Genomic DNA, 65,011 nt, shown 5'->3' on the forward strand with positions numbered 1-65,011 from the left:
GAACTAAAGATTTTATTATGGTGCTATTACAATAAACTCAAAATTAACGTGTGTGAAGTAATCTACGGGTGGACAGCTATCAACGAAGTAGAAGTTGATAATGACAGGGAGAGTGTTTTAGATGTTAAATTTTGAACTGGGTGCAGTGTGACAGCGACGTAAGTGTTATACACCTGATGATGGCCGTCTGAGGCCGAAACATGTAGTGTAGGGAGCAAGATCAAAGACACAAGAATATATTGTTTGCACTTGAGACGGAGGTTATATCATTTATTCAGAATACTGATTTAACATTCTTGCCAGCAAACACCACTATAACAGAACCTTCCTCTTATGAAGCGTGAACTTCACAGTGAAACACAACTGCCAATTACAATTGTGAGTTGAGGGCAAACTTCAACCAAGGCCCTCAACTGTTGTTTGGCACACTCATGTCCTAAGTAGTTTAGAGCAATGCACCGTTGTCATTCATAACACCTTCTCAAGCTCTCGGTCCTTGGCCAACTTCCCTCATGCCAGGTTCTCCAGGATACTGATATTACAATTACAGCCACTGGTATTCCAGATGACAATCATGTTGCTTTTGGCCACTGGAGAAACGGAGGTGTCAGCACGAGGAGCATTCCGTATATAAGGCCTATTTTTTTTAATGAAAACTACAACAGATACAGAAAGCATAATAACGCAGTTAAATAGAGCAAGATTTCAGCTACTTACAGTTATTTTTCCACATAATCACCACCATTCGTTATGCACTTTTGCCAGCAATGAACAAGAGCCTGTATGCTGTGCTCGTAAAAGTCTGCGCCAGCAGAGGCTAGCCACTTTCTTACAGCTGCAATGACAGCATTGTTGTCTGGAAAATGTTGACCATGTAGTCCATCTTTCATAGGCCCAAAGAGATGGAAGTCTGAAGGTGCTAAATTGGGGCTATAAGGTGGATGTGGTAGGACAGTCCAGCCAAACTTTGCAATGTGTGCGGTGGTCGCCGAACTGGTATGGGGTCTAGCATTATCATGTTGCAAGCAAAAGGTTGTCTGCTTCGCTGGCCTGACTCTGGAAATGCGGGCTTTCAGCTTAGTCAGCATCATCTTGTAACGTTCAGAATTGACAGTCTCACCAGGTTCCAGGAAATCCAACAAAATGACACCCCGCCTATCCCAAAAGACAAGTGCACATCACTTTCCCTACCGATGACTGTGTCTTGAACTTCTATTTTCTTGGGGAATCGGGATGTCGCCACTCCATGGACTATCTTCTGGATTCCAGTTTGTAGTGGTGACACCACGTCTCATCTCCGGTGAAGATGCTGTCCAGAAACTTGTCACCTTCAGCCTCAAACTGGTGCAACAGGTCCTGACAGACTTCCATTCGATGAGTTTTGTGGTCCTGTGTAAGCATCCGCGGGACCCACCCGGAACAAACTTTGTGATAATCCAGCTTCCTCAACATCGTTTCCAATGCATGAAAGCTGATATTAAACTGTGCACACAGTTCCCTGGTCACTATCTGCTGATCTGTATGGATGAGGCGCTGTTCATTGTGAGGAGTGGCAGCTAAGCAGGGACGCCCAAGGCATAGCGTGTCGTGCACTTCACTTTCGCCACTGTTGAAACGCACTACCCACCGCCTCACTGTGCTGACGTCCACTGTATCATCTCCGTACACCTTTAGCAAGTGTCGATGGATGTCAATGGGTGCAATTTGTTCAGCACTGAGAAATTCAATAACACATCTCTGCTTCGTACGCACTTCTATGTCAGACGCCATTTCGTAGACTGCTCTGCTGTCACTATCTGTCGCACGACAACGAAACTAACAGTACATTGGTGGGAAGATTCAACCTTTACTACAACACCACCAACATCCAGCTCAGACTTTACATATTAACACAAATAAATAGGAGGCATTATATATGGAACGCCCTTCATACTATCCTGTAAGACTCGCATTAGCAAATAAAAGTAATTTCATTGATAAACTTGTGTATTTATATGTGAATTTGTTGTGATGGATTAAGAAAATATATGATAATTTACTTTCAGGTTTGACCCTCATTCATTGATATCCATCCATATTTTCATATCTTAGCTATAACTGCCATTTCTCCTCACCTTGAGCCCACAGATAAGTAAAAGTAATGCCACACAACAAATGAAAAAAACACCAAAGTGTGCAAAAATTCGAAACTGTACTTAGTTTGGATTAATGGGTAGTATCTCATCTGCGATTTGTTGAAAACATTACATTTTACTGGACTCCTGCCATCCATACACAACACCTCAAACCGCATGTGCAGTCGTCTGTTTGGCATGTTCCACGGATATGGCCAGAGAAGCCAATGCTAGTTGGAAACGTATGACAACATATATTCCTCTACAGCCATCCATCAATATAACACGTCAAAAACTTCTCCTCCATGTGTTATACAAAACTGCCACCACAGTTGAAAAGATTGTTACCTACTACACCCATCCTGCCCCGAAGGGTTATGGTTTAATAGCTCAAATGGTCATACAGTTTACAGTCACTGCTGTAAGAACCTCAAATCCTACAGCGTTGAGTTTTTGGTGACACTGAAGACAACTGACCCTGGTATTTATGCTATAACAAATCAATAGAAAAAAAACTGTTTTGTTAACAAGTATCAAGACGGAAGGAACGACATTACAGATGGTGAAAGACAAGGCTAGCCAGCTAACTTCATATACACAGGCTTTATTATTTAATAGGGTAACGTAAGTCAATCATGCAATTCTTAAAAAAAGTCAGATATATGACATGATAAAATCTGAAATATTTATATGCTTCCAAATATCTCTGATTTCTAGTCCCTTACATTGCATTTTTTTTATTGCTAGTGGGGTAGGACTAAGTGCCTTGTACTGCGGCCACTTCTGCCCTATTGTACTCCCTGCCTAAATGTATGTCTCTTTACAGAAGAAAATTTGGTATGCAATTAGAGTTATGTGAGCACTAAATACTGAATATTCATTGATAAGGAAGTATCATACATTCCTAGGCATCATACACAGCTATGCTTTGATGAAGGCTAGTCCACCAATTTTTCCCTTAAATACATCGCTGCTGCCGCCGCCACCACCACCGCCGCAATGGAAGTACCTACTATACAAGTTGAAAGCGTGATTTCATCATGATTAAAATTCACCTTTACTTTGCAACATGTGCCCAACTGCAAGAGATCCTGATTAAATACTTAATAAATAATTTGTCCAAAATGGCACTACAAAACAATCGCAGCCATTTAATTCAAATGCGCATTCTCAAAATGGAAGAGCTGATTTCTCTTTTCATCAGTAAAGTATTTTTGTGTCACGTTTACTGAGAAAATCTGCTATCACCAGGAATTTTTACTGCACACTTCCATGCTTATATTCAATGCGACTAACATTTTACCAAGTTTCTTTTTTCTCCAAGCTCTAATTAAAGAAACAACTTTACACTGACATCTGATAAAATATGTTTGATCTCTGACATTATCACCATAAAGGTTTCGAAACCATGGGAGTTTGAAGGTCCATACAACAATATAACACACATAATGTGGAAGGTCTTTACTAATGAACAAAGTAATTAATTACTTTGAAGATACCAATAATACATATCTGTGTTGGATCTATGAGCGGAGCACCATGTTTATCCAGGAAAAAAAAAAAGTTATTCAATAGAAACATTCAAACGTCATCTATTCAACATCTCTAAGAGTTCTGGAAAAAGAAAAAGTGTTCCATTATAAAAAAAATGAATTCGTTCCTTGGTTACATACTCTTTCAACTGCCCAATTACGAACATCAGTGTCAATTAGATATACTGGTCATAATCATTATACATCTAGTAAAAACCAATTATAAAGAACAAAGGTTTGACTCTCAGTCCCACATATCACTTTCTTCAAAAAACTGTCTGTGTTTTGATTGTCGCTTGGCGTTGTCACCAAGGCTGGAGCCATGTCTCTCTGATGAATCAGTACCATCAACAGAGCTTGTTCTTCTCTTTCCATGGCCACCTGCTACACAAGTAGAGCAGAATTTTAATTACATCTAAATGATGATTCATAGGCTATTTAACAGCACTCTTTCAGAGCTTATACAGCCAAATATGATGGCAACGGATCAGGAATGGTAAACACAAAAGCAAAAATATCAGAAAGGGTTGATTTTTTCTCCCCAAAAGCCCTAAGAGAAGTTAAAGAGAAACATTTATACAGGAATATGCTAGCCCTGAAATGTCTTGAGGGTAATATTACCCTGAAAAGTAATAGGTAATTTTGCTCTGAAAAGTAACAAGACAGTGATTAAGAACTTCAATTTTGAAGTTCTAAGAGTTGCAAGGCTGGTCATGGTAGCCGAGCGGTCTAAGGCATGCACTGTCTTTGCTCGCTCAGAAGCTGGGATCGTGGGTTCGAATCCCACTCAGGGCATGGATGTGTGTGCGTTTTTCTGTGTTTGTCTACAGGCAGAGGCCTTGTGACGAGCTGATCACTCACCCAAGGAGTCCTACCGAATGTGTAAGATCTAGAAAAAAACCGAAGTGAATGGAGAAGTTCATGGAGGTAGGCCTAGGCCCACTGGGGCTGTAGTGCCAAGGGGGGAAAAAAAAGAGTTGCAAGAAGACATTTCTGACATATGGGACCAATTCATTATCAAAGAATTGAAGAAACAAGAAAGATCACGTGCAGAATTAAGACCATTACAGTCATGCATATACTGGTTCAAGGGATAATTAAAAAACAATAATGAACATTTTCAACTGTACAGGTTATGCCATACATCAATAATGAGTTCAGAAATGGTCACAGCCTACTTTAGTGACAGCTATAGCATTTGTGCAGAGGAGAATCATGGAAACAGTATTGCTAGTATCCCAAGTAAAATCTGAATTTGATATAACTCAAATACAAGTCATGTATGCAGCATGGCTTATGCCTAAAATCTTAATAATGATAATGACAACAAATTTCTTTTCTAGCAGTATGAGATGTTTCATTATCCTGGCATTTTTTCTCATAAAAATGATTTGCCACACTTTACAAGTCTGCCCCCAACAAATCTGAACTGTCTCTTTTGTGATATCCAAGCATACTTCTTAACAGGAAAAGAAGCACTGATGATGATAATAGAAACAAATTATTCAGAAAAAATTCGGTCCAACACCTTAATCCCGACAATTTGTTATTTATCAGCAGCTCACAAACAGCACATTCTTTTAAAATGTAAAACTGGCTAGTATGAAGTTAATAAAGGTAAATGATTAACCCAAAAATTACAAAATGTATCCTACAGATTATTATTTCTTTTTGCACCACTAACACTATAGCACAAACAATGTTAAAGTTTGAAACTGACTTGTAATCCATTCTTACTGACTTCATGCAACTGAAACTTCAGTTCACAATTTCTACAGCAACAAACATAAAAGTTCCACTCCTGTAGAATCACAAAAATTTGAACATAAAACATTTCATTGACTTGGAATTTCAACCACTAGAAATTACTGCCCAAACTTGAAAACATATTTATCAGAAACATATTAATAAAGTTAACGCATTCAAGTATTCTGAATACCTTCTCATAAGATGCTTACTGTGTAGAAAATATGAGTTGTGTATGTATTGGAATCTAAAGTGTCACTTCTCTCATACCTTCAATTGTAGATGCCTGTTCATTATGTCTCACAATGTCCATTTCTTCCTCCTCTGGTATTGGATCAATAATTCGGTTTGAGTAGCTGGTTTTGCTGTAAACAAACTTTATGTTATATACTGAAGCCTTGCCTCTACATATCAGCAGAACTGTCAACACTCAGAATGTTGTCCATGTCCAATCACCATGCTATAGAGATGTGTGTAGGGACTCGAAGGATGGTGGGATATAACATTTTTGCACTGTAAAAATCAGATTACAAAATGTAACAGCACCTTCGATGTGGTCAGTTTCTTTGGACAGAGTGAAGCAACACAAATGGGTATAACATTTGGAGCATGGTATTTCAAGAGACTCCATAGGTAAGATTCAGTGAAAATAGAAGACAATTACCAAAGTAAGATCTGGTGGGAGTACAGATCAGATGGGGCAAATATGAATGGTAATTATCAATAAGGGACAGGCTTTCTCACACCAAGGAGAATCATATCAGCAGTTAAGAAGAAATATGTGCCAAGATAACATACATAATAGTGAGGTTATTTGGCCAACAGTTTTCTGACTGCATAACCTGTAAATGAATACTTGCTAATTTTCTGTTCAGAATCTTTTGACTTTTCATCTAAAAACAAGGATTAAAATATACAAAATTTATTCATTTTACCTGTTCTTTTGTACAGTTCTGAAACCTATCTTTTATATTAAGGGAATAATACAGACTGACAGCAGGATGCCATGGAGAATATCTGGATATAAAAGTGAGAAGTAACAAGAAACTGGGAATAACAGGATAAACAAATCGAGAAGGATAATAATATTAAAATGATCTTAGAGAAGTTAGCATGACAGAGATAAGAACGCACACAAAGTTTTCATCAGGAAAATATGAAGAGATTATTTGGAAGACATAAATGTAGATGAAAGAATAATATTGAAATAATCTTAGAGATTATGTGAGAGGGTGTGATCGGTATCCGTCTCAGAATAGAGACCTGTAGCAGGCTCTTGTGAACATATTAATGAACCTTCAAGTTTTGTATAAGGCAAGGAATTTCTTGACTAGGCTGAAAAACAGATAAAATTTGCCTCAAGTTGTTATTACAATTAAAATAGAAGATACAAAATAAGATAAGATAAAAATGAAATATATACCATATATCATGATATGTTAAGTGATATAAATGTTGAATATATTATGGAAATATCTGTTAGTATATAATATGTCATGATGCACTGGTATGGATCCATATTGGTAGTTCAGTAACTAAATATATTCCCATAACTGCCTGATGATGGTCTTGTACGACCGAAACATGCATCAGGAATAGAAAGTCGAACATTAAAAGCTAGTATATTCGTTGTGTTGACAGTTAACTAAATTCCTATATATATCTGGAACACTCAACAGGATGCAACTAATGAATATACCACGTTTTTTACTTTCTGTTTCATGTGTCAACAATTGACAGATTCTAAGGTTCTTTAATAAAACCTTTTCAAATGGAAGAAAATGGTCATGGCATATTTTAAGATATGATCCCAGTATGTCTAAGGACAAATAATGGAAACTTCAGCGAATATAGTTGGGTGCAATACAGAACATCACAAATTCAAAGCAGGAGTGCTAACCATATAACTACAACTTTATAATTTGGGTTTTCTTACTCCAACATTCTTGTTTCACTGCCACAATCTACAGGTTGATCCCTATATCTCAAACCATACACAATACTGTAACAGTTTTGATCAGCACACTGCCAGGCAACAGCTCTGTAAACATGGTCCAAAATGCAACAACAGAGGAGGCTGTATTTTCTGTCTGCGGTGATGTTACGCAGCAGTGGTCGGTAGTCACGTGACCTATTTTCTGTGAAGCAGGTCCATTCCTTGGCTATATAAGTGACAGATTTTGTTCAATTCAGGGACGAGTCAGTTCTTGGTAGGAGACAGCCACAGGAAATTTGTAGTTGAAGAAGAGTACAAAGAGTTAGCTTGTGCTCAACATACAAAGAAAGGAGAAACATCACAACAACACAGATCCTCAATGAACCATATGGGGTGGGGTGGGGGGGGCAATGCTGCTCAGACCTCAGAGGATGGGAAAAACACCCCAATCTCTCATTTGACAGAAGCAGCACAAAGACACAAACCTTGGCGATTCAAAATTTTAAACATTAAGAATATAATAATATATCATTAACTTACACATCTTTCAACTTTAACAATTTTTATACAAAAGTTTAAGCATATGTATTGTATTATAATCTATGTAATACTACATCTTAGCATGTTGTTATTACCTTTCTGAAGATGGTCACAACTTACGAAAACATGTAAAGGCACTTCATAAATATATACTGAGTCACACTGGATGGTGTTGTCATATTCACTTTATAATAATTACCTAGTGTTACAGACCAGAATGAATAAAGTTCATCAGCTTGTGAAGATTTAACGTGTGATTTGAATACCTTATGTGTGCTGTAGCACAGTGATACTGGGAGTGTGATTTAACGAGACTTTTATAGTTCCTGTGTTACAAATCCATGAAGATTAGTGCAGACAGACTAAAGAGATCAGTGTGGAATGATTGTAATTTCTGTAAAGCAGCAATAGTGTAATAATCTTCCAACTTGATTCCCTCTATCAATACTTCTACAATGCCTCACTTAAAGAAGTTACTCAAACAGAAAATAATAAACAATAAATCATTATTTTACATAAAATATACTGAATAAATTCATTAATACAGGCCGATACGTCAAAGTCATTAACGTGAGAATATAATGATAAGGGTTGCACTGTTTTAGCAGTGTTACCTTTGATCACACTTTGCCCATACTTTGCTGTTCCAGCTACTACTGCATAACTGCAAAAGCATTCAAATACAAACTAGGATTATTCTCCATTGGTGTGTTAACACTGACTAATGGTGCTCTATACTGACTGAAGATGTAATGTGATGTCACATGGAAATCACAGTTCATTTTTTTCCTCTCGCTCCAACTTTGGAGCACTAGGCTCATTTCTCAGTTTCACTGATCATTCTTACAGAAAGTAGGACTCCTTCACAAGGCTTCCACCTAAACACAAACACAAAACAAACGCATACACACACCAAACATCCATGCCTTGTGTGGGATTTCAACACATGACCAGACCTTCTGAGCGAGCTAGACAGTATATGGCTAAGACCACTCAGCTACCATGAGTTGATTAGTAAGGGAAGATAAAGAGGAAAAAAAATGTCATGGTAAAGTTTATTGTTTTCTCTTGCTCTTAAAATTACTTGGGACTGCTTCTTGATACAATTATTTAATGACTCCACAAAGTAATAAGCTGATTGTGGTGTGGTGATTTGAAAGTGAAAAGCCCAAAGTAAAGCTACAATAACTGCACTGTAGGCCAGACCTCCCATCAATATACTCAAACATCAATATTGATAACTAATTTAGGCATTCTTTTGCATCTTTTAAGATATCCTATGAAGAGTTTTACGAGTAATGAAAAAACTGAACTTCCTATTTTGTTCATAATTGATAGTTGTGGTATTACAATTTAAATATCTTGCTACTGTTTCATTGGCAAAGTCTGCTCTTATCACAGAGTTCTTCAGTAACAATTAACTGATACATCTATGTCACATAGGTTGCATTTTTCAAGTGATGGGAATGAAGACAACAGGTCAGAACTGTGGTCAGTCCTGTTCATATATTAAATGGTTATTCATACAACTGAGAACTTCATAACTTGTATTCTTTGCCAAATACAATTAAAATGATCAAGTCAAGAATGGTGAGATAGGTGGGGCACTTCACACACATGGGAGATAATAGGAATGCATGGAGGGTCTTGGTGGGAAAGCCAGAAGAAAAGAGACTACTAGGAAGGCCTAGAGGTAGGTTGGAGGATAATATTAAAATTGATCTTACAGAAACAGGATGGGGTGATGTGGACTGGATTCATCTGGCTCAGGTCAGGAACCAGCGGTGGACCCTTGTGAACATGGTAATAAACCTTTTGGTTCCATAAAGTGATAAAGTGTTAGGAAAGTCTTCAGTAGTGGAACAACTGTTGGCTTATAAAAGAGCTGGTTTCATGGAGGGAGCAAGTCACTTTTCTGATCATTCATGCTTAATGAGCAAATTCAAACTATGTTAAAATATTCAGTTAGGCTTAAAAACATAAATGTACACAGGTTCTGTCTTCAGGTATAGTATCCACAATGTTGTGAGAACTCCATGAAATTTCTTTCAAATCTGTAAAACAGAGATTCATTCCTTCATTTTCAATCTTATCATCACCTGTCTGTAGAGTGACATACTGGCTGACGTTTCGCTTCTCTCCAGAAATAAAACCAAGGCTCTATCCATGTTCAAACGTGAAATCTATAGAACAGTTTACATATCTCATTCTGCAAGAGTTGCTGAACATGGTGTCCTCCAACATCAATGTATATTTTAAACTGATTTACAAAATTCTGTGATACATAATGAAATTCACAGTCAACGAATTCTAGAATAACATTCTGGACTTCACTCTATGGGCCTTCAAAGTTAGCATGTTAATTTTCCAAATGTTATATCCCAAATTTCACCACAGATAAAAATCACACAGTGGGGCCACCAACACTTTGGACAGACAAAAGTTCAGAAATCTGTGGCCTGAAGAAATGAAACTTTAGACACACTAGTTTCTTGGGTGAACTGATGCAGTAGGTATTTTGGAGTAAATTCAAATCCTGCTTATATGCTTTAGTTGATGTTGCAACCTACTGAATTTCTTACTTCTAATGCCAGACTCAACAAGAAACACACTATTCACTATGGTGAGATTAATGCTAGACACTGATAGATCATTAGTAAGCAACTGACAGAAATAACTATAAACCTGTTATCAAGTTTGCTGTGTAGCAAAGGTTTTGTCTCTGTCAGTTAATGAATTATTGCACACTATCTGCCAACTGGCCAAACATCTGTTCAAACATAATGCAGTAACTGTTTGCTGAACTTTTCTGCATGTTGCACATACAAATTGAATCTAGTATCATGGAAGCAGAAAACTGTAATAAAATCAAGAATGACAGGATAGAACATGTGGGAAATAAAAAATTCATCCATTTTAATAATAAAATCTGAAGGGAAGAACCTTGGGAGATAGATGCATAGATTGGAGGATAATACTAAAACACACCTTAAATAAATAAGATTTGAGAATTAGGTTACAGAAAGGTAAAGTTGTCCCTGCCCTAAATTAAGCAAGCAGAATAACATGAAGACATACAGGGGAGGGGAGGTACAGCTCTACCACTGTTGACCTTGGCACTAGATGGTAGCAAGTGGTCAGCTTCATGACCCAGCCCTTTTACCCCTGAGGAAAGAGCTCCTGGTAACCACTGGACAGGAAGCTAGGTGGGCCCCAGAGCTGGACTAGATGCTGTGGAGAAGAGGAGACTCTTGACCCTATCAGGACTCAAACCCTGGCCATCTAGCCTGTAGCCCATCACTACACCGACTGAGTTATCCCAACTCCAATTTAAGAGTCAAACTGGATTAAATTGATTCCAACAGGGTGCAATGGCTAGGTGCACAGGCAAGGAATCTCCTTACAAGCTGAGCAGCCAACACCTCCTGAAGAACTCTGCTCTATGATATTAGTTGAGTATCTTAGAAACAAAAAACAGAACATGGCAGTGAAGTTGTATAAGAGCCATTTTTCACGGTCACATAGATAATTTTATTTTCCATTAAAGATTGTGCAAAGAAGAGGTAAAGAGTAAATTTTATTCCTTTCTTATCAAATTTAAGAAGCATGTTTAAAGAATATCACAATCCCCAAATATAACAAAGGTACCATATTCTGTTTACAAAACAGAATTATTTGTAAAAGAAAGGTTTTGGTTGTTCCTTATAGTTTGATTTATTAAGACTCCAACAATGACACAAGAATGTAAATCCAATCCAGTTTTGAATCATGACATTTATTTAAGGGTTACAATGACAGGAAATTTTGTTATCTTCATTTGGTTAACAAAGAAAGTTTTGAGTACCGCATTTCTTAAACCAATCCTTTGGAGATTTTGTATACCTCAGTAACCTTGATTTTGATTTACTGAAGATGCATGCCACATCTGACACAGGTAAGCAGCAGTATAAACATTACACCAAACAAAGACCTTCGCTACTAAGTAACCGAAGTTCTCTTGTTGATTTCATTACCTTGGAAATGTTCTCAGCAAAGTGTAACAATTTGGGATTATTGATATATTCACTTCTAAGTAACTGACATTCTACTGTTGACTTCATTACCCTGTAAATGTGTTCATTGAAGCATATTGATGGATCCAGACATACTGCGAGTGAGATACCTTAATAAATGCAAGCTTCTCCAAATGCAACCTGTTTTGGGCCATTGCTTACAATTTAGGAGTCATGATCATCTGTTTGAAACAAATATGACAATTCAATTCCACACTGTTTAAAGGATGATGCAATACTATAGGCAAGCTACCAGCATATTACAGCACACAGTGATAAGATGTCTGCTGGTAATAGTCGTGTTGCATATATGAGAGAGTACAGGAAATGGAAGCGATTAAAAGATAATTGTAATAATGTACCCAAACAAAGTTAAATGCCGAATGACAGAGTGAATACAGAGAAACACATAAAAACTTATCTGCTGAATTGTAACACTGTAACTATAGCACACAAAATAAAGTCTTCAATGTCTGCCTGCTAGTTGTTGCTCAGTAACAAATCTTACCTGGTTAACACTTCACAGCTGAATATTCAACTACTGAACTACCTTCTGAATTCTATTACGAATGAACTGAGTTCACAAATGAACTCTCTTTCATAGGTTATGCAAGACCAAATAGGAGTTACTGGTCTCCTGTATCCATTGTAGCAGAAATGCCTGGAGATCCCAAGATTCCTTGTATCCACGGAAACCTTTGCTAATCTTTTTTGACATGAGAATGTGTTGTCGTGAGCCGCTGCCTAGCAAATGGACTTCTGTTTGTTCACTGATCTTCCGGCTCTCAGGTGGTGCTTACCAAAATGCTGCCTAGCAAACTATGGTTGGAGCATTTGATACAGACCCCCCACTACAAACATTACAGCATTATCCAACCTCTTTAAACGTGGATAATTCACCTGAAGATACTTATGAATTAGATGAAATCAACCGTTTTCAACCCCAATCATTTTTTCACTGAATTTAATTAAGTGTATACAACACAGAAAAATATTTCAAAAGTTGAGGTCAGTACTTTAAGATATGCACTAATTTCTGGCATGATGAACCTCCGTAGCAAAATAACACAATTTCAGCTTAAGATAAAATAAGGGTTACAGTGGACCATACAAACCAAAATCAAGTTTACACAGCAACTTCCAACAGAATATGAGCACTAATCTTAGGTGGTTACAAAGGATAACAGGACAATTCAGCAATCGGTGTCTAGTGATTTGAAATAAGAAAAAAAAACACTGGTCATCACTGACGTGTTACTGCAGTACATCTAAAATTTATTTTTTTAATTCTACTGTACACTTCCAACACCAGGTACCATTCTGGAATTTGCCTGAGAAGACTCAGGAAAACCACGAAAACCCTCAAACAAGGATTACGAGTAGCTCAGTCAACATTAACACTAGGCATATTACAAACAGAAGCCTACAGCAATATTGTTACAACATACCATGTGCACAAAAGTAGAAAGCAATATCTGGGAATTCCCTTATATTTGAATATTTTCAGCAGATTCTGTACACCTCACCTGTAATAAAGTAACATGTTAGGGTGGGGGCACATCAAAGAACTAGGCAACTATAACACAACTGCTGCTTCCAAGAAACATCACCAATGTCAAGCAGGCAATTGGTTTCCAGATTAGCAGGCACACACTGAGGAAACTTATGTCTGATTAGCTTCTCACATCATCCCAAGTGGGTGCATTCATCTGACTTAATACACAACCACAATTCTTAATTTTGTGCATTTCTTTTCTGCAGTGCCAGATAATAATACTGATCATGTCATTATATAGTGGCATTTGAGATGGCATAAGAAGAGAGGACAGAGGAAAACACTGGCTGCATCTGTTCTTTCATGATAATTTAAACTCATGTGCTTATATTGTTCCAAAGGAACTTAACCAGGATCCAGAACTGTTCAAATCATTTTACCACATAAGCATCAAAAGTGTGTCCTTATTAGTGTATCTTGTAGGACCTCAGGTTCAAAAAGAAAAAGACATTTTTGTACAGCTATGTGAGCAGAAGAAAAACTACCGATTACTCTTTGTACTGCTATATATATTCTGCAGATATCTAAACAAATACCACACCACTGTTAGACGTTTCGTTTTTACATTGTTAGTTACAATCATTTTCTGTCACCTGTACCAATTAAATGTTGGTCGATGTTTCCAATTTATGCTAATCCATTTCCCAATAAGTTAACAATGACTAGGAGTTATCCTGTACTTCTTGAAGAAATGTCATACGATAAACAGTGGATGTTTCACTCAGTCCTGTGGAAGATCACTGGTCACTTCCTGTATCTTCTTATCTCTCATCCATTAAATTCAGAACTCCCATTTTAAATGTATGTTTCTGCTTAGCAGGCACTTAATTTCATGAGTGAGAGTAGACTGTGCAAAAATTCATCTGGGTCTGGAGTTTTCAACTGTTTTTGCTTCATGTAGTTCATGAAACACGTATCAACCGGATCCAAGGCTGCTAGCCAATGTTGCTTGCCATCTACATCTGCAGTTTTCAACTATTTTTGCTTCACGTAGTTCATGAAACACGTATCAACTGGATCCAAGGCTGCTAGCCAATGTTGCTTGCCATCTGCATCTGCAGTTTTCAACTGTGTTTTTGCTTGATGTAGTTCACGAAACACATATCAACTGGATCCAAGGCTGCTAGCCAATGTCGCTTGCCATGTAACTGCTGCTACAATTATCTAGGTTGCTCTGACAAGAAGCTTGTTGTACCATGGTAGGGCTGTCCAATGGGGTCATATTTTCCAGCAAGTTTTCATTTAGAACTTTATTCATCAGTGTCTTCTTTGTTTTCTCCACTGCATCATGAAGACAGTACAAATGCTTTAGAGTAGCAGACAACCAAGAAAGTGTCTTATCATGCAAATGGTGGACGAATACCGTTCTTATATGCTTCCACCTCTCTTTAAAAGCCATGGCTCGAAAGAAGAAAAAACAGGTTTGACAAACATCCAGTGTGAAACAATTGAGATGATTTAAACCAAATTACACATAGCACCAATTGTTTCACCAATCCAAGCTTTAAAAATCTAGGCAGAATTTAAGACTCATGAATTTTAGTTGTCTTACTGCATGCATTTACAATAAAGAAAGATACGATCATTCTGCTTAAGCAAGTGTGGCTGTGATTCTGATGTACTGTTTCTGTTTTCTGGTATCTGGCTATGGGAAGCAGTTTCATGGCATTAAGCTTTCAGTTTATGAGGAGAAAGAGTAAAATTTCTGGCATAATAGCAGACACTATATCTGAAATATGAATGTTACAACCCTGTTAATGCCACCACAGAATAAATGAAGATGGAAACATTGCAGAAAGATATCTTGATCTGGAACTTGCCAAACAGCAAAGGTTCAATCCACATATCCACGTAAATCTGAGCCATGTTTACTCATGGCTCAGTTTAGCAGCCTCTCTTCCTATCCTCCCTCTTTCTACCATTCCTCCAGTTCTTCTAAATTCTAGAATGCCCCCCCCCTCCAGCTGTTCTAGCATTCTCTGCAGCTTGGTCTAGAGACGGCAACGAAGAACCCTGCCTAGTCCGTTACCAGCAGTCAGTAAGGGAGGTAGTGAAATACTGTTTAGGTTTTCTGCATATCAAATTTGTTTGGTTCCTCATGCCAGCTGCTGGGGGCTAATATCCCCCTATTCATGATGGCTGTCGCAAATAGTGGGTTTCTCTGAGTTGGTATATTGTCACTTGGCTGGGGTTTTAATTGACTCATTTTTGGCAGATTTGATTTTGAAATCATCGTATGCTTGTATTTTTTTTGTTAGGATATATGTATTCTGGTTGGGTTGGAGTGCCCATGTTGATCAATTTAAGAGTTAACTTGTACGATTTGAGACCAGCTGGTCAGAAATTCAAGTTTCTAAATTATAATGCACTCTGAGTTTAAGATTTATATCATTTGTTTGTACATCTCACTAGTTGTAACGTTACAGTATGAATATTGCCTTGTAAGTACTGAGTTACTTTTACTGATCTGTTCCATGATTATTATTTGTTGTATTAAATATTTCTTTGTTTTCTTACCTTTGAGATTTTCTGGCTATCACTTCATAAGATCGAAGCTTGGATATACCAGTCTACTCCCGAGGGGCAGTGGGAACGCAACATATGAATCAGGGACGAATGCAGCATCCTCCCTTTTCTAAGGCAGTAAAGAGGGGATAAGCTGCTCAAATCAATTAGGCCATCACATTTTTAAGATGAAGATAGATGGCAAAGATTATAAAGGGCACAGCACCTGTGAAATCAGCTGGCTATTTCTTAACCCCAACAGGTGAAATTCCACCTCAGAGGAGTTATATTAATTTAAATCAACTGATAATTGTAGAGGATGAAGACTAACCTAATTGCTGACTTGAATAACACAGTGTGGGCCATATTATATTATTTTGTTTGCACTGCTTTAACATACCTATTCTCTATTTGGACCCTATTTAGGTTCTAATTATAACACACATGCAGACACACCAGACTCCATCTCATCAGAAATTCTTTCCGAAGTCAAGTCCCATCTACCAAAGTCTTGGTGGCATTTGTCATACGTAGTGTGTTCAAAAAGTATCGAACCTTTGGTCGGCAGAAATAAATTTATTGATTTGGAGGCACAAAACCCTAATCCCCTTTCAAAGTAGTCACCTTGGTAATGCACACACTTCTCCCAGCGCTTCCGCCATTGTTGGAAACACTTCTGGAACGCATCTTTTGGAATGGTGATCAGCTGGGCCGTTGCATTCCGCATGATGTCTTCTCTTGACTCAACTCGGGTTCATTTCAGCGGCATTTTCAGCTTGGGAAATAGCCAAAAGTCACACGGAGCCATGTCAGGGGAGTAGGGAGCCTGACGAACCACAGGGATGTTGTGTTTGGCGACGAAAGTCTGAATCGGATGAGCAGTTTCGGTACAAATTTCGCGGACACTCTCCTCATGCCTAAATCCTCAGTCAAAACTGAATGTACCGATCCAGTGCTTACCCCTATCTCGTTTGCAAGTTCTTGGACTGTGATACGACGGTCCTCCATAACCAAAGTCCGCACTTGCTCAATGACATTCTCATTTCGGCTTGTTGAGGGCCTGCCTGAACATGGTCTGCTGTCCACTGATGTGTGGCCATCTTTGAAGCGCTTGTACCAGTCCTTTATCCGTGAGCTGCTCATGACATCATCCCCAAAAGCCTGTTGAATCTTGCGAATGGTTTCCACTTGGGTATCGCCAAGCTTTTGGCAAAATGTGATGCAATATCGCTGCTCATGTTGTTCCGACATTTTACAACTTATTGGAATCCGACGAGCGCTCACTACACGTCCTCACTCATAGGCCAACTGCCAGTGACCGACGCTTTCTGCGGGCGGGAAAAAATTCATGACTGCGCATGAATGTCCCCCTCCACATCTCCACCGAAGGGAGCCTTCCGCGCTTCATTGGTTTACGTTGGAAAAACGAAGGCTCGATACTTTTTGAACACACCACGTATACACCAGGCACATACTCAACTAACTGCACAAAAACAAAATTATCAGCTTCATAAACCTTTTGTGCCATCTAAGGAAGCAAGTGAATCACCGAAGCACATTACAACAGCTGAAACTAGAAAACTACGCTGCACAGAAACTGTAACAAAACTGGCTCGCTCAGTTGCCTGGGAGTTGGGTTTCACAGTCTTCACAAGTTGCATTGCAAACACGTTGCCATTTCTCCAGTTTTCCCTGCTCAATTCAATTCCATATGTTCAACTCATTCTGACAAACTTCTTGGAAGCTGCAGTTGCCAGTTTTCTTTGTGTGCCCTCATTCTCACAGTTAAAATTCCGAAGTACCTAAGAATAACGTATATCAATAAAATTGAATACATCAACCATCACTGACACATTAATGATTTTTCTAAATCTCACCACAATTACCACAACCATGGATAACACCAAACTAAAATTATGACCACACCCTTTATGTTGCAACTTCAATAACTGCAAACATCCCACTAGGTCCACAGTCAACACCCAACATAGCTGTTAGTTAAAGCGACTTTGTAGTGAATGTAACTCCTGCAGTCACCAGTCCAGCAGATACCACGGCAGAACCACAGCACACACCACTATCACCACCTTCCAAACACAACTGCTATCACAAATTCTGAAAGAACAGTACTATGTTTGAAAAGCATAAAATAAGAGAATATAAAACTGTGACTACAAATCCAAATTGGTGTGGATGTTGCTGTCAGATATGTAATATCATGAGCTTTTGCATAGGTATAAAACTTTTTCTTTTCATCTAAACAAATAGTGATTGAGAACAAAGAGCTAAACAAAATATCTGGAAGGGCAGATGGAGCAATAAAGTGCTCCAGAAAAAGGACACTAAAATTACTTTCATAATTTTCATTACTTCACTTGATAACATAATTAAATTAAGGCCAAGACAAGTGGAAATGTAACATGCATTGGGGGGGGGGGATGAGAAAAGATTATAAAGTTCTGGTAGGAAAACCTCAAGTGAAGAGACCACATGGATACCGAAATGAAGACTGTAAAATAACATTACAATTTATCTTCGAGAAATAAGAACTGAAGGGTTGAACTGGGCTGGACTGGCTCAGGATAGGGTTCAATGGTGGGCTTTCTGAACATGGAAATGAACTTTCAGGTTCCATAAAAGAATTGAATTCAGGGAAGAGCTGACTACCAACTTTTCATGCATGATCCTGCATTATTTAAGTAGCTTAATGGTAGTCTTCACTACAATCTTCAAAAGAGGTACTGATTGAAGAAAAATTCGGTGACATCAGTACTCAATTAGGAGGTCAAGTTGTTACATATTCTGGCTCTTCAGTGTTTGTTGGCAAAAAGCACAGCTCATGTTAGTCCAAAGCTATTTAAGTTACGGCTTTACAAAACCACTGTCGTGCATAATCTCTTAATTCCAGATTGCAAAGAAAGAATTCAATACAACAGATGGTTTCAGGAATCAAGATTCAAGCAACTTCTCGACCCAGAACTTACATTTTGTTCCAACAATGCATGGTTACATAAGCATATAATTAACACAGTCTAGAACAGAAAATTCTCATGCTGCTCATGGAAGTGCTAATGCATGATTAAAAGGTGAAGTCTTGGGTGCAATTAGTGCATGAAAGTTAACTGGCCCATATAACACTGGAGGTTAGATGTGCAATTCAGGCACTGAATACTGATGGTGTGGCCACACATCATCGTAACTATACATTACATTCTAATGAGTATGCCTTTTAAGGATCGTTGGAAACAACTGTCTTCCAGATGGCTGTTGGTAGGAGACCATGTTCCAACAAAACTGGGACAATAAAGAGGCTGAGTGGATCAAGACCATGATAACAGATCTCTCCAGAAGTGATAGTCAAATTATTTAAAAAGTACTGTATATCTAATGAAGTGGCTAGGAGGATAAGAAGTTGTTGGGAATGTTAGCTGTGGACATGGAGAGTGTAAGCAGTGAATGTGACACAGAATGTGGAATTGTGAAGACAGTGAAGCTCAAAGGCTGGCAACTTAAAGAAGGAAACTACCTCAATAAATTCCCTGTATTACACATTTCCTAATATTTATTTCATTTCACACACTTGTAGTACTTACTTACTCATGGAGCTGAGTCCTTCTTGAGGAGCCACCAATTCTGCGGTTACTCAAGAACTTCCCAGCATTTTATGGAACCAGAAGGTTCATTACCATGTTCACAAGAGCCCTCCACTGGTCAATATCCTGAACCAGATCAATCCAATCCATACCATCCCATTCTATCTCTCTAAGATCCATTCTAATATTGTCCACCCACCTACGCCTTGGTCTTCCCAGTGGTCTCCTTTCTTTCTGGTTTTCCCACCAATATCCTATATGCATTCTTCGTCTCTCCCATCCATGCTACATGCCCTGCCCACCTCATCCTCCTTGACTTGATCATTCTAATTATACTTGGAGAAGAGTACAAGTTATGATGCTCCTCATTATGCAGTTTTCTCCAACCTCCTCTCACTTCATCTCTCTTCAGTCCAAATATACTCCTCAACAACCTGTTATCAAACACCCTCAGTCTATACTCCTCCCTTAATGTCAGAGACAAAGTTTCACACCCATACAGAACCACAGACAAAATTTTAGTTTTGTGTATTCTAATTTTTATGTTTTTGGATAGCAGATGAGAAGACAAAACGTTCTGGACTGAATGGTAGCAAGCATTACCCGAGTTCAATCTCCTCTTAATTTCCTCCTGAATCAGGTTTTGATTTGTTACTGTCGTTCACAAATATCTGAACTGTGCCACATTTTCAAAGCATCTGTTATGTATCTTTATGTCATGATTTTTCCCTGACACTTGTAGTAAGACTGAAATTAATTCATAAAATTATTTTGTCTGTGGAGACATGTTCCTTAGTGTGGGGTCATCTTACCTTCAGAATCATCTTCCATTTGGGTAAATATAGTAGCTCAATGAAAGTGGTTACCGTTACAAAGTATTACATTGAAAACATCAGTCTGGTAGAGAAAATTCTCATTCTTTTTTCAGTTCTCAGAATTCTTTCAAATCCTCATCTTGAACACATCTCAGACTAAAAAAAAGTTATTTTCGCATATGCCTATTAACTAACAACAAACTCTTATTTCAACAATGTGTAACTGGTGATCCAGACAGAAAATTCCTTTATTCTGAAATCTCTGAATAATTATGGACTCAATTCATTAACCCATTGTTATTGCACTTTTAATTTTCACTAAATTTGTACGTGATCTTATGGAAGTTCGTCACCTCACACATTATAGTAGATGAAAAACATGTAAAAATGGTACCATGAGTTTAAAAAATTTTACACTTACAATTTCAGCCTTTAGGACTAATGTTGAAAAAATTACATTTACATTCACTATACTGTCAGGAGAAATTAAAAATGTATTGAAACTTTGACTGTGACTCGATTTGCAAGCTATTCACTGTGGCAGTGCGGCAACGTTGGAAACAGTTATAAAGAAGCAAAGCAGAAACTACTGCGAGTTTTCTGTTGAAGGAGTCTTTTCTCATATGTACTTTTACTCGCTATTCTTCTGCTTTTGGCATCCTCATGGGCAAAAAAAAACAATGTAACAAAGAGAAATGTAGCTACGATTAACCTACAACTTGTAAACTAAAGCTCCAGTTGTGGTGCTGGACCACTCATGTGGGACCACTGAACTGTGCAAGGCAGCTAATGGAAAACTAGAGCGTTGTCAAGTTTAATTCTTCTCAAAGAGTACTTCAATAATTCAAAGGATAAAATTAAATTCATAGTTTGCATAAATATAATAAACAGCCACTTTACTTATATTAAAATGTGATTTATTACTTTGCATAAAAATTAATTTAAATTCAATATGTTTTTGTCCAGTTCAATTCATAGAGTATTCACTCCCAAAAGTTTTAATGAGTGACATAAATGACAAACGTAGCCAAAAAAAAGTGATAAAATAAAAAAATATGCCCACGTTAAAATTTAGGACTCTAACTGATCGCTTACATTGTTTCTGACTTCATTTAAGACATGCTAAGTGCAGATATTCATTACACTGGAATTTAAGCTACTTTTGTCTAAGACTCATCTCCTATACCAGTCCATGACCATTTCCCTCCAAATCCTTTGGATTCATCAATCCCATCATTCAACACTATACAGTCTAGATATTAACAGCATCAAAACCTGTAATAAAAGTATTCCTAGAATGGTTTAGGCAGAAACAGGCATTAAATATGCTAATTAGAGGCTATGTGTTGAGCTAGACAGCTGACTGGCCTTAAAATACTGAATTTGCATAAAACAGATGAACCGACTCATTTAAAAAACGTATACGGTTCAGCTACAGGACCATGAATGGGCAGACCAGAAATGTTAAGGAACACGAACCAGAAACCATCCTTCCTGGATGAATACAACATGAAGGATGTATTTAATGCAGCAGAATGGGTTTTCCAACACAAGTATCCTGGACAAAACATACTTCAAGATGAAAACAATAATGAAAGGAAGAAAACTTAAGACAGAATTAATGTTCTTGTATGCACAAGAAAACTTAAGATAGAATTAATGTTCTTGTATGCACAAATATGGATGGAAATCAAGAGGTCAGAGAAGCCCAGGTGCCTGAAGCATGTGAAGTCACTGCAAGGTACATCCAGAAATAATGGTGGCATATGGATGACCTGTGTGCTCTTCTTGGAGCTACTGACAAGCTAGAAAAGAAGAACGGCTACCACAAACCAGAAAATACTACTTTCTGCAGATTAGTGTACAGCACAGCCCTGAGGCGGTGTTCATTAAGTGTACATAAGTGAAATTTCTGCCAACCGACACTATGTCAGTTCTGGAGCTAGAGGATCATAGAATAACCAGGGCTTTAAAAGTAGGATATGAGAGGCAGCTAGAATATATGTTCCTAACAAAAATCACAGCCACCAAAGAGAGCTATAAAATATTACTGTTTGATGTCACATTCCTGTTGGCAACATCACAGAATGCCAACATTCAGGAGAACTATGTAAAATTGTCTGGGATGGCATGATTCTGTGACAGATCAAACCAGCTGGAAGAAGATAACACAGAAGAAGTCCATGCACTTGGGAATATGTTACAGAAAAGATAAGTGTGACATTCACATCTGACGAGTGAGTAGGGTGATGACGTTCTTTCCTCTGCTTTCTTAGCAGTTTTTTTCATGAGACAGACTCAACCGTCAAAAATCTTTGGACACTGAAGAAGTATTTTCAGACCAGAAGTAAAACAAATCATGCTTGCCATATTTGAAAAATCAGAACAGATTCTTATTTTAAACAAAGATAGTAAGAACATGTAATGTATACTTGAAAGCCTATGCATTTGGTATGTGATTTTTAACAATTTTATTCAGTCTAAAACTGTCAGAGTGTAATATAATGTGCAAATTAAGGTTTTGCAATTAGAACACATATGGAAAGACTAACTTTTGGCAAAACAGTATAGTATGTAAATAAATTTATAGTCTGAGTCTGATTCTATCAATAAACAATCCATGCTCTAAATTAGACATCCATACTCATTAAAACCATTAGTTTTTCTACAGGGGGGAAAATTAACTTTGGAAACATTCTGAAGTCCATTCCGTCAAGATGTTTTCTCACTTAAGTTTAAACTGCTTGGTCCCTTGCAAAAAGAGAGAGCTCTACTGTACTATGAAGTTCAATTTCTTGGTGCATGCCCATGTTGATTCATCCCAGTTCTCCAACAGAGAGTCTAGATCCAGTGAACCACAAGTCTACTCAACAAACATTATCCTTACTATTTACTCTGCAGAAACTAGAAGTGAAATCAAGGTCATATGGCACATACCATAATCTTTTGTATAACTCAAATGGGAGAATCTATGCAGTTCAATATCTACTTATGTGACAATTTTTCATTCATCTATAAAGATGTACTACTACTTACTCTCCAAAACTTGAACTTCTTTTGCGCTTCAGTGTTGATGTCTGGACTTCTGGCTCTTCTTGAAGAGCTTCCATCGATCGCCGCTTTCTGACACTGGTGGTTGTGGGGGAGGATGGGACCAGCTGTTTGGTAACAGTCCTCTTCCTTATACAAGATGAACACATGGACTTTCCACTACTGTGAGCACACTTGCACACAGCCCTTTCATCCTGAAGTTGCTGATGTGCTGCATATGTCATCACAATATATGTGTCACTCTGTGTCAGGGTTTTCAGGACAAGCGAAGCTTGGTCACGATGGTAAAGAGCAACATATGCAGATGTGTTGCTGAGCCATGCAATGAACACACCACCTGCAAATAATTCACATGTAATGTCCAAAGCTGTCACACAATCTACAAGCAGCTGAAAACCACCCAAAAACTGTGACATTACAGAACTGAACCTCAACTTTCTGATGCAAAATAGTCATGTTGAAAAGACAGTATTCAAGGACAGCATGCTAATTATTTTCCATTAAAAATTTGTGATGTTTATACACTACATTGCCAGTGAATAAGTTCACTGGAACCGGGAACATATGTGTTTGAGCCACTGAACCCATTCCCTTTTTCAGCTAACTAATTTAATTATACTGGACATTATTCACTGTTTCTGGCATATTTGAGACACACAACATATTGGGAATTGGCAGAACTGTCTTCTTCAGATCATTCACTCTGTAGTACAGCAGAAGTTCATAAACATTTTAGAGGACATATTGCCTCCATCTTCAGGATCAAAGAGTAAGTCAAGCAAGAAGTCAACAAGGAGAAGGTGGCAGGAAGAGGGCAGCTAATTCTGTCATGTCATCTTCCTCCTCATTTATTTAATCACACTTTCCCTCAGCTGTTTCTGATTTGCTGTCAAGAATTCAATCTAGTTTTTGCCAATGTGTTGTCTTTTGAAATTTGTGATGTTATATTGGTGAAGTGTGAAAGCAGAGATATGAAACTCAAAATGCACATTAGAGAAATATAAACAGAATAAGCTAGCAATGTCTGCTTCTGATATGCCCATTCTTTCTGTTCCTGGAAGACAAGAACCAAAGCATAATTGGGAAGAAGCAGTGATCATACAGGATGGCACATGAAATGATTCAGCATTTGATCTATTAATAAAATATTTATTTCAATTACAATACTAGAAATTAACATACAAAAAGGAAGACCACTGCACGGATATGACCACCATTACATCTGGCAACTTCTTCAACATCAACTGTGATGCTGTTGATTACTCAATTACATGTGCCCTCAGGTATCTCGCTGCAGACCTGAATAGTTAGTGCTCTCAATTCCATTACTGTTTCTGGCTTTTCCAAAAAAACTTTTCCTTAAGGAATCCCCAGAGAAAGTAATCACATGGGTTTAAATTGGGGCTATTTGGGGGCCAGTTCTGTCCACATGCAAAACAATCACAATTCTCTCCACTGCATGAAGGTGGTTGTTTTGTGGACATGAGGGAATTGATATAAGATCTGACTATACAGAGACTAAATCCATGGGACTCCCCTGCTATTTATTTATTTCATATAAATTAATTTTCAAATTCACTTCCTGACTTTTAAAAGAATACTGTACTACTTGCATGAATGAGAATGTCTTATAACAAAAACTTCTTTATGTTAAGAAAAATCACTGGTACCTCCAATTAATATTATGTATATGTAAAAATGACACTGACCAGGATAATGTAGCATATATTCCCATGCAGCAGTACCAGTTCAAATATTACAAGTAAAAGTATAAAAAGTAAAGATATCTCTGTAATAGGCTTTGGAAGCCCACAGGGTTGTGAGATGTTGAGGTTCCCACAGTTTGTAGACAATTGGCTCATAGATGGTAGCAAGGTTGTCAGTCCTATGCGCCGGCCACCCTTTACCCCCAAGAATATTCCAAAACCAGTTCAGAAATCATTGATAAAAGGAAAGGCGACCCATTTCACAGTAAACTTACAGAACTAGAAGCTTTCTGTGTTACAAAGGTAAACATTGCTGTTTCCAAACAAGATGCATTCATTTGTACTTACAAAATATTAGGTGATTGGCCATACCTAGAACCACCCAGTAATACTGCATATGGACAAGTTGGTTCAACTTTTTTAACTTCATGCATTGAAAGCATGCAATAAATCGAGGAAAAAGACTTTCATGCATAAAGGATAATGCGTAATAAGCAGTTGGTTTCCAGCACAAAAAATTGTAACTATAAGAACATTTTTAACTTCCCAGTTCACGCAACTTCTAAAGATGCTGAGAGTATTAAACTGTTTCTTACTTTCATCTCTCTGTAATAACCATTTCAAAGATTACATTCGAGTACTGCTGTATGTACATTAATTTCTTTTTTTAAACTTAGTGCTGCACTATGGTGGTACCGCTCTACATAATTATATTATCTTTTTTTTTAATCTTAGTGCTGCACTATGGTGGTACCTCTCTACATAATTATATTATCTTTTTTTAAACTTAGTGCTGCACTATGGTGGTACCTCTCTACATAATTATATTATAATGATGCAACATGAGATTATGGTAACACTGTGTGCCAACAGAGCACCACAGAAGTTGACTGAACATACACTGAAACCACAATGTACGTTTTCTCTGAGGAAAAGTAGATCTGAACATCAAACTGGAGAATTTTTAAGTGGAGGTAATTTATGGCTTAGATTATTGACTTGGGATCACTCAAATTTAATGTTAAATGAGGGGAAATTTTAAATCTTAATTGAGGTTTCCACAACATGGTACTAATTCTATGGGTAGGTGGATATGCTATCAACAGTCTCCCTACTGACACCTCTCCTTCATTCTCAAGAAAAATGGTTATTTGGAAGCGCTTCCTGAAACCTGCATTTTTTCAGTATTGGTACTTATGATTGGACTATGCTGAATTGTGCAATGGGAGCCCTTTGTACAGGTAATAAGAACAAAGGAGATGAAATTATGTACACTAACCATTTTTTGAAAGGAGCACCCCTTAAAATAAGCATTTTTATGTATTTTGTAAATCCTTAATACCACCTTCTTTTAATGAACTTTAAGTCACAAGATAGCATATTATTACAATTTTCAAAGAAATTAATCCAACTTACCAAAGGGGCTGAAAAGCTGTGTAAGGTCATAAGTTTTCCACTCTTTTGGAAAGCTGACAAAGAAAACATGATCACGGGATACTATAGCTGAAACAATGAAAGATATACATGTATTAAATGTTAATGTTGATTTTTCAGTAGCACAGCAATGATGAACCAATGCAGACTACATACTTACGATCTTTACCAACAAGATTGATGTAAGGGGAATCCTGCACTCTTACAAGAAACAACCTACGGCCAAAAGAAAACATATTTAAGAATTAAAACCATGTTTATACAATTTAGCTGGTTATCATCCTGAATATCAGGTATAAACAGTATATATATATATATAAATTTGTGCAAATAAAAATATATTTCTATCTGACTCATGCAAAATTACTTCAAACTTAATAGCAATGACTTACTCCACTCCAATTTACATTAGTCCAATTCAGAATACATACTGCATCCTGTTTGTGGTGTTTACCAAGTACAATCCCCAACCCTGAAAACCCCTTATCTTTTATAATAATTCTCATTTTACACTATACTATTTTTAATTTTTAAATTAAAAATATATATATACATATACATGTCTATTTTTAAATTCTTAATACTTGAATTTTGTGGCAGCATGACTATATTACATAAAAGAGGAAGAAAAGGATATCAGAGCTTGATAAACTAGTGTCCGAACAACCAATTAACTAAGCTTGAGAAGCTAGCAGTTGCTGAGCTACTCAAGAAATATCCAGCATTTTTTGGTACCTGCAGGTTCATTACTATGTTCAAACAACAGCCCATCACTGGTCCCTATTATGATCCATACGAATCTGATCCACACCTTTCTATCCTGTTCCTTTAAGACCCACTTCAATATTATCCCCCCACCTACATTTAGGTGTTTCCATCAGTCTCTTTCCTTCCAAAACTTTATATTCACTTCTCTCTCAAGTGTGCTACATGCCTTGCCCAGCCCATTTCATCCACCTGGACTTGATCTTTGTAATAATATCTGATGAGTCCTCAGTGCCCTATTCTCAAACATCCTCAGTCCATGTTCTACTCTTAATGCGAGATATCAAGACCCATACATAGCGGTAACCAAAAATCTGGTCTTCTATTTTCATTTGTATCCTCTTAGACAGCACACATGTTACAAACAGATTCTAAATTGAGTGGTAAGAAGCACTCTCCACATTTAAACCCTTCCTAATTCTTCATGAATGCAGTTTTGTTCTGTGTAACTCCAAAATATTTGTACATTGCCATATTGTCAAAGAAACTATTAGCTATCTTTATGTCACAATTCTGCCCTTCATATTGGTGGCGAGACATCAACATAAACATCACTCCTTCTCCACTTACTTTCAGACCACCAAACTCTGGAATGGAAGAGAAAAGCTTGGAAACACAGACATTCAGTTTCACATATCCAATCTGTCAGTTTGTACATAAGTAAATGCCCTGTCCTTGGCTATAATTTCCTTGACATAATAATGTGGTTATTGTCACAGTGGTATGAAATGCTATACCTCATTATTACTTGAAGTAAAACTGAACATATCAAAATGTCTTACTTGTTCAAATATGGATTAAGAAGGGGCGATGAAGAGAGTACTGGATACACTTTCGGGTTCTGCAGGGAGCCTGTAAAATAAAACATTAAATTTTTAAGAGCTTCTCTTAATGGTAGTTATGAAAACTATGCAGAAAATGTTGAAGTTTTACATAGTCTTACTTAACTGAAAAATATATAGCAACCATCTTAGTTGTATATTCATGTATACAAACATGTCTGTATGCACAAGTTTCATGACTAAAGACAGTACACTTTATGAAAACAGCTCTTGAACAAAAAACATGATGTAGCTGTATTAAATAACATTTCACTGCTCATGCTGAAAAAGACATAAAATGTTTCAACCATAGGATATCAGGAACCAGAGTTTATTCAAGGTCTACAGATGACAATATACTCCAAAACAGGATAAAAACTTCGTGACCCTTCAACATGATTATCTATTACATTTTTTTAATGAAAAGAGATGTTTGCTGGACTCAAAAATCACTTCCTTACACACTAAGCCTGGTTTTCTATATTAGAAACAAATCTTTAGGTTTTCTCTGGGTTCAAAAGCCATGTATATTAAAAAAAGTTTTTGATGGCACGGTGTTCTGAAGTACTGGAACCCTCTTTCCATGCTACATTCTGTCAGAACCCAGAAGATGGAACATGAACATTCTAAAAACATGATATCTTGGAATGAAAAAGTATTTTATTGTTCACCTTACACCTTTCTTCACAACACAATTATACAAATACAGAATTCTAAAATTTGTCATAGAACATTTCTGGTCTAGTGGTCAGTGCTTCTGACCACGGATCCAGAGGTTCAGGTTTGATTCCCAGCACTACCAGATTTTCTGATTAGTAGTGGGCCCGGAATAGGGTTCACTCAGCCTCGTGAGGATAAGTGAAGAGCTACTTGAATGGAAAAGTAGCAGCTCCAGTATAGAAAACCCGAGATTAATGGCTTTCATTATGCTGTCATATTACATTACAGAATAAAACAATGTAACAACCACCTTAGGCACAGGAAGAATAAATGGTGAAGGCACAGAGTGTTCTCAAGTGAAGAGAAAATTGCAAGAGGAGGCAGAAACAATAACACACCTTTTATTTCCTACATATAAAAGAAACTGTTCAACTGATTTTCTTTTACAATAGATATTCCAAAACAAGGTTACGATGATTCACACATGTATAGATGCCATGCTGATGACAGCGAGTTACCTAAGTGATTGGCCATTGTAATAAAACAAAGGCCAGTAACGTAGGCATCATAAGCTGCTTCATGATACTTGTCATTCAAGGTGTTGTATCCATGTCCCTCTTCCTCAGACTCTGAAAACAAACAAGACAAAATATAATACACTACAGTTCTTATTAGTGACTGACCAACATAATAATTACCAGTAATATATGCAACGTAAGTTGCTTCAGGATGCTGCTCATTCAAAGTAATGTATCAATGTCCCTCTTCCTAAGAGGCTATAAATAGCAAATACAAGATAACACTGTATATGGTAGTTCCCATTACTGACCTCAACTTAATCCTCACTCTAATTATGCAGCGGACCTTTGATATACCGCACCTTGTTATACTGCGGACTGAGATAAACTGCAGTGGTATTCATGTCCCCAATAAAATTATACATGTTTTATGTGGTATAAAGTTCTATGAAATATTTTGGTTACAGTACAGAACTGTTATAAAATATTCCTTGCTCTAGTTTGCAGGTACAAAGAGTAAAGTCCTCGGCCTAGTATAAATATCTATGTTCCTGGTTTCTGTAACATGACTATATTTGTATTAAGGTCTGTCTGTCAATTTATCTTTATTCCTGTTGCTCCCACTTGGAGCATAAGGAATCCATGAAACACTTCTGTTTCACTTCAGTTCCTTAATCTTAGACAGTCAGTAGGTCTCCTTGGAACAGTGATCAGTCTGTTGCAAGGCCGCTACCTACACATAAACACAGAATAAATGCAAACATTAATGCCTCGAGTGGGAGTCAAACCCATTACCCCAGTGTTCAAGCGACCAAAGACGTTTCATGTCTTAGACAGAGCAGCCACTGTGATTGGATGCATGAAGACATAAATGCAAGTAATTTTGTGGTCTGTGCCAGTAACACTGGTGTAATGTATGTCTGAAATGTGCCTTAAGTTTCATGTAGTTTAGTTGCTGGATAAATATACACATGAAAAAGTAAAAGCTAAGCTATCCCTGTAACAGGCCGTGAAGGGCCATAGGGTTGTGAGACGTTGAGGCTCCCACATTATCTAGACAATCAGCTCAAAGATGGTGGTAAAGTTGTCAGCCTTACGCGCCGGCCACACTTTAATCCCCAGGAAAATTATTTAATTAATTCCTGGTACTCGTTTCTGTTAGAGGCTGAGCTGACCACAGGGCCATAGTGTGGCCGGAAGGATTACGTCACTTGGAAAAATCCAATGACCTCATTGGGACTTGAACCCGCGACCTTCCAGCTTGTTGCAAAGTGTCTCAACCAACTATGCTACCGCGTAAGTTTCAATTTCATATAAGGAAGAGCCAGTATGGAAGTAAGACAGCTGTAATGGATGTAATAGGTTTTCTATGTGTATCACTAGGTAGCAGCACAGTCCAGCTCCACGAGTCTTGGCAGCAGATGTGCATGCCCGTGTTCAGAGGCTGGTTTCAGTAGTCAAAATGCTGACCATGCTTGAGGACTGTTCTATCAAAGAGCAGCGTTCTTTTTTGCGTTTTTGATGAGCAAAAGGACTCAATAAAAAGCATATTCATGAAGATATGTTTCCTGTTTATGGTGGGAAGTGTTTATCATGTAAAGTGGTTCAGAACTGAGTTGAGAAATTCTCTCAAAGATATTTGAAAGTTGCAGACAATGCCCAACCAGGCTGCCATAACCATAAGAACCTCATATCTCACATCATCTTACTATTTGAGATACAAAATTTGAGCCTTTACACAACAGCCCATTTTCTGAGATACAGGCAACACACATTAAATTTCTGGAGTTCACACCTTCCACTGGCATTATTACAGGGAAGTTCATTACTTCTTTCAAAATCTGTCAATGGTAGCAACCAGTATCAAAACTGAATCCTTGGCATAATAATTTGTATGGTAACTGACATACTATATTGTAACTGTAGTACTGCTGCTATGCAACAATCATGATAAGGAACATGAACTGCTTGGTAATGGCTTGGTGAACACATTTCCATGAAAATCAGATACACAACAATCCGGTTACAATGGAAACTCAGGTATTTTTTGTTGGGTCCACTCTGAGGCTTATATAGCGAGGGTCCCCAGCTGGCTGAGCAGTTCCGATGAGTGAAGCGGAATGAAGTAGTTGGTGAGTGAGTTAATTAGCTGAAGGTTGGCAGTTATGAAGAGTTTTGTCCAGGAGACTGTGAAGAAAATAACTGCAAGAGTGCAGCTGTGAAAAGAAAATCTATGTGTGACATGTGGAATGTGTAATTAAGTGAGACTACCAGTTCCTGTGTTAAAATTCACTGGCAGGAAAAGACTGCAACAGACTGATGACACTATAAGTGTGTGTCAGTGATCTGTAAAGTGCAGTTCCCAGTGGTATATACAAGTGGTCAATAAATCCAATATCCAATCAATACCCTGTCTACAGTCTCACCCCAAACACATTACAATTTTAAGCACAGGGTTGTCTGAACAGGAGCAGCTACTAAAGTTCTGTTTCTCTGGAAAAACAGGCTCAGTAAGACAGTAATTATTAAAATATATTTTTTTAAGAATGATTACCACTTACTTGCTATACACATCTTGAAAGGCTCTTCAGATAAGGTCTTGTACATATGGCCCAATATGTTTGAGCTCATACGATTCTTGAATAGCGGTAAATCTGACATATACTTTGTATCCAGGACCTTAGGGAATACACAATTCACCATTTCCTTAAATTCTGAATAGTCTTCAGGTAATGGGAAGTAGCACCGATTGATCACATGACATACATCAAGTAGCATGTTATGTCCAATTATTAGCTTCCCCTGCAACATACATGCACACATAAACAAAGTTCTTATACATTCAACCACTGGCAGCTCACTAAATAGTACACCTAGTTTCAAAAAGCTGGTATCTACCTTATGTTAATATTTCATGTACAAGTGTTGGATAAAAATTAGTGGCAACACTGCTGTAACAGGAAAGATGTGCGTCAGGTGGCACTAGTGCCGTCTGTAGCTGAAAGCAGAAGTTTAGTTGAAGTAGTGCAGTGAGTGGCTCTGGTTGTTTCATTGAGTTGTATTGTGCCAATATTGTTCAAGTGCCCTAAGAACATGTTTACAAAACAAGAACAAAGCTCCTGGATAAAAATTGAAGTTCCACGAGGTCGTAGTGCACAAAACTGTTATCAGGGACTGCGAAAAGCATGTGGTGATGCTGCTTTGCCATATCGCACAGTGGCACGATGGGTGAAACTGTTCCGTGAAGGGAGGGAAGCCATTCAGGATGACCCCATGTTGACAACCACACAATTCAGCTTCTTGCCTCTTTGCTGAATGTCAATTGTCGATGGCCTGCGTGGGAGTAAGCTGCTGAGGTAGGCATACGTCACAAAGCCATGCTCGACATTCTGCATGATATTCTTGGATATCGCAAAATTGCAGCGCGCTGGGTATTCCATACAATGTCTGAGGTGCAACAATGGCAACGTTATGCAATTGCACATGACTTGTTGGACTGGTACCAGAAGGAAGGTGATGACTTCCTTGGATCATCACTCTGGACGAAACTTGGGCTCGCTCATACGAACCGCACTTGAAGCAACAATCAAATGAATGGAAGCATCCTGGGTCTCCTCATCCAGGGAAAGTGTGCCCTACAGAGTAATTTGAAGGAAATGTTCATTGTGGCATATGACACTGATGGTGTGATAATGCACCACACTGTACCTCAACAGACACTAAATGCTGCCTACTACTGCAATTTCCTGCGTAATCATCTTTGTCCAGCACTCAGGAGAAAGCGATGACACTTGCTGGCAACGATCCCCATCATCCTTCATGAAAATGCATGGGCTCATACTGCTGACGCTGTCAAGGATCTCCTTCACTGCTGGTGATGGGAGGTACTACATCATCAGCCATACTCACCCGATATGAGTCCGTGCAATTATGATATCTTTGCCAAAATGAAAGAACCAGAGTGAGGGTTACGTTACAACACAAGAGTAGATTATTTGTGCTGTAGGGTGGTCACTGCTGGACATCAACAGAAGTGGACGCGCTGATGGTGTACGACGCCTTGCACAAATTTGGCAGGTGGTGGTACACATGGGGGGCGATTATATTGAAGGAATGTAAGTGTGTTTACCTCAAGTAATAAAGTCATTTCAGAAAAATAGAGGTGTTGCCGCTACTTTTTATCCAACCTATGTATAATGAAATGAATCTATATAGAGAAGTTCACAGACAATAAATGACCTTCAGAATAAGAAACCAACCAAGAGGTAAACATATATCTAAAAGTGGTCAAGTTCCACATTTCAGAAAAAAATGAAAACAATAGAACTGCTTCTACTGCTTAAGAGCAATTCTTGAATTTCACAGACACAAGTATACATCCAAGGAAAAATGCACATAAAATCATGATGTAAGATTGCCAAAAAGTCACTCTGGGGTTTAAGATAGCTATGTCTTCTTAAGCATTATCTTTTCAGGCATTATCTGCTAGAATGCATCTAAATTAGTCAACTGTTCAGTACACATATGATATGCCCCACCAGCAGAAGTCAAAGGAGGTTAACTTTGGTATTCTCAGAGGCTACTTGATTGGAACTCCATTCTCCATCCAAAGTCCTCTCATTGAGGGCAAGATGACAAATAGTGTCACTGTAAGGATGCAGTGCACTTTCTTATTGAAAATTTTCAACTTCTGCAGAAAAAGCAGTTCTCAAGGATATCAAAACAACTACTTTCAATAATCATTGCCTAAGAAAGAAAGGTCCTATAAACTGTTGTAAAGTAGGCTGCAGCACGCATAATTTTCAACACAGAACATATTGCTTTGCTGCTGACACAGATTTTTTTTTACTTAACCTTCACTTCAGTGTTTTTCTTCCAATAATTACATATTGTAACATTGATGGACAGAGCGTTGCTAGGTAACTGGCCATTAAACACCTTGCGACCAAATACACTCAAGGCAACAACGGAAGTACAGCATCTTCTATGCAGTCAGCACCATGACCGCTGCTATGCAACGTTGAGGTAAACACTTCTCTACAACTATACAGGCTGTTCTCTGTGCTTGGTTGGTGCGGAGGCTATATAATGAGATTCCAGGAATAACTAAGGCAGTGTTTCAGTGTTTGAGAGTGTTCAAGTGTTTAAGTTACAGTGGGAGAGCTCTTGGTTTTAATAGAGCCACGGAGAGTTCCATTGCGTGTGATCTGAAGACTTCATGTGTGCTCTAGTGCAGTGGTATTGGGTGTGTGTGATTTAAGGATACTCTTATAGTTTCCATGTTATAAACCCATGAAGACTACTGCAGACAGACCGAGAAGATTAGGGTGTAGTGATTGTAAATTGAGTAAATCAGTTAAGAGTGTTACAATTAATTGTAGTTACGACCTGCACGTTGTTAATAAAACCAATTACCAATCCAGGTCTGTCGCATAAAACGTTACAATATGATTATATGCAGACTCCTAAAGCCCTGGGGTGAACACACTTAACATTAAAAACACATGACAAATGTTTAGGAACAACTGTAACAAATTAAAATCACATTAATGAAAAAATCAGTAGCACATTAAATCCAGTGGAACCTCTGCTACCATTCAATTAAGAATCTTCCAAACTCCTAAGAATCTAAAAACAAAAATAAAGATTTTCTTGCTGTTTTGTATGAATGATCAGCTGACTGATCAACCATCCAACTCCATGCATCTGAATCCTTCTTGAAGTGAAATAAGAAGGTTCGTTACCATGTCCACAAGATCCTGCCACTAATCCCTAACCTCAGCCAGATGAATCCAGTCCATACCACATCATCCTATTTCTCAAAAATCCTTTTTACTATTATCCTCCCACCAACTTTTAGGTCTTCCTGGTGGTCTCTTTCTTTCTGGCTTTCCCACCAACACCCTGTATGCATTCCTCTCCCCACGAGAGCTACAAGCCCTATACGCTACATCTGATATGCCTGGACTTGATTGTTCTGATTATAATTGGTGAAGAGTAAAAGTTATAAACTTCTTCATTATGAATTCTTCTCCAGTTTCCAATTATTTCTCCACTCCTTGATGCAAATGTTCTCTGCAGCACCCTGTTTTCAAACACCCTCAGTCTAAGTTCTTTCTATATTGTGATAGACCAAGCTTCACACCCATACAAAATTGTAGTCTGTATGTTAATCTTCAAGTTTTTAAACAGCAAATGAAGAGTCAAGCTGTTTTGTAAAATTAATACTGTGCTTAACTAAATAAGCACTATGCCATGAAGATGTATGGGGAAGTGGATGTATAGATCCATGTTCGCTTGACCTCGGCACTAGTTGGTGATGTGTGTTCAGATTCATACCCACGAAAAAGGCCACCAACACCCATTGGATAGGAGGATGGGTGGGCACCAGAGTTGGTCTGGAAGCTGTGAAGACAAAATTCTTGACCCTAGCAGAACTCAAACCAAAACCCCTCAGTTGTCCAGCCCACAGCCAGTTGCTATACCACTGTGCTATCCCGGTTCCTCAATCTGTTTTGTAGACATATAAAACTTAAACCCGAAAGGGAAAGTGAGGGAGGGACAGGAGTAGCAGCAGGATGATGATGAAAACTGCGTAACTGAAAAGCTTCCTAATTTGAAAACTTCAACAATAACTTTTACTGTGATAAGAGGCTGACATGGATGTGACATGTAGCATGAATGAGAAAATGGGAAATTCAGTCAAAATATTATCTGGAAAACATGAAGCAAAGGCAATTTGGTACATGTGGCATAGATATGAGGTAAAGGTATGGACTGGGGGCTTACAACAGCATGAAGTACTGGGATGCTGTGAACATGGTAGAGAAGTTTTGGATTTCATAGCAGCCAGGGAGTTTCTTCACCAGTTGAGTTACTATCAGATTCTGAGAAGGACCCTACTTCTTAAAGGCCATGTGCGTGCTCCAAAATTTGGCACTTCCTGGTACATAATAAAATCACCCCTCCAGAGATGAGCAGACCTCCCCAAAAAAATTGTGGGGACTCCCAGGTAAAAAAAAAAAAACTGGAAGAAGTCCAAGCATCTATTGCAAGTTGCTTCATAATTAACAATCATCAAGATCAAAACAGTATGAAGAATGCTAGGAACCTAAAACCAAAATCGGAGGTGAGTAAGAAGAAAGCCAGTAATAAAATACAGGGGCATTACAAATGATTCATTCCATTTCAAAACACTACATTTTCCAAAGTATTACACATACAAATGTGACTGATACATGAAAAGAACCATAAACTCACCCAAATTACAAATGTTTTATTTATGCCCCGTTGGTCACGATGACACATATCCAAACATTTTGCAGCACTCCCTAGTCAATGGTCTTCACAGCAGCATTAATGCATTCCCTGAGCTCTACCAGTGTTGTTGGTAGTGATAACTGGTGTATCATGATGAAACTTGGTAAGTTTGTGGTTCTATTCATGTATCAATCATATCTGTATGTGTAATACTTTGGAAAATGTAGTGTTTTGAAATGGAATGAATCATTTATAGTAACCCTGTATAATGGAACAGGTTATTTAGCCAGGCTTCAATTTCTGACTTCCTGTATCAATAGTAAAAATCTCATGCAGAGGAATGTACAATTGGAATAAATTAGGTCATAAGCTTCACATCAAAATCATGCAGCACAGTACTGGAATTCAACTGTTTTGTGAACACTAAATTCATACATAAATTCAGAACATCGAAATATTTAAAATTACAATGTTAAATTATTAAGCAGTTTTTCTACTTTTTATGTCCTTAATCCTAATAAAATCTACTGAACGAACATTTCATTTTTACTGCCAACAGAGAAACTGCTTGACCTTGCTGGTAGTATTATTTTAGTGCATCAAGTTTATTAAGCATCTCTTCTCTGATGCCTTAATTGCATTAAATAGACCAAAAATGTACAAAATTGGAAAGGGGTTTATGTTTGTTAAGAGGAAACCTTCATATAACTGGGAATATTTATAAGAAATTAAAATGTTCAATACTCATAGTATTGGCATTATATAAGGGATTACTAGAAAGCGTGTGCATTAATCTGCTGCATAAATGTGATACATTAACATGTATTTGTTAACTTTTGCTAACCAGAAAGTATGCTGTAACAAGCTACAGAAGTACTTAAACTCGAGTTTCTCTTGTGGAGAGAATGTTTCTGTGCTCACATCCAGTTGCATTCATTGAATGATATATGATGTGAATGCTAACGAAAATGTATATGTTAACATAAACCAACCGACTGTGAGATCTTTTTCAAAACTAAACTGAAGCCAACAGCATCTTCAAGATCCTGCAACTCCTTGTCCCTTTTTTCTTTCTCTCTCTTCTTCCTCTCTTCAGGGCTTCCACACCGTGTCACAACCAGGACACGATTCCTGCCCTCTGTCACACGTGATTCTAGCTGTACTGCATTACTATCAAACCGGTGATGCACTGTTTGGAAGATGAGTTTCCGAACAAATGCATTGCAGCGATCCAATTCCAACTCCTCTGGCTCTGAACTTGCCAAAAAGGCCTCAATACGAGAGCTGCAGGAAAAGGGAGAAAGTTTAATAAATTGGCTTATATCATGCAAAAAAAGACAACATCAAGTAAGTCCAACTCACTGGATGGTTAGTTTATATGTTATTTAACAATGCTGTATCAACTTGGGTAATATCTGTACACATAAATAAGATCATACTGAAACAGACTGATCTGATATAAAAACTTGCTACCAATGATATAATGACTTTGGCAAACGAATGTATTTATACCTTCCTCTGAAGATAATTTACAATACCGGCTTACAATTTAACTTTTACTGTATGCATTTAAATCTCCTGCTGAATTTGGAAATAATGAGATTAATATTGTAAACAATACAATGCTATGCTGGGAGCAGCACATGGACCAACACACCTGTGCAAAAAACCTACAATGAAGGTCAGCCAATAACGCCTCATAACAGCCTACACAAATAAACCCAAAAAAGAAAAAAACTAAGAACTCCGTGGCCAGCACACGCACCAACATATCTGTGCAAAAAACCTACAATGAAGTTCAGCCAATAATGCCTCATAACAGCCTACACAAATAAAAACCAAAAAAGAAAAAAAAAACTAAGAACTCCGTGGCCTGCAGTCCACAAGCGAACTATACCGACTGAGCAACCGTTGCTTGTCAGTAAAGTTAGTGCCAACTTTTGCAGATAGAGGATGTCGCATGGTCAACACAACAGATCCCCACGGCTGTTAATGTCAGTTTTCTAGACTGGAGCTGCCATTTCCTTCAAATAGCTGCTCAATTAACCTCATGAGGCTGAGTGGACCTTGTTCCAGACCCACTACTTCTCAGAAAATGTGGCAGTGCCGGGAATCGAACCCAGGACCTCTGGCCACTAGACCACAGAGGCGGTCACAGCCTACATGAATGCTGGAAAAAGTTATTAGAGGAGAAGACCCAAGCTGAGATAAAAATAGAAACTTATGAGCATTACTTGTAATTATCTGGGGGCACGTGGTAGCGTAGTTGGTTGAGAGGCTATGCTACAAGCCGGAAGGTCATGGGTTCAAGACCCAATGAGGTCAATGGATTCTTTTCAATTGACCTAATCCTTCCAGCCGCACTAGGCACTGGGGTTTACTCAGCCTCTAACAGAAATGAGTACCAGGAATTAATTAAATAATTTTCCTGGGGATTAAAGCATGGCCAGCGCATAAGGCTGACAACCTGACCACCATCTTTGAGCCAATTGTCTAGATAATGTTGGACCCTCGTCTCACAACCCTGTGGACCTTCACGACCTGGTACAGGGATAGCTTTACTTTTTTTTTACTTGTAATTATTTATAATTTAATACATTTTACTAACATTTAACGGCTGTGTGGCACATTATTTGTGACAGCGACCCCACATTCCAGATGGTCATTTATTCCAATACAGCAACACTAAAATACACTTTCATTTTGAACCAGCCTAAAACAGGTGCTACACAGAAATTTTCTTCACTGCTCTATATTGACTTCCATTATGCTTTCCTGCTGTGTTATTTATAAATATCAATCCTAGAAGAAACATTCTTAGCCCCAAAACATCTGAACAAGTCAAAAGGAAGACTATAAACACAAAACAGTTTTCTTGTGTGTCTGTACTTGGTTGGGGGTATGACACACAAAGCATTAAACTACAAAATTTCACTTGTAGTGTTGTGTGCGCTATGCCATGAAAAGCATGAATGCTGATCCACGTTTGTGCATCTACCGCGTAAACTTCTAAACCACAGTTCTGACACTAAAGTGACAGGAAAACATTTCCAGAAATCTAAGTGTTGAACATCTGTACTGACATGAATAATATTTTGCTTTATTTCAGGAATCTGCAATATTATTCTAATAATCACTATATTCATAACAAATACATAATTTAGCACTGCACTTTCATCTGAATACTTTTAACTAGAATACTTCAAAGAAATTAATTTTCTTTAATACTCATACCATTACTAGTTGCCCCCTCTTTCCCTCCCCAAAAATGACTGCAGCAAACACCAATCATAAATATATTTTTTAAACTATATTTTCACATAAGAAATTTTAAATCAACTACAGATGCATTTTGTTGTGTCACCTACCTAGATCAAATGAACGAAATCCCTGCAAGAAGCTGACACTCACCAGCAGAAGGGTGGGGAGACCCTGCATAAGGTGGCCTGATAGTGATGAAAGAGACTCAAGAACTCTCCAGATTAGAAACTGGAAGAAAAAGGTACTGGAATGGGCCAGCAAAGAGGCACTGTTGTGGTGGTCAAGGCCTGTTACAAGCTGTAGAACCAACCATCCACGATGACAATGACGATGATGATAAGACACATCCAGCAGCACAGGAGCAGGGGCATGAAGGTAACCAGTCAGCTCCTTCAAGTGCCAAGGTCAATAATGGTGGAGCTATACCTCCACTCCCCCATATATCTTCATGATATGGTGCTTAATTAATTCAGCACTTGGAAAACTTTATCTTTTATTTTACTATAGACACACAACAATCAATTCATTCTTACCAAGCATCTTCAACTGCAGATACATATTCATCAGGAATAGGAATCGAGTAAGAATTTTCTTCTGTACCAGGAGAAGAACTGTTTGTATTGCTGCAAGATTTATGTTTTTCTTCCAGATGGTCTCGCAGTTTCTGTTCCTCTGGTTGCGTTAAGTAAGATATTCCTGGGTGGAATATACAAGAGAAGCAAAACCATGGTTTAATAATCAATGACTCTTACTGCATTAATTCACAATGTCATAATACAGATCATACTGATTCCTTTCTTATTTACCAACTTTCTTCATCTCCATGGGTCATATAGCATCACAAGAGTGTATAAGGAAGTAGTAGCAGGTTATTTTAAGATATCATTTACCTCATTAAACTAAAAAAACTACAAAAATCCTCAGTGACCAGCACTAGGGATAAGGACATCAAAAATACAAAGTAATAATGGTAACCGCTCAACTACAGTGTAATAAATGTCAATCACGAGTCTATTATTCAACGAACTGGATTTTTCTAAAAATAAATAAATAAAAAACTGCAAAATAAGTGCAAACAATGATGATAAACTCCCCCCATTTGGCAACCTATTCTTTTCATCATCCCCAGCATGTTGATGTTTTGTGATCCTATATCAACAATTAATTGTATGCACTGATTTTCGGTTATTTAAAACATTCTTTCAGTATGATCAAGAACACTGAAGCAGATCTAAGAAGACATGGCCATGGTCTTTTACCATTTTCATCAAAAATGGTCCATCTTACAAAAGCTGGTACACAGAATAAAATACAGATCACATCAAGATATACATCTGTGTTTCATGAAGTATAGTGGAATATTCAGAGTTGAGGGTACTGGAGACTGGCATAACAGAAAGTTGAGAAAAGACAATGTGTAATGAATTTTCTCAGTAGCTTTTGCTCTTTGAGCAATTCAAGAGTTCCAAAACCTTATTCCCTAGTAAAACAGTACTTCTTTCAACTAATTCTTTTTTAGATTTTTATAATTTACTGTAATAAGAAACTTCATTACACACAGTATTACAACTTGTAACAACTCTGTTGGATTTCTGGTTCTCATGGTGGTGACAGCAAAGGGAGCTGTCTTCTGAATTGCAACACCATGTAACTCGGAGACAGCCCAACATTTCAGAGAAACATATTGGCCCATCTTCATGATTGAAGAATATTCCAGGCAAAAACTGAGCAGAAGCAGGTGGCTAGCTGAGTTTCTGCTGGTTTCTTGCTTGGTTTACTCTTCAACTTTGAAGGAGGAGGGAGGGATATGTTCCTCCAAAACATCAGGCTCTCTCCTGATTGCATGGGGTTACAACCCAGAAGACCGTACTTTTTTTTAATAACTATGACCAAGCAAACTGGCTCAAGCAGTAGTGATTCTGAATTGTATTTGGGAGATGCCTGGCTCAAATCTTGGTTGGGAGAACTATTCTGATGGCTTTTGTAGTTTTCTCAGTACACTGGGGCAATTCCCAGGATAATACCTCAAGACCATTTCCTTCCACATCTTTTCAAATTCATTATTCACTAATCATCATGCTAGTCTGAAATACTGACAGCATCGTTAAACGAATATAATCACTTCAAGTTTTCATTCTGTTTTATTTCAAAGCATGTCATTTACAGCTATAATACATTACTACATAAAAAATTAACTATACTAACCCTCTGTGAATAATTTGTTAAAATCAAATCCTTGAGAAGCAAGGAAATCAATGCTAGAACTCTGGCACAGAAACCGTTGATCAGGTGATGACGGGACCTGTTGCTTTGGGAAAATGTAGAAATTGTATGCTCGATGCATATACCTGAAACAAGATGACTGCCATGTTTACTTCACAAACTGCTGCATGAAGCTGCACGAAGCCTCATTTCAGGGCACTGATCATGCTAATAGTGAACAGTGACCATTTTAATTCTATACTGTCATGCAGAATAGTGACTATAGATGGGGTTTCGACTGGTGAATAGATTTATTGACCACTAACAGGTTGCAACTGTAAATAACTATAACACTATTGCTGATTTCCACACTACAAATCGCTTCATACCCATGTATTCTCAATCTATTTTCACTAGTATTTACATGGTAACAGCTCTCCACAATGGTTATTCATCTGCAGTGTTTCCACTAGACATGTCCTGGTAATGAATCTTAGCGATGGAGACTCTTCAGCTTCTGCTGCCCGCTGGTTAACACTCCACAACTGAACCCATGACTCAACTGCCAATTATTGCTTACCTCTCATTATACGGATTTGGGACGGACCTCACGGAGAACATGTGTCATGTCAAAAATTTGTGTTTATTGGCCTGTTACCTAGCAATGGACATACGCGAACCACATAGAAAACACCTCTTCTGTTGTCAAGAATGCGTGTTTATTGGCCCATTACCTAGCAATGGATCTACATGTTACAAAAGATCGTGTCCGGATCAATAAAATAATTTTATCTCAGAAAGCATTTATTATACACATTTATGGGTTACACCATTACAATGGGAAACTATCAGAGTATTTTTCTGATTTTCTCAATAAATTTCAATGTGGGATCCCTTCATAGCACGACAAATATCTGGATGATATTTGCCCTCGTTCCACATTGCTTGGAGCAGGTTTGGTGTTACCATAGCCAGTGTCCCTTATGAGGGCTTTGAGGTGTTGAACATTGCTGATCTTAACCTTGTAGACAATGTTCTTCACATAACCCCACAAGAAAAAATCGAATAGGCTTAAATCTGATGACTAGGAGGCCAAGCAATTGGTCCACCTCTACTAATCCATCTCCCAACCACCTCTGTCCAGGTGATTCTTAACATGGTGGCACCTCATCTTGTTGGACAATAGTCTTGAGGTGGTAACTGGAACAGCACATACAGCTCCAGCCATGTCCAAGTGTGGACATCTGGTCACAGTCTTTTCCAAAAAGAAAAACGGTCCCATCAACTTGTCATGCATTAAGCTGGCCCACACGTTCGCTCTTGCGTTGCCTCTCTCCAACTCATATGTGATTGTGGATTCTGACTGCACCAAATCCTGCAGTTGTACCAGTTTACAACTCCACTGACATGGAACATCGCCTTGTCCAAGAAACACTCCTGGTGGAGTAAATTGGGTGATGCATCAATTCTTGGTAGCATGTCCACAGTGAAGTTTATGCATACTAGTTGGTCACTCAGATTTAGTGAATGAATCATTTGAATTCTGTATGCTCTTAGGAGGAGCCTTTTGTGTAGCACATTGTGCACTGTTGATCATGGAATTTGTACATAACTGCAAGCTAGCAACACAGATTGATTTGCATGGACATCACTGGAATGCCTCTCTAAATTGATTAACATTTTCTTCAGAGGTCCATGTCTTTCCAGGAGATTTTACAAGCAACAGACTACCTGTAGTCCTAAGTAGGTTGTCCTCGAACCAAATGCTTTTCCATGTAGGAGGCTGGTGTCCATATTGCATTCTAAAACGATGCTGGCCACCTGTATGACAATGCAACTCTGCTAGCCACAACACGCATTGAACCTGTTCCTGTGGTGTCAACACTGTTACTGAGCCCACCTAAGGTCACCAGCTAGCACACGCACTTAAGCCTGGCATTACAAATCTTTCAGGGTTTTCCTTTCTGATGATATACACTGGATACGTGTATGGCAATTAGTTTCTTAGATATATATTTTTCATTTTTGATACCTTTCAACTGGACACCATGTATGCTTTTTTTTTAAACAAGACTTTTGCCATATGAAACACAACCATGCTCTCCTTTTGCATCACTTACTTAAGACATTTAGAGCAGAGTGAAGTAAGACAAATTACATGATGAGCGCATGTTCTTAACTGGCATGCTATCATGAGTCCAAGTGTACTGTAACATTCTATATTCAAATGAATTTCTCTGTACTTAACAGTTCACAAATGGTGGTAATACCAGTGAAATATCATTCATTCCTATCTGTCCTGGCATCAGCCTCTGCTTTCACTTGTTAACCTTTTCCTTATTTTGATATTTTTCATATTTATTTATGCTTCTTACATTCAACTATGAACAGTAAATATCAACACAGTTATTCACAGACACATAAACACACACCCACAAAATAACACACGCTAGTGTGCCATGAGTTAGTAAAGCATATTCTAGAGTACAGCCATATGGAAAAGAATGAGAAACACTCCAAGAAACGTGTGCTTGAAGTGAATGCTGGATTACAAAAATGATGAGCACTTTACTCACTAATAACATACATCATACCTATAATTGCTTCATTCTTTGGCACTACAGCCCCAGTGGGCCTAGGCCTACCTCCATGAACTACATTCACTTCGGTTTTTCTAGATCTTACACATACAGCAGGACTCCTTGGACGAGTGATCAGCTTGTCGCAAGCCCTCTACCTGTAGACAAACACAGAAAAACGCACACAAACATCCATGCCCTGAGTGGGATTCGAACCCATGATCCAGGCTTCCGAGCGAGCGAAGACAGTGCATGCCTTAGACCACTCGGCTACCTTGTCTGGCGCTTCATTCTTTTACCATACAGTAACCACTGGTCTACGCTAAATTAGAATTGTTCGTATTAGGACTTTATTTAACTGCCAATGATTATGGACAATGATATCCTTGGTTGCGCTGTACCAACAAAATGTCAAGTGCCTCCTAACAACAACTCAATGTCATGTGAGTTGTAGCCAGCTACTATACATGAGTTATCTTGTAATATACACATTTTTCTAATTGCAGTTTTGGTGTATTAACGAAATAGTGTTATTTTAGTGTTAATTTATGACGAAAGACCAAGGATCAAAGACAGAGACATCAATTTTATAGTTTACAGTCATTTCAAGCAAAAAGCAGACACTGGACAGTCAGTGAATAATGGCTGCCAAAGTGTAACACTTTGCGGCAATACAGGAGGTAGAAGTATGGGGAGACCTGTGAGGTAATCCTGGCCTAAAGATAAGTGGGTATATACACAAGGGTTGCACAGCCTACCTGCAAATATGGGCACATTCATGCCTAAAATATTCGATGTAAGGCGTCCCTCTAGAAACTTAATTAAATTATGCCTTAAGTTGCTTTCACACACTCCAACAGTACTGGTATTGGATGCACTAAAAATACATGTGGTGTAGCTGATACCTTTAATGTCAGCTTCAATCCAATAAAAACACTGTTCCAAAACACAAGCATCCGTAAAACTGTCAAGACTGTTCACTATAAATCAGTCCAACATTTAGCAAATACTTCAAGAGTATGTGTTCTTCCACAAGCACAGACTTGTTGGGTAAAAAGGTAAAACTTTCTGTGTGCAATCAGTTAAGCACTATGCCATGAAGACATATTGGGGAATGGAGGTATGGCTCCACCATTCTTGACCTTGGCACTAGATTTCGGTGGTCAGCTTCATGCCTCAGCCACTTCATCAGTACAAAAAGAGCTCCTGATACCCATTTAATAGGAGGCTGAATGGGCCCCAAGAAAGAGTCTGGACATTGCAGAGAAGACAAAAATCCTGTCCCTGCTGGGAACTGAACCCCAGCCATCCAGCCCATAGGCCATCGCTACACCAACTGAGCTGTACTCTCAGAAACTGAAAATAATTTACTTGCTCTAAGAGAAAAGTATGATAATATTTTTAAGGATATGTCACACTGTTTCCTTTGGTCAAACACCACTCACAATTCAGGCTGATGATGTACTGGATACTGCACAAAAAAAAAAAAAACACCAAAATGATAATACAGTCATCAAGTTCGAGTTCTCCACCTTATAAATAAATCAATTTGAGTTAACAGGCTTGGGGAATATAAAATATTGCAAACATGATTTTGAAAATCATTCTATAAAAGCTAAACATGCTCACTGTGGAAGAAAGATTTCAGTGTGCATTACACAACTGCAATAATTAAAAAACTCACATAAGCAAAACAACTTGTTTACTAGATTTCATTATCTGTGAACATACATAATGTACATGTCTTTTATTAAAGTCTGAATTACTGCCCTTAGTGAACCTGGCCTCTACAGACTTCTAACATTTCAATTTTCTTTCATTTAGGTCCTTTATTCAAAGAATCCATCCAGGTCCAAAGCATCTCGTGATCTTTTAACAAGCTTATTTTTATGTTGAGTAGTTGTTAGCCCCATGCCCAAGCCCCCACCCCTTGTCGGCTGTCACACAACAGCTTATTCAATATAGTCGCAGCTACACTACATACCTGGAGGCTGTCTCCTCCATCTGCAACCTGAGAATGTGCCATGCTGTGGTGACAAGGGAACAAAAGTATGCATATATAGCAAAAGCCCCTTCCCCCCAAATGGCAATAATGCCACTGAAAATAGTTTCAATCTCTATTAAAACTCGAAATATAAAAAAGGGTAACTATCACTCACAATTTTCATAAAGCTTCTACAGCTTCAGGTGTAGGAATTATATGCAGAGGTGAACCATTAATGCCCAAGAAGTTGGTTCATGTAATTAGGAAAGATGCAGGATATGAAGCAAGCAATCACTCTATGTCAGGGGCAACAACAGCTGAATAATTCTCATGATGCATTGGGACATTGCATCTGCAAGATTATGTTCAAAAGAAACATGAAAACTTGATAATTGTTTCTATAGTATAGACGGTTTCTCTTGTTTGGGGGCAAATCCTAGTTCTAATCACTTGTAAACATATATTTCAAGAATAATTAACTTGTACATTTTAATATTAGTAATGTTATAGGGATGCCTACTGCCTTACTCTGTATTTTTTTCTTACAGGAACGAGATTGAGGATACCAGGGTATTTTGTGCTGGGATAGAAGGGTCGGGTCTTGAGGTGTACACCGGTGTCACGTGTTAAACGATTATATTTGTTCTATTATTAGAATCATCATTGTATTATCTTAGTATATTATTATATCATGTTATTATTTATTATTGTAAAGTATCTAACTTGTCCTATATCATGTATAATGATCCATGGATATGAAGTAAATAAATAAATAAACAAACAAAATTATTACTTAGATGATATATGGATTAATCAGTATCAATCAAGTAACTGTACTAACAGCTGGCTGATGGGAGGAGGAAGTTTAAGGGTTCCAATGGGGAAAGGAAGAAGACTTTTATCATGCTGAACTTGCTGCTAATGGAGTCTTACCCAACAGCAAACTGGTATTCCATTCCAGTTTTTGAATTCAAGATATTTTCATACAGAAGTGAACTCAAAAAACATTCTAGGAATAGTATTATTTGAGGACTAAATCAGTCATTATAGACATCACAAGTTATCACCCCACTGTTATGGACAAGACTCCAATTATGCATTCTAAGAAGAGGTAAATTTGTAGCATGGCTCTGCAATAAGAATATACATATCTCATTCTGTCAGATCAATATAAGCAGAGTTAGCGGAAATAATGAAAGGAAACGAACCGAGACACAACATTTATTAACTTGCCACCACAGTTCAAGAGAATGGTTACTGTCAGTACAACTACATAGAACTGATATGGTCACAGGTTAATGGGATGTTTGTCCAGAGAAAAAATAAACTTTACAAGTTCTGATAATGAGATGCTAATGCATGAGGTAACAGATGCATAACCATTTCAGTACGGAACAATTGAATCAGGTATAAAGACAATCTGTAAGAAGGGAGATGCTGTAAAGAGCTCATGAAAGATGAAGTCCTAGAAGTCATCACCATCCATATAACAGAAATCTTGTCACAAAGCCTATGCTTTGAATGCAGTAACAATGAAAATAAACAGACAAGTTTCTTTTATTTTCATTTTACATTACTACCAATAATTAAGACATTGCACGAGTTCAACTGTAAGCGGTACCGTCTCAAAAATAAATGAAAGCTGTGCTGACTAAATACAAGAGGCCACATGCGTCTTAAAATCTCTCCCCTTACCCTTTCTGGGCACTATATACACTAAATACAAATTCCATGATAGGTTAAAGGTAACTGGTATACATATACCGGTATATGTGATCATCCTGCAAATGCACCAACAGTTAATACAAGTCAATTATATATATTCATATACTTGCATACTTTCGTGCTTCTCAAAACCTGGAATTCCGAAACAGATTCGATTAGATTAATGTAATTTAATTCACGTCAGTTACGTCAACACACAATCCAGGAACCATAAATTATAATAAATTCTTCACAAAAGTGACCGCTAAGAAGGTTAAAGTATATGGTCACAACATTATCGAGTCCGATTAAACGAGCACTTACTTGTCATTTTCCTTATCGTAGCTGAAAGCACACAATCCAAATTGAACCAGTAAAAAGCCCATCGAGCCACTACGAAGTTTAGAATAATACTGCGATGGTGTATCAAACGCATTTACGTCTTGGCCAGCACGCAATCCGGTGAATTCCCCATCTATGGCTAGAAACTGTGCTGCCGGAATTACACGCTCCAGCTCTAAAATCACTTCGCGGAAATCTATAACAAATAACCGGAATTATGTAAGTTATGCACAATCATAAAAGCACGCCACAATCAAAGTTTAATAAAACTTAATAAATAAAATCATCTTACTTCCTCTCGTCACATCCATTTCACACAACAACCAATGTCTCACACTCCTCACACTTCAGCGCGCGCCAATGTGTCGTAGATTATCTATGGACGTTAGCACGGATAATTATACACGAGCATCAGAGCCAGCTTGATGTAACTCTGTTTCCTTTCGCCACTGGCACCTACGCTTAACTACTTTAACCGACCGTATGTCTCAATTGTGTGATATCTACGACTGAATAGAACTGAACCACAAAACACTGTTCTTTCGGAAGGCACGGTTAAAAAACTGAACGCATGTATGAACAATACGGATATACGGACTGGTAAAATTCCACGGTCACAGAGAAATACGCAGCAGACTTGCTTCGCAATGTTATTATCTTGCAACGTAGTAGTCTTACGCCAAGCAAAAGGATTATGCTGCCATCTATTATCAAAATCTACGATTCTGCAGCTTAATTGGTGTGTTCGCTGCCGAGAGCTCAGTAGGTAAAACATTTCTCCGCTAATCCTTCCTTACTTATCGACTGTACTAGCTTACTCTCGAGTTCACAAAATAACTATCTCCTGCACTATAAATGTTCTTACTCCGGTTTTCGGCAAATGTTTTAATTAATATCACTTCACTTATTATCTATAAGGAGAAAGTTTCTCAACAGTGCTATAAGGTATGAACGCTTCATCCACATCCATGCAACATCCCCTTACTCAAATCCCCTATACCATTGTGAGCCGTTGTGAACTATACCGTACATAGAAGGCATATTCGTAAAAAAAAAAAAAAAAAAAAAAAAAAAAAAAAACTGAAGTTGTGTAAACGTGAATGGAAAGTCTGTTTTCATCAGATATATTGGCATTCAATTTTTTAACGTTTGTTAATAATTTACACATGAAAGCTATGCTGAACATGGGGTTTCAGCCATTATCAAAGGCAGTAGTATTATGAACCTCGAGAATCTGAAATACCCTCTTGATAACACCATTAATATTGAATTTAATAATATATCAATAGTAAAAAATTGCAGAGCTATGACAAACCTTATGAATCTGAAATATGCTCGTGTTATGTTTAATACTGGAACAACATGATTGTGCCATGTTCAACCTGATGGCTTGAAAATTGCCTGTTCGACCCAGTATCATCCCCCCCCCATAACCGTGTCAAACTTCTTTATGTAATTCCATCATTCCAGTGTTCCATGTGATTTCTTCCTTTCTTCAGCAGTTTGAAGAAAACACTTCATATAGGTGGTCTAGGTCTTCTAGGTATCAATTGTTGTAGGACAAGTCTTCCATTTGCCAGCGGATGGCAAGGTGGGTGATGAAATGCGCTTAGGTTATGAATTCAAAATTACTTGGATTCTCGTCCTGGCCGTTGAGAGCAAGGGACCGCTCTGTTGCAACAGTGATTCTGCTGGAGTCTTAATTTATTATGGTTTCACCTTGTATTGTCTGATTTGGGGCGAGTTTTATAACACCATTAGGGTTTTGTTTTGTATGTATTTAGGCTTCCATTGACCCATTTGCATTCTCTGTTGGAAGATGGAACAGCAAAATGTTATGCTTCTGCAAGGAAGTATGGATTACTATGTTAGAACAATACAGGTATCTTGGATGTCACATGCCTCTCTGATGAAGCACACTTCCACTTGGATGGTTAATTACCAAACAAAATGTCCAATTTTTGGCCTCAGTGAATCCAAGGCTTGCCGTTGCGAAGCATAACATTCAGAAAAGAGTTTTAATACAGCAAATTTTAAAGTGTCAGATTACAAATGAACTTCCTCTGTACAGACTTGAATTTGGATCAAATCAACTACTTGAAGATATCATCTATGTTTTTCATTGAAATGACATGACACAACAGATTTTCCTTGTACTGCTGATTGAGATCCCCCACTGGGTTTTGCCAAAATATGCACTTATTCTTGTTATTGACTCTGGTGCTGTTCCCTTTTCTTCTGTAAGAATACAGGTGCTGTTACCATCCCTTTGCACATCTATAACAGACCATTATAATTTTTTTAACTGTTGAACAATCCAATACACACCATCTCTCAATGATGTAAAAGAAAAAGGTATATGGTCCACTTAATCAAATAATCCCTATTCCATGAAGACATATGGAGGAATGAAGATATAGTTCCATCATTTTTGATCTTGGCACTAGATGGAGGTGAAAGATCAGCTTCACGCCCTGGCTGCTTTACCTCCAGTACCAGTTCGATAGGGGACTCAATCATGTAACAGAAACAAAAACTCCTGACGATACTGCCTCTACAGGTATACAAGAACTAGAAGATTAAAAGGTTTGACATCAGACACTTTCAGGCTTGTCACATATGATATCCTGTTATTCGGTTCAGCATTGCCAGTTGGCAGTGAACAAATTTTCTCAAATATCTATAACAACCTGTGAACGATGCAACTGTGTTCAATAACAGATCGGTTATAAAAATATAGTCATCAGTTATACGGAACATACAAAATTTTTGGGAATTTGGTTGGATAAGAATCTAAGGTGGACTGCACATACTCAACAACTAGCAAATAAATTACGTAAAATATGTTTTGCCTTACGAGTAGTCAAAAGAGGATCAGGGTCAGAGACTGTTTGCACCTTATATTATGCTTGTTTTCAATCCTTGTTATTATATGGATTGATATTTTTGGGCAATTCAGGAAATGCAACATTGATCTTTAGGTTGCAGAAGAGAGCTATTAGAGCTATGACACAAATCCCGAAAACCATTAGTTTTAAACAATATTTTAAATCGTTACATATATTACCTCTACCATGTCTGTATATAGGGTGTCCCAGGAGGAATAAACCAAATTTCGGGAGGGTGTTCCTTATGTTAAAGTATGCTGATATAACCCAAAACATCTATGTCCAAAGTTGAACGGTTATGGAGATAATGGCCCAAGAAAAGTGTGGTCTTCTGGCAGGTCCACACACTGTACCTCTCAGCTGAGAGGCCTTATCTATGTTTGTCCTTGAGTGCCTTGATTCACCCTAGCCGTACATATGTAGTTGGCTTTATCAGAATGCGCAGTCAGCCACGTTACGTCAGCGCTTGCCATTCATGTGTCATGTATAGTGCTTGGAAACCCTAAGGACAATTATGACATGGCGAGCGAGTATTTTGTACTTCAATTTTATGGCTTCATGTCACTCACAAGTTAGTTTGATGTTACGTACATTATTAACATTACAGAATCCACATACTCCTGCTAGTTTTAATATGTATTTTGTAATCAACAAGTGTGCAACGCCGGTCAAAGTTTGACACTTCTCTGGCCATTATCTCTGTAACCGTTCAACTTTGGACATAGGTGTTTTGGGTTATATCGGCATACTTTAACATAAGGAACACCCTCCCGAAGTTTGGTCCATTCCTCCTGGGACACCTGTAAGTATATATGAAATTATAATTCACATAAAAACCAATCTGAATGTTTTCATAACCAATTCAGGAATACACTCACACAATACAAGGAGAAAAGAGGACTTGTTCCTAGTGCCATGTAATAAGAGTCTATACAAAAACAATTTCAATAATATTGGACTTCGTATGTTAAATCAGTTGCCACAATATATTAAAGAGATACCAGTACTATACAAGTTTTGAAAGACTTTGAAAACATTCCTATATGATCATTGTTTCTATAGTATAGACAAGTTTCTCGTTTGGGGGCAAATTCTAGTTCTTATCACTTGTAAACATATATTTCAAGAATAATTGACTTGTAGATTTTAATATTAGCAATGTTATAGGAATGCCTACAGCCCTAGCCCTACCCTGTATTTTCTTCTTACAAGAACAAGATCGATACCTGGGTATTTTGTGCCGGGATAGGAGGACCGGGTCTTGAGGCGTACAGCAGTGTCATGTGTTAAATGATTATATTAGCTCTATTATTAGAATCATCATTGTATTATCTTAGTATATATAGTATATTATTCTAATTTATTATTGTAAAGTATTTGACTTGTCCTATATCATGTATAATGATCCATGGATATGATGTAAATAAATAAATAAATATTAAAGTTGTCGGATGATAAATGCCTTCCTTTAGATATATCCCTCAGGTTAGATACAAAATTTAGCAACTCTTGCATAACCTGCGTAAAGGTCATCAGGGGTATATGACAGATATAAAAATGTGTACATTTTCAATATGTTGCTATGAGCTTAACAGTAGACACAAGCTGAATGATACTTTAATGGAAGTTTTATATTGGAGGGGATGGAGGATGATCTGTGCACTGTTCTCATCTGTAGTCCCTTGGTGAAGAGAATTATATGACATTAATACAAGCTTAATTCATGTTATCTCATCAGGTAATTCCTCTGAAAATATGAGTACTGTGAACAGCCATCTTGCAGACAGGTAGTCTGACAAACAGGACCATGCAATATTCCATACTTCTAGATTTGAAATCACTCAAATCAACATTTCCCGTTCATTCCTAACATCAGTCTCAAAGTAACTGGAACTCTAATGATAAGAAAAAACATCATTCTTCTACACAGAAGAGAAAATAATTATGCAACATGGCCTCTTCTAGATATTTCTGTGCAATTATATATAACCATTAAACTCAATCCCACCAACTTTTTGTGGTTCAATCAATATCAGTAACTACTTAAACATTTGATTTGTTTCATTCTGATCCAACTTTTCATGATATTTAAACTTGTTTCAATCTTATGATAGTAAAGGTAAGGTAAAAGGTGATTCTCCTTGTGCTAATTAAGCACTATGCCATGATGACATAAGCTCCATGTTTTCTTGGCCTTGGCACTATTGGAGGTGAGTGGTCAGCTTCATGACCCGGCAACTTTAACCCTGGTACCCCCTGGATAGGAGGCTGAATGGGCCTCAGCACCAGTGTGGACTTGGGAAAAATTCTCATCCTTAACCAGACTCAAACTCTGATTCCTGTCATCCAGCCCGTAGCCAGTTGCTATATCAACTAAGCTATCCCAGCGCTCAAACATATAGCGGTTAAAGAAAAAACTTCAACACAAGAGACCAACAGTTCTACAGCAGAAACTGTTGTTACCGAGTTCTCATGCATAGGAATTATAAAACTAATGGTCTTAAAGTTGACTGAATATTATGTTAACAAAAGCAATTAATCCCATTACTCATAACTCAGAAAGGATATCTTTTAATTGTATAATACTAGATAGAATAATGTACACTTTAATTAAAAACAATTTTCCATATTACAAGATACACTCCTCTTCCTGTATACCAACATATTTGTAAATTTAAATACGACATCCTTCTTTGAAAATCTGCACTCACAAGGGATGTGCAACTGTTTACAAAAATTCAGTGATTCCTGAGAAGTTGGAACTTACCCTCCTTAGAGTGAACTATGTTAGCGCCACTCACACCACAATCATACTGGACACTGACCACTGGCTGAGGTACATTCAATATATACTATGTTCTATAAGTTGACTCTTCTTTCTTCAGGTGATTGGGGTTTATTAAATGATAAATATTCTTTACTGTTGCTATTTTCAAGATTAGTGGCAATGCTTAAAATCAAACCAGTAATTCTCATCCTTACAGCACCAAATTTGTACATTAATCATGACACCAGATCAATGTACCACTAGACTGGAACTCTTGAACACTTCTCTCGCACACTAACCTCTAGGCAAACCACACTAGTAGCCTAGTGGTTGGCACACACATTTAATATCTGAAGGTTTCTAGGTTTGATTTTTAATGCTTGAATGCAAAAAGGTAATTAAATATGAGCATACCTTTGACCCTGGACAAAATTTAACATAAATGTGGTCTAACTGCATTAACAGGTTCAACACCATTTTTCCATGTCCTCCAGAAAATTATGATGCTGTACAGATAAGGAGAAGTCCTATACCACACCAGCACAAATGAGAACTTGAACAAATAACAAATGTTACTTTATGTAACAATTTACAATGGTGGATTGTGCTGTACATCACAGTAGGGTATAATTTCCTTCCATTTCACACCACATAAGACATGAAGATGGTATATGAGAGCATAATTAATTATGAACTGATCCTCTGTTAATTAAATATGATTCAACTTTTGATATTTTCTTCTAGATACCATCATGTTACACACAATATCTATCATAAACAAACAAACAGCAAAAATCACGACTGTGACTCTTACAATTTACATTAATTTATGTAGAATTTGAGGTTCTCACAGCAGTGGTTATGAAGCATTTTAACTTCTGGAATATAACAGAGTTTAATACACTGAAAGTTAACCGACATTTTGGAGGAACATACTGATTAAACTTCATGATTTAAGAGCAAGCCAAGCAAGAAACCAGCATGGTGAAGGCAGCAAGCAAAACTGGTTTCTTTGTTGGCTTACTCTTAAACCACAAATATACAGGTGACATGCTCCTAAAACACACTGGCTGACTCTCAATGACTACACAGTGTTACATCTCAGATGATAAAACTCTCCATAATGTTACATTGAATTGTATGTACATTAGAGTACAAATATATTCAATGATTCAAACTGGTTTAGACATACCAACAGTAGTTCTTCAAGACTCATTATATCAAACTGAGAACTTCTGCACAAGATAAGAATGTTGAAACCCATTAGCCAGTGAAAATACAATACCTTCCATGCCTCAGCCTATGATCAAAGACATTAAACAGTTCTACCTAAGGTTAAACTTTAGTGTGCACACGTTTGAGGCAGTCAGAGCTTATATCTGCAAGCAAACCTAACTGTATACATTGCAGCTGATTAAATGACACTATGATGAGCTTGCCATCAAAGAACTGCTAAAGTATGGCTAACTTATTTCTCTTCATTGGTCTTTGTATAACATGATCAGAAAACACCAAAAAGCTGGCTGATGGAAATTTGCATCATATGCCTTTATTACAAACCTGCTTCTTCATGTTGTAATGTAATGTATGTAAGGGGTGGGCCATAAAAACCAGCCCCCACACTATGACCTTCAATGATCTATCTGCTTCTTCATGTTACTCTATTACCATAAGTCTAAAAAATCGTTTCTTCCCATTTGGAATTCTGTACATATACACATATTACTTGTTTCTGTCATAAGAACAGAGTTTCAAGGAAAACAGCCTAATTTCAGACACAGATTTAATGAAGGGAAATCAAGTGATACTATATGTGTATTGTGTGAAGCGTAATGAGCAGTTCAGCTAAGAAACAGCGTTCAATATACAAATAAATAGAACCTGACTGAATCTGTCTCTATGGTTTCAGCATATCAAGAGAAAACTAATGTTCATGAAAGGAAATTGATTTAACATAAAATTTTAATGCAGAACAGCCTGAGTAATGTATTTTCAGTTCACATAATTCTGTTTTGTACAGTGCTTCTTGAATTGATATAAGGAGGAACAATACTATCACAAACAGGGAAGAATGTGGCTGTCACTGAACCATGAGAGGACTACTTCAACCCTTGAGTGAGCATGTTAGTGTATCTAGGATGCCATTTTTAGTAACTGAAATGTAGCAAGACTGTTCAAGGCCATGTGTCTGAGCAAGTGACTGTTGATTCTCACAAATCGTAATGGATAACAATATGGCCAATGGTGGTGGTAATACAAATGATCAAATGTGCAATGCATATTCTGCAGCTTGGACCACATGGTTGTGGTAGTGTTCTTTTTCCCAGTAATGAGTATGCCAAAAACTTTTGTGCAAGTTCTTTACTATGTCAATGCAGAAAATACCAAAAAGTCAAGAACATTTTTAATGAACCTGTCCCTGCCACTGATGAAACAGTATCCTGTTCAAAGCAGCAAAATAAAGTTGCTCTTGATGGATGTGACAATTTCAAAATATTGAGGGCCTCTGGAATATGAAGGTACATGTGAGAAGGTGGTAAGCAAGAATGTGGAAGGTGTTTTGTGTGGTAGGGTAAAGAATGTGGACAGAATAAAATGCACCCCATGCAATCAATCTACATCCAAAAAACCATGCACAGAAAACAAACAAATGTGATACAAGTAATAAAGAAGACTGTGGCCCTTGTTAATATTTATGACCACTGAACTGATGAAAGACTAAGGTGACATTCCATTCAGAATTTTAAATTTTATTTCAACTACTGCTAACTGATCATAATATAATCACTGTGCTTATGCAATAAAACAGATTTAATAAAAAAAAAAACCAATAGCTTATGCATAAACGTGAGTTATTCTGCAAACACCAAGCAGTGTACCAAGTACACCACATGCCTATTTTAGTATCATTTTAGGGCAAGCTCAGTCAAGGGTTAATAGATTACTGGGGGGGGGGCTGTAAATGTATGCTGTTAAGTAACAGTCCAGCACATACCAGTAGCTAAGCATTTCATATAACATGTTTGTTACGAACACCAGAACTGTTTACCTAGTTCTAATGCTATTAACAAATTAGATGGTCATTAATTAATTAATGGTATTCAGTACATCATATAAAAAGGTTAATTAAATGTGAGTCCCATAAATTACATCCTGTAATAATACTTCACTATTTAAAGAAATTTAAAGAGTGTACTAATGAAATTTCTTTTCAAAGAGACACTGTAACAGCTGATGTCAGGATGAAATACTTTTTAAACTTCTCATAGCTAGTTCACCTCCACATTTTAGTTGCAAAGGAAGGGGATAATACAGTTTTATATTTGACAAAAACTTCTGAAACACAAAAATTTAAATAAAAAGTTATCCTTATTTCAACCTTTATCAGTCTGCATTTTTAGTAAGAGATTTGTAAGTTTCCTTTCAAATATTTTACTAAAAAATGTTCCCATACACCATTCCATTGCGTACTGCCACAAGAAAGCCCCGCTAAAAACAAATTTTTCTCTGTTATCTTCTAGTTACATGAACTAAGGTGACAATCACAATGGTGTCTAAAAGTGGCACAGGCATGCTACATACTATGTATCACTGGTGTTTTCAGATTCTTCTTTGGAGATATTGTCTCTTTTATTTCTTTAATCCAAAATAAGTGTGTGCAGTACTTTTAGTGTTATATTTCAATTTAAGTTAATTACAGTCAAACACATCAGTAAATGTGTTTTCTTTAACACAACCCACCAGAACTGGTTTCATTTAAATAAGCCACTGCTCTTTTATCAGAAGGCATGTTACAAACATCAGAATTCTCAACACATTCAGCAACTTCTCCTGAAGGAAGCATTTCAAACAGTACTAAAACCTAGAATGCCTGAGCCATAACTCACTGCTACATGCTGTATTTCTAAAATATTAGCCTGAGCACTTGTTACAGGTTGGCTGTTTGGTAGTCCCTGTACGTAAGGAATATTAAGAAAAGGACCCAACTGAACCAACTTAAAGATCACCGTACTATATCACCACTACCTCATTTAAACTTTAAAGTATGCTTACAATGTTATGTTACTTTCCTTAATACCATACATTATTAGTAGTTAAAGTCTTCCTAGCAAAACCAATCATTACACTGATAGACTTACCAGATTAAAAAATAAAAACACAACAATTTCAGCATAAATCTCGCAGTAATGAGGGAATTAATATTCTTCTTTAAACCCCATTTCATGAAATTTATTAGGCAGAAAGAGCTATGATTATGCACTCAGTGCCTAATATGAAAAAGGTAAGTCCTATTTATCTTAGTACGTATCAAAATATATAAAGGCTCAAAACATTCACATAAAAAGTTCTGTTTTTTTGTTAGGATGAGAAAATTTACAGTTATATTACATCTGGTGTTTAAAATGGTCAGTTTCTATCTGAAATGTTAGTTCTTAATAGGTAATAGATTCTTGAGCTGCCAAAATAATGGCAAATGCAAAATTATGTCCCATCACATAGATATGGATTGACTTCTAGTTGCTTTAATACAGAAAAAAATTGCTAAGTTGGCAAAAACATATAACATATATATATAACATCAATGACATGTTGCTTTCTTCTTACCTGTCTGTATTTACAGTATGGAAAGTAATAAACTACTAAAAAGAAATTCAAAATATTTTGTCACTTTCCTTCACAGAAATGATTCTTTTCAACGGACGATTTAAATTATTTCTTCTACGTGTAATATCTGTGACCATATGCGGCCCAAGGAAACAACACCATATGGGCGGATTATCTCCCAACACATTATCTACTTCAGTCTTGCTAGCAGTGAGATTCAAAACACACACATTTTGTAGCTAAGTTTAAAGCTTTCTGATGATGGTGTGATACAGCATTTAGGGCTGTTCATTTGGATTACATTCAAAGTTAAAAAAGAGCATTATCTGGAGGTTAAGTCTGTTTATCTCTTGTCTGTAACTGTATCAGTTCCCATACTATCAGATAGATATTCTTCAAATTTGATTATGCTGTCAAGCAATTCAAATTTTCAGCTATACTGATCCATAATAAAGCTCGGTTTATGTAAAGCTGTGAATGGACTTTTCCACGTGTCCCATACTCTGACAGATATTGCTCAAAAGCAATGACAGGGAGCTATGCTAACATTTGTCACACAGTTCCAACATGCAACCATATTCATCCATAATAAAGCTCAGTAGCTACAACATACCTTCAAAATTGATGAACACTATTAAATCAATTTGACTTGTCTCATTCTGGTCCGTCACACTATTAATTACAGAGTAGATAATGAAAAGTTCAGGCCAGTGTGACATACAAGTTTACAACACTTCAGTCCTCATTCACCTTACATGTTTCGATTCAAAAGAATCATCCTCATAGGCGCGCCACTACGATAAGGAAACACTGTCACATAAGATATTTTAACAATATGCACTTAAGATATGATTAATGCTCTCTATATAAATTTTGTTATCACGGATGGTTTCGATCTTTGTCTTAGGCACTCACAATGGCGCTTCTTGAAGTGTAGATATACATATGATGATGTTTCTTTTAGTGTATTTCCTAGTTATTCTGACTGGGGTTTTACACTGCACACAATATGGTGCTCACTTTTCCATACAGTAGCCTCCCAATGTATTACATTCATTCATCTGTAATCTGTCAAGACGACAGGTTCACAGTCTCTTCCAAAACAGTTCATCCACCTGATGCAATCTAGAGCTCTCTCCTTCAAATGAAAATATTCTCTTCTGTCCCCAAGGTCATCCAGCATCTTCTTATGTCTTCTTCCTCGTCTTCTGGTCACTTCTATCCGCCCCTCTATCTTTCCTTCAATAACTTCTTTTACAAGGCAGTTACCGCGTAAGATATGACCAATCCAATTAGCCTTCCATTTTCTTATTTCGTGTAGGATATTCCTCTGCTCACTGACTCTAACTAACACTTCTTCATTTCTCACATAATCGGTCCAACTGATCTTCTCCATCCTTCTCTAACACCACATTTCGAAGCTTTCCAGGTGTTTCTGATCTACTGCCCTAAGTGTCCAAGTTTCAGCCCCATACAAAGCAATGCTCCAAATGTAGCATTTCACTAGTCTCTTTCTCAAATTTAAGTCCAATTTGCCGGTAAAAATGCAGCTTTTGCCATGGCAATCCTAGATTTAATTTCACACGTATACCTTCCATCATTATTATTAGTGTAGTTCACGTGCGTGCTGTGAACTACACTACTAATAATAAGAACATAAAATCAAGAGAAATAAACGACATCTCCCACCATCAGGAGGAAAACAACATGACCCAATGTCGGCTGAAGATATTTTAATATAATAACTAATTTTTTTCATGGAAATTTTAATACAATTTTAAATACATTGGGAGGCTACTGTATGGAAAAGTGAACATCATACTGCGTGCAGTGGAAAACCCCAGTCAGAATAACTAGGAAATACACTAAAAGAAACATCATCATAAGTAAATCTACACTTCAAGAAGTGCCATTGTGAGTGTCTAAGACAAACATCAAAACCAACCGTGATAACAAAATTTATATAGAGAGCATTAATCATATCTTAAGTGCATATTGTTAAAATATCTTATGTGACAGTGTTTCCTTATCGTAGTGGTGCGCCTATGAGGATGATTCTTTTGAATCGAAACATGTAAGGTGAATGAGGACTGAAGTGTTGTAAACTCGTATGTCACACTGGACTGAACTTTTCATTTATCTACTATTAAATCACCGTATGACAAAGAAATCAATTGAAAAACCCATAGTAGTTAATACAGGATTTGCCACTATTGTTTGATAACTGGCTTGTGGCAGCCAAGCAAAACTGGACAAACTATTACAAATGTACTATAAGACAATATCAAATAACAAAAGTGAAGTTTTTTATCAATGGAAGGGAAAATATATGAGAAGAGTTCCAAACTGTTATTGATGAAAAGGTTATAGAATAGGTGAATTCCTTTGGACATCTGGGATCTAGCATATCAGAACATGAAATTATGTACCTACAAGAGAATATTCAAAAATATAATCAGATAAATTGAGTTATTAATATACTACACTTCCACATGATACCAGATATACAATTAAGGATACACAATATGCTTTTCAGACCAGCCCTTATGTATGGCAGTGGAGCATGGGTGCTAGGAGTAACACTGAGGGACAAAATGAAATGTGAGGGCATAGGCAGAAAAGAAGAAAAAGAAATTCCCACTGTTAGAAGCTACTACCAAACAATGACTATGTGAAGGCAAAGCAGAGTTGCGAAGACATGTAGTGTGCTGTAACTATTTGTAGTTATGAGTAACAAGCATTCAATAAATTCAAGATTCAATACAAACCATTTTTCAAGTCACTAACATGTAACAATATTATTACAATCCTGTGGGAAGACATGACCTGGGACAATTCAGGAAGAGACAGAGAACAGTTGAATTAGCCTCAGAATGTGACTTGGCTCAATCCTTGCCACAGTAGATTAAGAATAAAGCTTAGTTTACATAAGGCATTTACATGGCATTTCATGTACTCCATAATCCACATCCCAGTTTTTGTAGAAATATCATATAGGAGACTTTCACTAAACGTTGTTGAAAATTACGAATGTCCACTACACTGATCTACAATAAAGCCTAGTTTACAAATTGTCATAAATGGACTTTCCACGCCTCCCATAAACCATTCACAGATGCTGCTAAAGCTTGATATGGAAGACTTCCACAAAATATTATTGGGCAATTCTGATTTTCAGCTACAATGAATCATAATAAAGCCTAGTTTGCATAAGGCCATTAACAAGATTTTCTATGTACCCCATAAACCCTCCCACAGATGTTGCTGAAATTAGATATGGGACTCCTTTTCTAATTTCCAATTCACTTTCCCCATTTTTTTTAGTAAGCTTAATAAACATCAAAGGGTTCTGTAATTCTGTATGTTACAATACAAAACACACTCTTTCCAACTGTGTTTGTGTATTTGTGTGTGTGTGTGTAAGAGTCACCATGGCCGGTCACGGTAGCCTAGCGGTCTAAGGCATGTACTGTCTTCGCTCGCTTGGAAACCGGGATCGTGGGTTCGAATCCCACTAAGGGCATGGATGTTTAGTTTGTGTGTGTGCGTTTTTCTGTGTTTGTGTACAGGTAGAGGCCTTGCGACAAGCTGATCACCCACCCAAGGAGTCCTACCGAATGTGTAAGATCTAGAAAAACCGAAGTGAACGGGGAGTTCATGGAGGTAGGCCTAGGCCTACTGGGGCTGTAGTGCAAAGGAAAAAAAAGTCACCGCACTTCACATATTTGCTCCATTACTCTCTTCAGAAAGATAAAAAGAAATTCCTGCTCTATTGGGCCCTCTTTACAAGAGTGTAGGGAGTCAACATGTATCTATTCATCCTTCCCTCTGAAGAAAAAAAAACAGCCAACTTCTAAGGTGTGATAATTACAAAAGAAACTTTAGGATGTTGGAAAAAGTGCAACAGAATAATCATAAACGCAGAATTATTACTCTGGATGCAGATATAATATAATTATCCTTGTCATGGTCAAGCTGGCAATGCAGTCACCACTGAACACTTTCTACACTTGTTAAAAAGTATTCAGAGCATTCTGATATATATAATTTCATTTTAGTGGAAGTTGAGTCCTACCATGATATAATTCAAGAAGCTAAAAAGGGAACACTGAAGCATTGGTTATTTATCAGTGGCCGCCATTCTGAGTGGACCCACCTGGACTCGACCCCCCACTAAGCGAAAACTGGTTATTTTGGAAAGAAAGTGACCACCTGATCATTAGGCTGATTTGGCTGCCTAGTTGTCAGCATACAAGTAAAAAGTAAAATTATACCTGTGCATAATTAATTAAGTACTATGCCATGAAGACATATGGGAGATCAGAGGTAGAGCTCCACCATTCTTGACCTCAGCACTAGATGGAGATGAGTGGTCAGCTTCACGCTCCTGCCACTTTACCCCCAAGAAAAGAAGCCCTGGTACCCACTGGACGGGAGGCTGGGTGGGCCCCAGAGTCAGTCTTAGCATACAAGTACAGTATTAAAAAGCTTTTGGGTCTGAACCCAAATGCTCTCACTAATACAGAAAATAAAATAACCAAGTATGTCTATAAATATAATGAGAATCATTCACCAGAAGATAATGGGTATTTAATATACCTCTGATAATGGTAACCATAATTACAATCTCCTGAATGAGAGAACAGAAGTATAGAATTCTACTTTCAGTTATAGCAAATGAAGTCATTCCTGTGCCTAAGCTCCATGTCATGATTGCATTGGTGACAGTCACTGTTAGATTGCTGCTTCACTCCCATAACATCTATGAATGGAGGACTGTGAGGGCCTAGAGCCTTTCTGGATATAACAACAGAGCAAAATCGCAATGGCACTGCCACCAGGAATATTATAAATGAAAAACAAACTCTTCTGTGATAAACTAAAACCAATGTAAAATTTTGTTACGTACCATATTTATACACTTGTAATAAAAAGTATTCCAAGCAACAGGATCTGCAGACCTATAGGATTGTGTGATGTCAAGGCTCCCACATTTTCCAGACAATCAGCCTTATGCCGTGGCTGACCTTTACCTTCAGAAAGATTCCCTGATACTCATTTCTGTCCCCAGGGCCACAGTGCGCCTGGAAGGATTAGATCAATTGCAAAATCCAATTATATCAGGAATCGAACCCGCAACCTTCCAGCTTGTAACATAGCAACTCAAGTATTTTTTACTAATATTTTCATCTAAAGAAAAACAGGGAGTTGCCATATGTTTCAAATTAAGAAAATGCCAAAAAATATAAAATGATTTGACATTTTCTGGGAATACTGATTAATAAACTGTTAGCTTTTCATTACCATTACTGCCATAATTATACACAACTTACTAATACTACATTTATGGAGCCATTAGATCACCACCAATTGTTCTCCTCCAGCAGTACATTTAGTAATGATGTAACATATATCACATACAATTTCATATTTTCAACATCTCTCTCTTCTAGCAAGAATGATGATGCTGGAATTGGAGTTATAGTTTTTGAAACAACATGCTCATGTTAAATGCTTTATGGATATGCAAGTCTTTTAGATTCTGAATGCGTATAGATCTTTCAAGGCAACTATCATGAATTTATTTATTTCAGGAGTTATATTTTTGAAACATTTATTGTAATTATGCCTATTACAAGGAAAAATACAGTTTTAACAAATCGCATGACATGGTGGAAGACTGTGTTGAAGAAAAAGGGGTTTGTGCTAGAAGATTCCTTCAGTCTCAAAAACTGCACACAATCAGTTTTGAATTAATGATATCAGGAATGCCAAAGAGACTAACAGCAGTGTGATAACAAGAAATAACAGCATTTGTAAGATCAACATGAAACAATGACAAGTGGACAAAGAAAAATTCCTCCATGCTCACTGCATCATAAGCTTTTCCCTTGGAAAGGGACATGGACATATTGCTGTTTGCCACTTCTGGTTTTGTACACAATGTTAACTGCGTAAGGTTTAGGTACAGAACACACACACACACACACACATATATATATATATATATATATATATATTTTAATATACACTTTACAAGTGTATGGAGAGAGGGGGCAGAGAGCCACACACACTG

General features: G+C 37.5%; 1 protein-coding gene across 3 annotated transcripts; it reads right to left on the reverse strand.

Annotated features, from left to right (window-relative positions):
• Positions 1-2,702: 2,702 nt before the first annotated feature.
• LOC111868759 (poly(A)-specific ribonuclease PARN) lies at positions 2,703-49,302 on the reverse strand. 3 transcript variants are annotated; one of them, XM_023859701.2, is made up of 13 exons: positions 48,968-49,300; positions 48,658-48,871; positions 42,070-42,212; positions 40,398-40,560; positions 37,596-37,887; positions 31,905-32,145; positions 29,344-29,454; positions 28,127-28,196; positions 26,740-26,795; positions 26,562-26,648; positions 23,425-23,776; positions 5,663-5,757; positions 2,703-4,027 (listed from the first exon to the last, which is right to left on the reverse strand). In XM_023859701.2, exons 1-13 carry the CDS (start codon positions 48,984-48,986, stop codon positions 3,891-3,893), a joined length of 1,980 nt encoding a protein of 659 aa, XP_023715469.1. In that variant the 5' UTR covers positions 48,987-49,300; the 3' UTR covers positions 2,703-3,890. The 3 variants fall into 3 exon arrangements, with proteins under 3 accessions (XP_023715469.1, XP_023715468.1, XP_023715470.1); XM_023859700.2 differs by having other exon boundaries at positions 2,703-4,030; positions 48,968-49,299; XM_023859702.2 differs by lacking the exons at positions 2,703-4,027; positions 5,663-5,757 and adding an exon at positions 17,017-18,095 and having other exon boundaries at positions 48,968-49,302.
• Between the last annotated feature and the right edge of the window lie 15,709 nt (positions 49,303-65,011).

This window comes from Cryptotermes secundus, unplaced genomic scaffold (genome assembly GCF_002891405.2).
Source record: "Cryptotermes secundus unplaced genomic scaffold, Csec_1.0 scaffold174, whole genome shotgun sequence".
NCBI lineage: Eukaryota > Metazoa > Arthropoda > Insecta > Blattodea > Kalotermitidae > Cryptotermes > Cryptotermes secundus.

Bases quoted from the DNA above. Each gene is read 5' to 3' on its own strand.
- LOC111868759 (XM_023859700.2), bottom strand. The intron at 37,888-40,397 runs GTAAGAATGAAT...CTTTTCCTGCAG, and splicing joins TCTGCAGTTGAAGATGCTTG to CTCTCGTATTGAGGCCTTTT. The intron at 29,455-31,904 runs GTAAGTGGTAAT...GTTTGTTTTCAG, and splicing joins TTTCAAGATGTGTATAGCAA to AGTCTGAGGAAGAGGGACAT.